This window comes from Halictus rubicundus, chromosome 16, assembly GCF_050948215.1.
Source record: "Halictus rubicundus isolate RS-2024b chromosome 16, iyHalRubi1_principal, whole genome shotgun sequence".
Lineage (NCBI taxonomy): Eukaryota > Metazoa > Arthropoda > Insecta > Hymenoptera > Halictidae > Halictus > Halictus rubicundus.
Window position 1 is genome coordinate 9,611,297 of NC_135164.1, and position 72,089 is coordinate 9,683,385.

Genomic DNA, 72,089 nt, shown 5'->3' on the forward strand with positions numbered 1-72,089 from the left:
CGGGCGAGGCCCGAGCATCACTATAGATCACCGGCTAGCCGGCAGTTTGTCCGATCAGCGAAGCCAGAAGTGTTGCAACTGGTAAGCGTGGAGGTGGTCCCGGGCATTCCAGTTTCTAGAGAAATTTATCGGTGGCGTTTCGCGGCTCCCACCTCGCCTCGCTGCAAATTTGGTCAAGTGAACCTTGCGAGGAGACTCCGGACACCTTGTGGATCAACGATTCCTCTGAAATCCCCTGCTCCAGGGACGCGGAACACTCGCATCTCGCTGCAACGAACACAGAGGGAGCTGGATCATCTCCCTATTGTCTTCCGTCTACTATCCTGAAGTCACTTCTACTCCTTTACGAAGACTGCCTTTTTTCTCCCGAGGTCAATCGAGCCAGCTCCCAAGGGCAAAGAGCTTTCATTGCTCGCAAGGGTACCGATTTAAATACTCGTTAATTAACCGGCCGGGAGACACCGCACCGGCGTGAACGGCGTTGTGCAGGCTTTGGTTTTTGCGACAGCCGATCGAGGTCGCCGCTGATGGATGAGGCTCCGAAACCGCCCCGCAAACAAGAAAGCTGCATAACGCGCCGGTGTATTGTCCGACCGCGAGCGATGTACTACAAAAGGTGACCAAGTTTTAATTAGGGTTCAGGTAGCAGAGATAGCTAGCTGACTAGATTCCCGATGTCGCTATCGTTCCCACGTCCGCGGGGACCTATTAACATCTAGTTAGCCGAGGCAACACCTACCGGGGGGTGGGGGGGAGTCCAGGTGAACGTGACCGGGGTCGCGAGCTCTCGTTAGCGGAGGTATCACGGCCGAAAAGCAGTCCTCCTCCCGTGTAAATGAATCCCGTTGGCGGGAGGAGGATCAAAGACCCCGGTAGGCAGGTAGAGTAGTCGGTCGGTTGCGAGGAATCGAAAAAACACCGGCTCCAGAAAGGGGAGCCAGGGTGGAACAGCGAACGAAGAAGCTGGGAGAGTGGGTGGAGAGAGCAAGAGAGAGAGAGAGAGAGAGAGAGAGGTTTCGGCGCAACGAGTGGTCAACCGAGATGTATCGTATTAACGAGGCCGGCTGATGGGTCCAGCCTAGATTCGCCAGTGTCTAATTACATTGTGGACCGAGGGAAACTCGTTTCTCGCGTGCTCGACCCGGACGATCCCGTCGAAATTATGGATCTGCCGCACGGGGCCGCGGCTGACTGACGCATGACTGGCTGCGGGTTAAGCGAGTCAACGAGTAAATGAGTTCGAATTACGTGGGCGTGTCAATGCCAGGGAAATGATCTGCCCGGCCCGCTATTGAGGAATCTCCGCTTGCCCGGGATTATGCAAACGGGTCCACGCCGCCGCTGCATGTCGTTAGCGGACCGAACACTCCGGAGAATGCTTTAACGCTCACCGCTAATCGACTCTGGATCCTTCTTTCCAAGATCTAGCCGGTTAACCTATCCTAGGTTACTCTGGTTCTAGCGTTTTCTACTTGATCCTTCAACGTCCAAAAATAATTACACTCGAAAATTTTGATCGAAGAGGTTTTTGGCAAATCAAATTCTGCCAAGGGAGCTATTTCTGTTAACCAATTTAGGTAATTCGCCCGGAAAAATTCTGATTAAAATTGCATGCGAAAGATTCGACGGGCTCCTTGGAACCAGATCTTTTTGCTGCACCATTTCCACCGACCAATTTCCGTCAGAAGTGCATAAAATCCGGAGCCGGGTAATAGCAAATAAAGAGGAGGGACAGCGAGAGGCGTGGCCTAACTTTGGCCGGTGGTGGGGCACGACCTTGAGCGCGCAGTTCTCTCGACTATAATCCCCTCGTCGATCGTATTACTCTGGTAAAGTCGAACACCGGGGTACAAGCATGAAACGGAGGTACTCGTGAAGTAATAATACGATAATGCGGAATATTGATATTAATGTGTCGTTTAACCGGAAGCGAGTTAGGCGAGAGTGGGGAACGGTTGAGTCGCATGACAATATCGATTAAATCGACAGTGTCCTATCGCGTGAACAATGGACAATAGAAATCGGCGGCGGTGTCCGTGGACCGCAATCAAGAGAGAGAGAGAGAGAGACGCGATTCTTTTTATTTTTCATCGGGTGTCATTCTCGTTTCGCGGAGACCCGGTGGACAATAAGCGAAATTACGCCGACGTACCGGCTGGATATCGGTTGAGTTATTGGTGTATCGGCTATATCGAGAAAATTGGCGGTGGTCATCATCGCCATTATGAATTCTTTATTTGGATGTTGCGGCGGCTGAATTACAGGGCGGCGCGGGCTACCTTGCTTACTGCTTCATATATCGACCCGTCGGTACCAGCGATGGCTACGAACCTCTCTCGAACGCGAACAAGAAACCCCGTGATATCGAGCTGGTTGCACGTGTTCGTTCTGCAACCGGTCATTTATCCCATCGTCCACGGAGAGCCGTCGAGAGAGTACTTACACTGTGTGACACATCGCCGACTCGTAAATACCATGTAAATCACCAGCTTTCTAAAAACCCGACACCTTTTGCTTTTACATTAAAAATATTGTCACGCTCGAGGTCGACCGGCAATTTCGGCAAAATGCTTCTGAAATGATAAATTATTGACTCGCTTGTAGAATGCAATCTAGCAGTTTCTCGTTAGCACGTTTTACATTACTTTACTCGATCTAGGATGCACAGGATGCAATAACAATTAGTCTTTCGATGTATCGAATCTTTGAAAGATCAGGAGAGCGTCAGAACATGGACAGAGCGTGGCCCAGAGTGAAGTTCGCGGTTTTCCGATCGGTCTAATAGAATGTTCGGCTAATGGGGGTGCGGATGCGGGATTCCTCTAAAGTCTAGAGTAATAGGTAGATCGGCGTTCGAAGTTGGTCGTTGATCGAGGATTTCACGAAGAACAAGACCCGAGGATTAATTGGCAGGCTCGGTTACGACTTCCTGGTTCGGCCGGGTAGTCGTCGATGTAGCGACGTAAAACGCGGCTCGGCGAACATAACGTTCGATTACATAATCCCCCGTAATAAAAGCGAATCGCCCCGGCATGACACCGCACGGCAGAAGAAGAGATGTGTCTCGGGACAGCTGACACGTATCGTCGTCGTTTAGCCGATATATTTTTTCTCTTCGCTCCCCGTTGTTTTCGACGCGACGCAGAGATCGTATCGCGAAAACGCGTCTTATCGTTTCTCGAGCAGTGCAAGAGGTGCAAGAGAAGCAAGAGCATTGCCGACTGGCTTTCGTACACACCAGTCGAACCGTAAAACGTGTAATCAGCGTGCATGCTCGCCGGGCGTAATCGCGCTTCTAATAGACATCCTAGATTCAGCGGCGATTAATCGATCAACGGGCCGGTAACGACGCGTGTTTTATATCGAGATAATGGACGACAGGCTAATGACGGGCTCATTAACGAGACTCGATATAAAATGGTTCCGTTTAACATCAGATACTCCCGGCTAACAGGAAGTAGGTCGGTAATACTGTTCGCCCCGGTATCTTCTCTGTACATCTCTCATTGCGGGAGAGACTGGTCTCGTCACCGATGGCTAGTTAGCATTTCTATTTACGAGTGACCGGCTTCGGGAAAGCGTCGCCGGGACACCATTAGCCTGACAACCATCGCCGTCAAGCTAATCGCGTTCAACCATTACGATAAAAGCCTGGAAAATCCTGCATTTACATGGCTCGCCTTCTTCAAATTTAATCGGAACCTCGAATCGCGTTAGAACGATTCTGGAAAACGTACTACGAAACGCTTCGTTTAACTTTGCTGCGCGTGTTAATTCGTTGTGCGAGAAATGACACGGTTGTTAAACTTGTCTCTGAATTTTCTTCTGAATTTGAATTCGTGAATTTTCTTAAAAATTGTAATTATTATGTCAGCCGACAGAATATTGAATAAATTAAATCGCTGGCGTTAGACTAATAAATTACATAGCAGTGTCAATACTTCTGGCTACTGGCTGTGCAACGCTTCGCACCAGGTTGCCAGAACCTGAATAAATATTTAAATAATTATTATCCTAGTCTGCTGGCGCGACGATGAAGAGAGTGCTAGGAATTTTGCAATACCGGTTGTTGTTGTTGGCGAACGCCCGATCCGTGATGACTGGTTATGACGAGTGCCAGAGTTCGCTTGAACAGGTTCGGCCGGGAAAGGCGAAATGACTTCATCTTAATAAATTACGGCTTCGGATAAACCTTGCAAACGGCTTCAAAAGGTTCTGGGAAGGGCCGCGTGTATCGCGCTATTTTTAGAGAATAATTCCTACTGGTCTCACGCTCGCCTTCGAAGGCCCTGCAGATTTCTATCTGCTGCCTGTTCTGGATCCGTGGTAAGTACCAATAAATTATGCGTTAGTGGCCTTATTATCGTTTCCGCGAGTATTGTTCTTCTTTTACAAATCCGTAGTAAATTCATCCTCTCTTTATCACTCTATCAATTTTCCAATTGTAAATGCGGAAATATTCTCAACGCTTTGCTAATTGATTCTGAGAGTACCTTTATCATCGCAGAAACTGCTCCCCGTAGAAAATCTGAAGTTAGTACGAATTTGAAAGAGGTACAAGACTGTATCCCGCTGGGGATCGCATAATTCGCAGTTAGGAACATTGTAGCAACGACTGCTCCCGACTGTTTCACACCGAAAGGGACTTACCTGTCGGTCAGATCCTCGGATTACGCTTGACACAGAAGTGGATAGTCGGGAGAGGGTGTGTGTGTGTGTGTGTGTGTGTGTGTGCGGTGGTGGAAATTCGCAATTACTGCGCGCGTGTATTTTAAATGTCTCCATTTATTTAGACTCACTATACACAGTACTAAGTCCGACTCGCACGCACGCACGCATTCTCAGCTTCCCTTTCACGCGTCTATCACCTCGTAAACCATGAAGCGGTGTACGCGATTCGGATTTACATCTTCTAACGCGGTCGTAAAGCTCACTAATTAAACTGATGATCAGGTATATTGCAGTGTCCCATCTATCGTTTATAATTCTTCTTCGAATTTTTACTCTCTACTCGTGTGTCCCGATCTTCCTATCTCTCGTTTACACGTAAATATTATCGAATGGGGCTGTTCGGGGAGGAAAGGGGTTCGGGCTTCGAGGGAGTCAAGGGGTGGGGGAACGACGTATATACAGCTTATGTACAGGGTCCGAGGCTCGCGTCGTGGCGCCTCGTTTCATAATTTATAATGCGCTAGAATATTTACTTAATAACTTATTACCTCTCTCTCTCTCTCTCGCTCTCTCTCTCGCTCTCTTTCTCTCTCTCTCTCTCTCTCTCTCACACATCATCTCTCTTTCTCCGGATCATTTGGCTTTCTCTACCATCCTCCTCATCACACAATAAATACAATATAATACAGGGTGTCTCGCGGATTCCGCTACACCAAACAGAAACCTAGCCCGCCCGTCCTCGAGCGCGCAGACACGGGAAAACTCCTTTGTCCCGCGTGGGTTCCATTCGCATAGGTTCGAAAATTTTGTCAAAGTCTGCAATTCGCTCGACGGTACAGTTACGTCCCGTGCTACACCGTTGACCACCGCAGCTATTGTGCTCGAGTGAGACTGCTTAATAGAACCGTTCATTTCCATTTTGTTGCATAGATACCGATTAAAAATCCACGTGCACGTCCCCGCGGCAAAATGCCAAGGATGCCGCGGAGTTTCCCGTGCCTAGCGCGACTCGTAACGCGTCTCGTGAATTCCTCCGTGTTCGTCAACGTTGTCGGAAACGGCAGCTGGAAAATGCTCGACGAGGACTCGCCGCAAACGGAAGGATTCGAATATCGAAAATATGATTTGTCGCGGAGGCGGGCTCGAGAGACAGCGGGCCCCGTGAATATTTGGCAGTCTTTCATTTACACAACCTTCCGAGCTAACCACCTGATCCACCGCCGAAAGAACAGCCAGCTGAATCCCCTCCGTTCGTACCCGTTCACCAGACTATCTCAGTCTTTGCTCTTCCGACAGAAACATTGGGCAATCCTGTTCCGCTGTCTTTGTACTATTCCAGAAGACCATCCTCGACTCGTCATTCCCGCAGTCGCACTCACTGATAGTCAGGCAAGGGCAGAGATTGCTTCGCGGAGCGCTCTGACTCTCGGAGAGCGACGAAGCCACGCCCACGCGTCGCTCGCTCCGCCCCGGAATGCTCTCGGAGCAAAGAGCTGGCCCTCGCTTGCTCCGAGCGGCGAACAACGGAACCGCGATCGTTGAAATCGAGGGAATCCTCTCGATTCTAGATCACTGCGAACGGACGATCGACAGGCCGGCTCGGCGGTGGTGGCTGCGCGAGATCCAGAGGTCCTTTCGAGAGCCTCGAGGGAATTTCAGTTGTCGTTGGGCGACCAGCAAGATGGCTCCTACGATTTCTCGTCCATCGAGCTGGGCAATGGCCGTTTCTTCAGGATTCCCAGGTCCTGCACGTTCTCCAGAAAGGTCTTGTGGTGCTGAGCCACCAGGAGCGGGTTCACCGTCTGCACGTCCTTTTTCAGCTCCTCCATGTCCCTCTTGAGCTTCGCCCTTCGGTTCTGGAACCACGTGATCACCTGGGCGTTGCTCAGGCCCAGCTGGGCAGCGATCTCGTCCCTGTCCGCCGGGCTCAAGTACTTCTGGTAGAGGAACCGTTTCTCCAGCTCGAAGATCTGCTGGTTCGTGAACGCGGTTCTGCTCTTGCGCTTCTTCTTCGGCTGCTGCCGGTTGTTGAACAGGTTCAGGTGGTTCGCTTGCTCTGCAACAGAAACGCAAACTCGAGGTTAGACAAGCTGTTCGATCATTGTCCGGCAACTACCTCCTGGACCTCACACTCTAAGAACGCCACGTGAAATTACTTGGTTTCACTTGGTGACGCGGTAAGTAATACGATGACCTATCGACGCTTGTCTGTGACGTTTACAGTCCGATCGGATTAAACGAGGAATGCGTAGAACAGAGGAGGAAGGAGTAAAAGATAGCGGTCCCGAATGTGATATCCGAGGGAGATGGGTCCGATATTACTTTCCGAGAATTCCTGGTCGAAACTAGGGACTCCGTGAAGCCTGGTAGGCTTCCATAAATACGCCTTAGAACTCGAGGGCCGCATCTAATATCGAAATTTCTTAATCTCCGAACGAGAGGATAGAGGAGAAATGCAAAACGAATTGGAGATCCTCGGGCGTCTTTGAATACCGGAGCCCTAGACGGTGCCCTCCGCTGGGCTGGTCAGCTCCGAGCTACAAATCAGATGCATTTTCGAGCCGCGGAAGGGGATCTCTCTCTCTCTCTCTCTCTCTCCATAAAATTCGTATTACCTATTCGTCACGGTGTTCAGTCCGAGAAATTCCGGGACAGCTCGTTGCCCTAGGGACGCTAAAAGCCCGGTGGTGTTTCGGACACCGCGAGGCAATTAGAAGATCGCGCCGCAACGGTTGAATAATTAAGAGGAATGACTCGCGAACTGCGAGTTTTCTAACGTCCGATCGCGAACACGATGCTGCCTCGATCGTCGCGAGGAGAACTCTAATTGGCGTAGTTCTTGCCCGCGGGGCGAGACTCTAAAACTTCCCGGTGGCTTACGGTGTGTCTCGATGCAATTAGCTGATTGTGTTGTTGAATAATTGAGTGCGACCCGAACGCTCTACCAAGCTGCCGCGCAAGCCGAGCCGTGTAATTAACGTCGAACAAGGATCGTTGCAACAAAAGAAGCTAATGGGATTACAACTTCCGGTTTTAAACGCTCCGAAACGGTAGCCTCGAAACAATTAGACCGCCGAGCAAAGTTGAACGCTGCGAAACGTTGCATTGTCTGTTCCGTCTAGTTCCATTCGAAAATGAAAACTGCGGGGAACAAGGACGCGCGCCAAGGACGAGAAGCATCCCGGAAAACGGATGCGGAATTCGCGATGGCGTTAGCCATTAGGAAATAATCGAGTCGAATGACGAAAAAAAGAGGCGGCCGATGAGTCGGGGACAAGGCAGCCGGGGAGTCCCTCCAGGATCAAAGAACGCCGCCATCGGTCACACCTGCGCAACCCGAGTGTACAGTCCCACCTGAAAGCTGGGCCCCGACGGTGAACAATCAACCTTGTGCTCCACGGTGTCCGAAGACGTAGCTTCTTCTCACGTTCCGACCCATTGAACCCCGCCGATCGAGCCTGTTTCTTCCCGACTCGCTTACAAAATCTTCACCCGAATTAATCGGCATTTTCACGCGACCCGACGCTCTAACACAATAACCCCTGCTCTCGTAAACTCATCAAATACCGGCAATTTATTCCATCCAACAGAAATCCGCAGCCTATCATTCGCGCACGTATTTATCAAATTCTCGAGTTACAACAGCTTCGAGTGCGAAGGATTAAAAGCACGAAAAATGACAGCGTTGCCGCAAATATTAATTTCTGGGACGATCAAACCGTCGATTAAACCAATATTCACTTACCGGTCCGAATTCATCCTTTCCCAGGATAAAAGGCGACCGAGGGATTTATGTGGGACAAATCGGTAATAACTCAGGAATGAAATCGAGGAGCCAGAACCCGGTCCCTCGCCGCTTAATGTCATGTAAATTAGCATCGAAACCGAGCCCCGATAAATCGTCCGGCTATTTCCGTGGTCGAAAAAGAGGACTAGGAGATCTCGGGGCGGTTCAATTAAATCGGCGAAACCCGGAAACACGATTCGACAAAGAGTTACTCTGTCGGACACGATTCAGCACCGATAACCGATCGACTCGGAACCACGGGGCTGTCTTTAATTGCGAATTAAAGAATCCGGGCGACGGCGCTCGGACGGAGAATAACTGCACCGGAACTGTTGCATAAAGGTTCTAATTAAACCGGTACCATATAGATTGCGGATTTTATGTATTTATTAGACGAATAAGTAGCTGCTACTTAAGGCGGCAGAGAAATTGACAGAATCGATGAACGTCGCGTTACGTTCGACTTATTAAAATTATTGGAGAAAGAAGAAAGTTTCTATGCAGCAGGTTTCTATGTTGCGTACAGATCTGCGGGCTGGTTGCGAAGAATTTTTATTCAGGAAAATTGAAATGTTTAATCTCGGATTCCGGTGTACGAAAACCAAGACAATTCGAGAGGATTTTCATTGCGAGAGTTATCGGGGATAAAGGGCCTCCTGCGAACTTTTGGTGGCGGGATCGACACCTATCAGACGGATAGTATCTATTACGATCCATTACGGCCGAGAAGATTGCTTTCGTAACGTTTCCGCGGAGCACAGCCGGCGAAACGTTACGATGCTTGCACCTCGTTCGCGTTTTCCGGTTTTCCGCGGGAGCACGCGCACCTCGAACGACTTTCCGTACCGGAAACGACTTAATTGCCGGCCGGGGAAATTTAATATACGTCGCAGACGCTATTACGTCGTCGTGAGACACGGATCTGTCGTCCCGACTGTTTAATATCGCGTCCCGATCCGCACTTTTTGCCGACGGGAATCGTTTAATCGCGGGACAACTGTCGCCGGTAAATGCGACCGCCTTCGCTGGAAAATTACAGATTTTTCCCGACGTTTTCATTAGAAGAATTCTAGTCTTTGTCGACCCCAGCTGGAAAAACTTCAGCTAGACGAAATCGTTGCATCGAAAACGATTGTTAAGCAAGGATGATCGCTCAGTGGTTTACTCGGGTCACGTTTCAGTAATTATTGCAAGGCGGATGAGTAAGTGTTCGGTCTTTACGACGAATTTTTGCAAGGCAGATTTTTACGAGTTCCAAACGCGCGCCGATTCGCGGCTGGATAATTACAGCCACGTTTTTCAAACTTCGCGATCACGTCGATTTTTTAATCGAGGTTGTAGGACACGTGTAGCAATGTTTTTCTAGCGCAGCGCTTGCCATTTAACCTTCTATATATGGACACCGAGATGGAAGCTCGTTGCATCGTTGCGAGACAATGAAGATCGAGATTATTGTATGTTTTCCCGTGGAAATTGACAGCGATAACGAGAAGGATCGAAAAATCGTGGTTACGGTGGCTTCCTATCGGCGAGAAGGTATTTTTTAAACGGGTGGTTGGTTCGGCTGGCGCGTTCTTTCGGCGAATCTAATTCGGTCGAGAGAAAAGTGGGCAACAATTTTGTCGTCGGCCGTCCATTTTGCCGGCCAGAAATACGGTGGCGGTCGAGCAGCAGAGAGAAAGACAGAGAGAGAGAGAGAGAGAGAGAGAGAGAACGGAGAAACGACGATAGGAAGAGAGCGGAGGAGAGCTCGCCGAGATATTAGTTTCTGCGGTCGACTCTCCGCGGAGATTTAATTCGTTTGATGTTCACGAATTCGCCGCTTCGGCTGTCCTTTCGCAACCTTCCCCTCTCTCCTCTCCTCTCCACTCCACTCCTCTCCTCTCCTCGGTCTCGCCTCGGTCTCACCAGCCTCCCGGCAGTCGTCGATCTCCGACTCGCGGATTTTCTCACCTTTCTTTGTGATTATACAGGCCCTCGCATTTAGCCGCGATCCACTCTTCTCGCCTTGCTTTGGCTTCTCTCTCTCTCTCTCTCTCTCTCTCTTCCTCCCGTTTCCTCCCTCGCTTCTTGGCGACGACGCACAACGACAAGACGCAAGGCGCAGCGGCGCGCGCTCTTGGATTTTCAGACGGCGAAGCGAATGCGAAAGCTGCTTAATGACTTGACGCGTTCAAATGAGGATTCAGCATCCAACAGCGGTCTACCTGGTCTGATAGACGCTAAGAAGCGATCTTTCTGCGAACGGACTCTGGCTGCTACCGATCTTTCGAGTCTCCATTCCGAACCACGTGTTCTGCGAGGCCATCGAGGCCGTGCATCAACGCGGGCGATCTTAGATCCGCGGAGATTCCTAAACTACGCAAAATTCCGGATACTCGCGACGGGGTTCACGTGCTCGACCCTTGACACAGAAGCTCGAGCGTGCGAGCGTTCTCTGGAGAAACGCGACGCGTTCCATCCGCGTCCGGGCGGTTAAGTAGACACGCGAGGTCCGAGAATGATCGAAGCGCTGTAAAAAGAAGGAAAGAAAGAGAGCGGCAGAGGGAGAATATAAAAAAGGGAGAGAGAGAGAGAGAGAGAGAGAGAGAGAAAGAGAGTGATAAAGCAAGAGGTGAAATTCCAAGTGCACCGGTTGCGCCTAGGCACGTATCAATTGCGAGCCGACACGCCAATTGGCGTGCGGAAACGCGGCTGACGGCGCGCCGCTTCGAGTGCCGACGCGGTGACTTCCGCTAAAGGACGCCGTACGTCTGCGGATTAACGCGTTAAAACGTGATTTACGTTGATGGCCCGTAGATGGCTTGGATGGCGTACCGGGAGGCGACGACGACGAATCACGACGCCGCTTTTAACGTATTCGCGGCCCCGTAATCGACCGGCCCCCGGAGGCTGCCGCGGAGCTTAACCGAGTTAATGAGCCACGACCCCGGCCTCTCTCGCGACTTTGATTCAGCTGCTAAGATATGCCCCATTTTTATGGGGCACCTTATTGGATTCTACCCGCGGAAACTCTCCCACCCTTCTCTCTCTCTCCCCTCTGTTTTCCTCTTTCTCTTCCCGCGGATAGTCAGCCGCCGGACTGGGATAATCGTAATTGAACGGACAGGCCTCGTAATGAACCACACGGTTTTGGCAGAGTCACCCTGTTAATCGAAACCGAGTGCTCCCTCTCTCTCTCTCTCTCTCTCTCTCTCTCTCTCTCTCTCTCTCTCCTAACCGGCCGTGCTTCCTCGAGTTCCACGATGTCAAAAGAGAGGGTTAGCCCGGCGATGCAGCAGGTGGTCCATCTGGCCACTCTTAGATCCACGGATCATTTGATCCGACGCAACAACTAGCCACCATAATGGTTCCCTTTCATCCGACGGGCTTATTCCCGGCAGCTTTGTTTCGTCGAGCTCTGTCTCTCCGTTCTAACGCTCGACTTCCGCCGGATTTATCATCGGTTCGCTGCGGATTTTATGCGTTTATGACGGAATTTAGTGAGATAAACGACAGGAGGAGAATTAAAGGAATTTCAAGAAAGAGAAAATTCGGAACGTTGAGAGGATCGAAGGCGTCGCGATAGATTCTCTGGGTGCATCCGGTCAGCGAAATGGAATTTCCCGAGAAGCCGGCGAATGAGAGAGACAGAGAGCGCGGCGGCCAGCGGCCATTTTGGTTCCGCTCGGACAGAAATCACTCGAGTATAGTAGCGTCGGAGTTAAGAGCCTTGACGATCTTGAAACGGCAAGCCACAGTTTCTAATGGATTATTTGGTAACAGTTTCTTGTTAGCTGTCTCCGACACGGGCACATCCTCTCTCGAGCGATATTTTTGCGGCGACCGCAGCCTTTTGATGGTTCGTTAGATCGCTCCGATATACTCGTTATCCTGCCAATAGCGAAAACTTTCTCAACGAAACAGAACAAAGCCAGAAGCTCGGCGTATCCTCGGTCACATATACGTCTGCTATGGTTGAACAAATCGAGACAGCGTTTGAAACGAACTTCACAGGAGACAGATTGTTCTATTAGAAAGTACAAACAAGTATCGATTTATAAAATACCGAGGCTTCCGCTCTTTTTTTTCCAACGATCCGTTTCTTTCCCAAATTCCCCGGTCCCCCTTACATCACGCCAACGCGGAAATATTTTAGCTAACGATGTTTTACGATTGACCGGAGCAGCCCACGTTCCCCAGAAAAAGAACGACGCCTTTTTACGCGCTTCTTTCCGAGCAAACAAGCCTGACTCCGAACAGTGATACACGGCGAAACTAGCCTCGCAAAATAGCCGCGGATGCTTGTACTCTCACCGCAACGCAACGGTCGGGTTACATGTAAATCGATCCCGGAATGCCTGTAATTTTCTTCAAACGATCCTCTTTTTCCCGGGCCCGATCGACGCGGTCAGGAAAAAACCGATTTTACAAAGCAGCGTGACTCGTTCGCGGCTCGGATCGCTGGAATCGATCGCTAAAACAGCCGAGGCTTTTATAACAATGCAGGAGACTCGAAAAACCGCAGGCCAGATGGGTAAACAGGCAAAGGTTTCCGAAATAAGTGATAAAATTTATAAAATGGTTGCCGCATTCGTTAGTAAAGATGTAACGGGGTCGTTCGTATCCCATCCGCGCACCGTAGGGTTAAAAGATCGGATTACGAGCTCTCTCCGAACTGATTTAGAATCGTCGAGCAACGCGTTCCGGCGTTTCCTCGTGGTTCGTTTCTCCATTTGATCTCTTTGCGCTCGGAAGAGCAAACGATGCTGTTCTCGAACAGCTATCGAACCCCGTGCATAAGCCAGAAAACATGCTGCGAACGTATTAAAGTGTACACGCGTAACGCAGTGTCTTACGATAGCGCGAGAAGCGATGCGGGATAAATCGTTGGCCGCGCGATTAAGATGCCTTCGAATTTTCCACTTATCACGGTACAATAGATTTATGAGAACGCGGAGCCACTCGACTCGAGCCTGCTGGCCTTTATTGGAATCTTCCCTGTTCCGCGCGCGTTACTTTTCCTTCTGCTCGATTCCGTTCGATTCTGCTCGATTCGAACCGGTCGGCTAGTTTTTCGTCTCGCTCCAAAAATCACGCGAACGCTCCTGGAACCGCGAGCGATCACTCCACGCTGATATATTCTTCGATTTCAGCGAGTGAACGAATCTACACGAGTTTCGTAGCGGTCTAATTGGCTGCGGGAGGAGACAATCCGGTTCGCGACATCCGCCGCGAGACGTATGGACGTATGGACGTCTCGGAGCAGGGGTGGCACGCGTCGGCAATTCCTCGAATATTTAGCTAATAGGTCGTTCGCTCGCGACGAGCCGTCCAACCGAGGAATATACGAAGGGACACACGTAAAAAGAGGCGGGACAGCGACACCGTGGAGCAATTTGGAAGTGTCTTCCTTTGGTCGACGGTCATTTGTCTCCCCGGGGCAACCATGCGCGTCGCGTCTCTCTTTTTTCGGGGCCTCCTCCGCGTTCCCATTCCACTCCGGTTCCATCCCCGGTTTCTCCGTCTGTCTTCCTCCATCTCGCTCGATTCCTCGAGCTCCCGGAGGGAAGTTCCTCCTCTTCCCTCCCCTCGTCCTTCCTCCGGCGAACCCGAGGGGCTTTGCCCACATGTCAACGATATATTTTCTGCCGGCCCACAAATCGTTTAGCGGGTAATTTTGAAATTGGAACACTTATTTAGTCGTTTAGGCCCAAGGGCACGACTGTCTCCGGACCGGAAGATTTATCGTTCGATTTTTCGCCGCTTTACGAACGCGATTTTCTCCTGTCCTCCCCTCTCTCTCTCTCTCTCTCTCTTTGGTCCTCGCTCACTTTTTCCCGGCCGACGATTTATTTGCCTTGTTTTCTGTTTGCGAAAACCGACGAAAACCTGCGCCGTCACGAATCGAGAGAGGAGCCCGCAGAAATGAATTGAATGCGATTCGCACAAATTGATACGTCTAACCGGTTGTTCGTCAACCGGGGGTCGATTCTCGGAACCGGCGAGCACCCTCCTCAATATTTGAACGCCCCTGCGTTGACTTCGTGGGAGACCGAATTTCGTAGCTTTGTCTGCGGGTCGCAGCAAATTGATTTGCCTCGAACCTGAGAACTGTACAGGGTACAAGCCAAAGTGCATTTACAGTTGATGTTGGATGTATCAATCGGATATACGTGTCAGATTATCTCGTATCGGAAGAGTCGAGTGTTAGGAACATCATTTTCGCGAAAGGATAGCGATCTGAGAGGTGAAAAGGCTGTCAGCCGATGGCGGCTAAGTATTAACATTATGCGTTACACGTGAAACGCGCGGACAAATGCGACGACAACGACGGACGTGTTCGGATGGTTCGATCGAACGTTGTCTTTCTTTTTTCGCCGGTGCATGGGTGGTTAAGTAGCGTACGATAGAAGGATCGAGGGACACGATGAACACAGGCTATCGAACGGGGTATAATCGAGGGTTCGATGGCCATCTTTCAGTGGGCAATTGACCAATCGGTGGCTCGGCTGATACGAAATTGCCGGTTCGCAGGGCTCTCGAGCCGGGGTCGAAGGGCTCCGCGATTCTTTTTGCTCGGCTATTTGTTTCCATAGCATGGCGCGACACGTGACACGATCGATAACGAGCTCCGCGGCCGTTCCTAGGCTCGGTGCAGCCTGCACCGCACACTGCACACACAGGTGCGCGCGTTCGCTCGTCAACGATGCACGGAAATATTCTCGTTCACATAATTATCCCGCTGTTGTTCCCGGCTCGCGCCTCGCCGCGGGTAATGTTCCCGTCGACGTCGGTTTTCCAACAGCGTCCACCAATCGTTAAAAACGTAAACAACGCCGACGGAGAACGACGCGACGCGACGCGACGGTTTCTGTTTTTCCGTCGTTTATTACACGGCATTCCCCGGGCTTTTGAAGAATCGCGAACACGCGCGGCTTATAAATCGTGCGCCGTGCTTGGATAATTATATGAGCCGCTCGTAGGCCTAAGTGATTAACCGCCCCCTCGAGTTTTTGACGTTTCGAGGCGGTTGATCGATGCTCGGACCCTTTTCCACTTGAAACGCATTTTCTTGACGCTTTGCCCGCCCCGAACGATTTTTAAGAACAGTGTTGGGTTTAAGAAGAGGTCTTTTAAATAATGTCTGAAGTGCTTTTGTAAAATGCATTTCGCACTGGAGATGTCGAGCACAATAACGAAGCACTTCTATAGTATGCAAAGTGTTTCGAATATGCCATGCATCACGTATAGACACGAGCAGTCAACGCAAGGTTGGTTCAAAGATGGCGTAGAGCCGCGTAATAGCGAGTGAGAATGTGTTCTCGCTGGAGCGTACAAAATTCGGTTGTAATAGCCGTATCAGCAGGTATAGACGAAGTTAGTGCCGTCATCAAAGAGGTATAGAACGGGTCAAACGTTCGTTACAATTTCTCGAGGAACGATTCCGTGAAATATTCACGAGGCTATGCAGGTGGAAACGACCACGCCGGCAGCTATAGTTAATTTATGCAAATGCAGCTTCGGAAAACGTTTGGAACATCGTGTACGCGCTGCAATTTCTTCTATGTCTGGTCTGGATTTCCGTTGCTAACAATGCTGTTATCTTCTTTCGCAGTAGGTCGCGATAACAGTAGCAAATTGCGTTTAGGTATAGCCTGTTGCCGATGACGCCGCGATCGACACCAAATTCGTTCCGGCCGGGGATGATGCTATCGACGCCCGGCGGCGATGAATATCGATAATATGGAAATGCTATCGATAATTCGACGCGTCGATGCTATCGCTTAAATTGCTATACGTATTACTACATCAATGCACTACGTATTCCCAAAGTTTCATCATTTTTTGAATTTCCGGATTCTCTTCAAGACTGATTGCGTAATGTGCAATGAATTGGTTGCTATACTCTGGCGAAACTAAAGATCAGGGATTGCGTAATCATTCTTCCACGAAACAAATGCTGTTCGTTCTCTGGTATAATCTGCACCGAGCAGATTAATTTTGACAGATGAATTCGCAGCCGAAATAAGTGACGACAAAACTTCGTTCCACATTGCACCAATTTCGTCGCATCTGTTCGCTGATCGATAGCTAGAACGATCGATTAAATAGCACGGTTTCTATTTCGAAGCGTCGAGGCGACGAATCGACGACTGTCGAGGGCGAGGAGGTTAATTAAATTTTCCGTGGAACAGCGTCAAATTGAGCCGGGGCCGAGACAAAGTGGTCAGACAATGGCTGGTGCCACGGTGAGAGAAAGGGATGGGCGGAGCAGGAAATAAGTATGGCCGCCATTTTCGGTGAGATTTGTCTTCATTAGGACTTCCTGCGGCGCCGTTAACGTCCCACCTGGTGCTACAAGGTGTTGAACCACTCGAAGCAGTGATATTAGCGACTGATGAAACGATATTGCTCCTGATGGGTGGTCCCCCCTACTCGGAGCCCGTTGATGAAGACGCGAACAGTTGGCTCTCCAACGTCTTCTGCGTCTCGGATCACGACCTGACCGGCTCGTGACTTCGCCTACCGTCTGCCGATCGTATTTTATCGCGCGTGCCCTCGACTGCGATCGCTATGTCGGCTCAATTCGCAGGAAACGGCGAGGATCGAACCAGCACGCTGCTACCTCCTCAAATCAAACCGGGACCGTTCGAGAACCGATCTGCAACGATTCCCAAATAATTATTCAACACTTTCAAGCCGAAGAGTTCCATAAAATCAAAGTCCGTAGCCTGGTGATAAGAATGTTCTAGGTGAAATGAAGTCTTCAGGTTTCGGAGTGACATCGGTCACAGAGTGCGTAGGGTTAAAATAAACAAAATCGGAGCGGCCGAGGACACGTTGGCCGTTTGATAGGATCGTTAAAGGGGTGTCGTTTTGCAAAACACGGGGGTCTGTCGCGTACGATGTAACGAGGAATGTAACAGCGTTGGCGGCTCGAGCCGGCTCGTTCCCGTCTCTTGAAATAACAGGGACTTCAAGAGCCGTTTGACCGCGGGCGCAGTGATCCTATTAAGTCGGACTTCTTTCTCAGATTTCTATCTTGCTCCATCCTCGGGGACCGTGTGTATCCGCAGACCCACCCCCCGGCTTCTTCTCTCCGTCGGCCGTTCTCTACGCGCTCCGCGTTTGCTATTTCCAGCGACTGTCGCCGTTTACTCGCTTTTAGTGGCTTTGAGCCCGTCGAAAGACAGTTGCCCGATTCACGTGCCGCTGATTAGCGTAATTATCAGAGAAATTCCTCGCGCCGAGCCGGTGCTGAACGTGCCGCCGCGTTTTTCCGCGCGGAAATTAGCAGGGATGGTGCTTCCGTCGGCTGCTACACGGCTTCCATTACTACAAAGTCTTCGTCCCCCTTGTCTCGTTAATTTTAACTCTCCCCTCCTTCCTCCCCGCTTCTTCACCTCGCCGAACTCGAATTACCGCGATGCAATTAATTAGCTCCGTCGCAATCGCAGACTTTCGCTACTAAATTGATTTCTTCTAAACGTCCTAGCAGTAGTATTGAATCGCCTGCTGATTTTTGCTAGAAATTGTCTGTGCTGCGACAGAATGCGAAGCTGGGATAATTATTCGTCGAATTAAGAAGAAAACAAAGGGGAGTGGGAGAGAGAATCCTCCTGGGATGCCGGCGGTGTTGACTCACGCTGGTAACAGCTCATAAAGACACCACGAGGAGAGAAAGAGGGAGAGACACCGTCCGAGAAGAGCAGCAACCACAGAGGAACGGGGAGGAAGAGAAAAAAAAATGGTTAGTGGCTTCTAATTGCAGAAGTGACGACGCCGTAACTAATGACCGGGAGACGACGTCCTGTCAGTAGACGCGACGAGACGAGCGTCCTTCTACGAGGTGCGGACGAGCGCGCATTTTAAACACACCAATGAAAACTATAGCTCCACCGATGATGCTCGTCCGCTCTTCTGCCTCCGGAAGTTGTTGAGCGATCATCTGACGAACGACGACGCTTTCTTATGCTATTTCCCCCGGGGATCGTTATGTTATTCTTACGCAGCTTCGGCGATCTTACAGAGGGATAGCAATTTTATGGAAATTTTGCGATTTTAGGAAGCGCAAGGTTACCTCTGGTCGCCGCGGTGCGTCGAACAGTTTAATGATAACAGCGCCGGATGAATATTTGCATTTATGGTCTTCTGCATTCCGAGGTGCAAGCCCGCTTTAACTTGACGCATCGAACAGTTTTATGTTGGGTGCACCGAATGAGCCGGGGCGCGTTTATGATCTCTTGTTTTAGTATTATTAACCTTCGTGCTCTGCTCGGATCAATTTCGCGTGGAAGCAAGCCGGTCCTGTTAATTATACTCTTCGTTACAGACGGATATAGGTGTATTAATTTACGAGTCTCTGCTGGTCTTGATTGAATAGCAACTTTGACCTCGTTTGATTGAGGGAATATTAGTGCAGCGATTATTATCGGGACCGTGCGTTCGAATCGAAGCTGTAAAGTTACTAGGCTGGTTACCGGCCGAATAAAAATTGTTCGGCATTAATCGCAAGGCACGTAGGAATTAAATAGGAATTTATCTCTCTCTTCGGTGATTTTATTAAGCCGTAAAAAAACACACTTATTTTTGCTATTGAAATCAGAAACGAAAGTTCAGACGTTAATCCGGCGAAACGAACGATTTCCAACAGAGCTACAAATTTTCTCCAGGATCGAGGCGACTAATTTTCCCGTCCATCGTCGCCACGAGCGACATTAGGCTCCACGTGCGGATAGGTACGGCCACAGTCGACGTCATTTCCCTTTGGGTTTAACCCCGGAAACCCGGGCCGCGATTCCCCTGGGTGCAATATCCCGTCAGAGGGTTCGTGGTTCACGGTACATATTGAGTAACAGAGGCCGCGGGTGTGGGAAGGCAGTCGATGCTTCTCGGAAAACGATATCTGTCGTCGGGATACCGCATTCCGGCAGTTCCTCGAACGTGTCGTCGCGGTTAGTTTGCCAGGACGATCGGCTGACACTTTCGCCCGTATAAATCAACGCAGGTCCAGCCCCGAAATTTCTCGAGAAGCTGCGGTTCCGGGAGTTCCTGCGATTTTAACGAGCGGAGAGGCGCCGCGCGCCGCGCTGCAGACCTTTTTCACGAGAAAAGGATCCGGCCGCGGTAATTACTAATTTTTTCGCAGTCCGGCGATCCAGCGATCCCCGAAGCTCCGTCAAACCGGAGCAGTTTGCCCAACGAAATACAAATTCGAATGCTAATGGGAATTGATCGGACGTTGTTCGAGAGAAGGTATCGCAGACGGGCCCAATCGATCACATAATTTATTTCGAGCGGTTCCTGTTGGTCGTATGGCACGCCGAAGGGGAGACAAGCAACTGGCGATCGCGGAGAAAGGCTCGAAGGGCTCGAAGGGCGGAAGGTGGCGTGACGCGCGCCAAAGGGCGGTGGCTATCGACTAGACAAATAATAGAGCGGCGTTCTCGAGCGAGCTGGAACACGGCCGAAGGTGTGCAAGTACGAACGAAATAATTGCCTCCTTTCCTGATATAATGATTACACGCAGACACCGGTCCGGGAAATTAATACTCCGACAGACATTTTGCACGGTCCAGTTTCGTGACGTCGAACCGAATAATGTGAAAAAAAAACTTGGAAGCACAGCGTTGAGACGAAAACAGTCGCTCGTGTATGGAGAACGTATGAAAATCAAAATGAGACATAAAACGATTTAACACGTAGAGCGAACGTGATCGAACGTCGAATCACTTCTTAAAAAAAAAATTTAACATTGGAGAACCTCGACCCGCGACGATTACAAGAATCGCGATACCCTAATGGATTAAAAGATTTATTACCGTGGAAAAAAGGAAACCGACGATCTCGCGATCGAGGAGGTTCAAGGCTACGAAACGCCGATCCTGCGGAATCGCCTCGTGTGCCATAAACCGATCCGCCTGCGAGCATTCTGATGTGTCGTTTGGCCCGGGAAAGGTCACGCGAGAGAAAGAAACAGAATAGAGAGAGGGAGAGAGAGGACTGTGGAATAAAACAGAGTAGAGAAAAGAGGGAGAGATAGAGAGAGAGAGAGGGAGAGAGAGAGAGAGAGAGAGAGAGAGAAAGAGTTGGAGAGGGGAAAGGAGCAGCTGACAGCCATATAATTAGCATATATAACACGGTCACGCGGCGATGGGGAGCCACCGATTCCCAGGATCTCGCTTAATGGAATGACGAATTAAAATCGCGATCGAACGCTCGAATCAGCGTCGCGGGCTCTCCTGCCGGGCAGAAAGCTGTCGTCCTCGTTAACGTGTCGTTGCCCGTTGAATTCCCTGGAACGTCGATCCCCGGCGTCCTCCATTTAATTTTCTTAATGCAATCGCCGCTGGCCAATGATTCTACCGATGATTCCTGTTCATTTCGATCCGTCGATCTCTGTGTTACACGGACGCGGAGGATCGTTGGCCGTGTTTATGGCTCGGCGAAGCTGAAACCAGACCTATTCCTATAATTGATTTTTCTTTTTTCTTTTCTCTTCTTTTCTTTGCGTTGCCCGTCTATCGCTCCCAATTTAATGACAACCCGTTAAGGTAAACGCTTCCAACCGGTATGGTACATTGTGAGATGCTCTCGCTCGCGCGCACCTAACACTCGACTGGACATGATTACTAGAAAAAGAAGCGAGAAAGTTCTTTTTCCGTTTGTTGACTCGAAAAAGCGAAGGACAACCGAAGCGCCATTATTTCAGTCGCCCGCAGATCGAACGATCTCTTTTATTTGCCGTGCAAATAAACCTCGGCCGATCGATATCCCCGCGTTGCGAACAGAGGATCGAAAATTCCGCGAGATGGAAGATGAACACTTCCGGCGATCGCATAGAAGTGGAGAGGAGCCGAGTCTCGGTGTCGTTTTTGCGGGACGCGTGACGAAAGTGCGATCGATGCGCAAGCGTTTTTACGTTGCCAATTAATCGGAGTGAAAAGGAGGCCTTGCGTCCGGGCCGGCACAAAGACGCAAAAGAGCGGCCCGCGACAATCGATTCGGACAGGAAATTAAGAACCTGATCTCGGGCCCGAGATCGGCCGCCATTGTTTCGACTCCTTTTCTCTCAACGAAGCGTGTCGAACCTGCTCCTCGATCCCGTAGGATCGGACCGTTCGACGTCGCTATTCACGGTGCCTCGAGCAGTCGATCGAAGCTTTCTTAATACACATGTATCGCAAACAAATTCAATCTTTCGAACATTTTGAAGAACCGAATATAAGTCGATCCACGGTATTTCAACATTGTGCACTCGACTACTAAAAATTACTACGCTGCCAAATGTCTTTCGCTCGGATCCGCAGAAGAACAACTAAAAAGTGACGATTAACGAGTAGAAATGATTTTCTTCAGCTTTTGTAATCGCACATTAAGCCACCGGTGCGTCCAGCTCCTTGATCTCGGTCCGTTCTCCTTGTTTTCTTTTTAATCGGCGTTTACCCACGCGCGGCAGAAAAAGCGTTTCGATAGGATCTCGGTAGAACGAGGCTCGAGGCTCGAGCTCTCGAGCGTCATTGTCTCGAGAAACGACGAGGAATGACGAGGCGGAACGTGTTGCAACTTTCTCTCCGGTAATTAATTGTCCGGCGTGCAACTAATCGCGGGCGTCGTCGTTCTCTCGATCAATCACTCATTAGAATGGTAATTAACAATAATATCGTCGATTAATCACCGGAGTACTTATCGACGTTTTATCCGCGGCACAATGGACCGTGCAAAGGGCCCTCGCGTTATTAAGAGCTACGAATCCGTAATTGATTGATTTTCTGTCGCGATCGTTCCGCCGGCTTTTTCCCCGTCGATCTCGCCTTTGTTTCTCGCCTGTGCATGCGGTTTTAGTTTCAACCGTTGGGAAAGCTTCGCCTGATCGGCGCAGGTGCGTTAATGGCGCGCATCGATTCATTAATAGAATCATTTGTCCGGCCCAGGTTTCGTTACGACCGACAACCGCGCGCGTAGATCGCCTGCGTTATTAATAAGCCCCGCGCACCAAAGTATCGGGTATCGGGTATCGAGCCTACGTGTATTACCGAGTGAATAATGCGAGTGTTGCCTCCTCGGGACGCTTTGATCCTTTCACCGCCACTCCCGAATGCTCTCGCGCCGATCCGCGATTTTCCGTTCGACCGTCTCTTCTTAACCCTTCATGCTCCGGTCGATTATTCTTTCAGGCATTCGAGCAAAGTTACAGACAGATCCCGAGCTAGATTAAGAGATCCATGGAACCTCGGCAACTGCCCCCCTTTCCTTCTTAGACTGAGATCTTTTCGCGAATTAGCACCGGACCCTTGAAATATTATATTGACGTCCTTAGCAACTACACAGGCTGTTGCTGAAACGAATGCTGATAGGGACCGTGTTAAATTTTCCTCCTGCTTGAAACTTCTCCCGTTCTACCTATTATCTCGAAGCGATCGAGCCGGGAGTAAAATTCGTTCCAAGCGGAAGAGCAAGATAACGGATAGATCTAGGTCGGAGATAAAGAGATCCGTCAGAAATCTGAAGAGAAGACAGCCTCCGGCGATTGCAATCTTCCTTGTTATCTCGAGAGCCAATCGGGTCAGGAATGAAATCGATTCGAGCAGAAAAATAAATTGCAACGAATTTCAATGTCTGTAATAAAGCGATCGGTCAAGGATTCCGATTATCCCGAATATCGAACTCATCGTCTTCCATCTAATCTCGATCTGAGAATGAAATCGGCCAGAAGTGAAATAAGACCTCGCGATAAAGAGATCAGTTAGAAATCGCAAGAAAAGGACAAGCCGGAGGAGAAGACAGGTTCCGCAGCGGCTATGGTGTTCTATTTAGTTTCGCCGGTGCGAAAGGCCGCAAAAGGCCGTGGCCAGCGATGCGCGACAACCGGAGTAGCCTAATTAGCAGCCGTCTAATGCAGTCCGCCGGCCGTGTAAATTTACCGGGAGCCTAATCGCCGACAAGTAATGATACCGCGTTCTCCCCGGGAAGCTTATCTATCAACGATCAGAAAAACGGTGAACAGCGAGGTTGGCGGTGACGCGTCGATCTCCAGTCCAATTACTCTTACCGACGAACCCTCTCAGAGTCAGAACAAAAAAAATTCCTAAACCTGAAGATTTCACTTTCCCTTGGTACTTAAATTTTTCGAAGAGCCGAGGACGAAGAAAACAGCACGCTCGCGATCAGCAGAAAAATCGTCACCTGTGATCGGCACCTCGACAACAGCAACACCACCTTTTTCGACTAACGAATGGTAGGAAAAATGGCCCCGAGGAGACAGCTGCGCCAACAGATCGCGAGCAAAACGGTAAGTACGCGTCCGTTTGGTTCGTGCTCGGCGTACCGGAAGGCTCCCGCGGGTCCCGCAAACACGGCTAATCCCCTGTCACATTAAAATCCATGTTTTCCTAATAAACAGAGTCCAATTAGCCGGTCGATCGCCTGGATGCGCGGCTTAATGTCTCGCGAAGGCAAGCAACAAGATCGTAGACGCCGTTTGCTCGTCGGCGCGGCGGCGGCGGCGGCGGCGCGGCGTCGTTACGACTTTGCAATTAAAGCGTGGCTGTTTTATGAAATTTTGTTGCCGGCCTAACTAGTTGTTATCTTCGATACTGATCTAGCGGTGCGCCTATTCTCCGCGGATGCCGGCCGTTCTTATCGGCCACTATTAGCTGTGTACTTGCTGGATAATGGGAGGCGGTATATCATCGCGGCGATCTGTTAATTGGCCGCCGAGGAAACCGAAGAAATTGGTGAAACTACCTTGTTACTGTTTCTGACAGAGTCCCGTCCGTCGCACGGTGGCAAATTTCCACCGAAATCCTGGCCAACACACAAGTTTTTTCCCTAAACATGCAAGCCTTTTCTTTCAGTGTGTGTAGCTGCCTAACGTGCTCTAAATTTATATGTATTTTGGCTTCGTTGGTTTATTTACACAGCTTACGGACGATAAATCGCGGCGACGACGTACTCGTCAGACCCGAGAGTGACGATCAACGAGTGATTAATCATTACCGGAGAGCACCTACAGCTTTCGACGGAAACGAACGTTTCTTCATCCTCGTCCGACCAGTATGAACGGCCAATCAGACGTAATTGTAGGTGTCGGCGCCTCAACGCCTCCGCCGGATACCGAGGAGATCGCGATCGATCCGTATCCAGGAATATCGATCAATCGAGTCGGGGCCCGTTTCGTTAGCGCGCTTGTTGACCGCTCGTGCCAATCGACGGACACGGGGATCGGTTCGAGCAGGTGTGGGCCAACATTCGGAGCTGCCAGGCCACGCCCACTCAGATGAAACACACAGGAGAAGACAAACTTGTCTTCTGCTGTACTCACTGTCCGGAATAGAGTCCTTTGAATTTGCCGTTGAAGGTACTAAGCTGGCGCTTTCGGAGCCAGGAGCAAGGAAGCCACGCCCCTAAACCAAGACACAGCAAGACGAGCAATCTTCCTTCGAAAAAATTTTTTGCTCTCTGTCATCGTTTCGTCACGCGTGCCCGTTTCAGTCCTCGATCTCTTTTTCCAAGGTTTGCGTCATTTAAATAAAATTTGGTTCATTTTGTAAGCAAACCTGCGGGGCTTTTTTTGAAAGAAATTACACCCGGCAGCGACATTATCATTTCAAATTAGCTGGACGGTTCGTATAAGGTACGAACGGGCCGTCATTACTATCTCTCTCTCTCTCTCTCTCCCGCACTCTATCTGTTTGCGAAATTCGGCGTCGATGGTGTTCGCGATACGCTCGCAGCCATCGCTCCGGCCAGATATAAAGGAACAGGCATTAAAATAATAGCGAATACATTACCGGGAAGGGTTTTCGTGCGTCGTTAATGCTATCGATCCGGGGCCCTGCTTGCAAACGCAATTTTCCCGAAACATTACCGGGTCGCTCTTTTCGGGAAGAAGTAATCGCGCCGGCGTCGTACGTTTCGCAATAACCGACGAGCAGTCGCCATTAAACGTAATTGTAGGGATCCTTCGATCAATCAATTTCGCTGCACCGCGCGTCGGGCTGCATCGGAGAGCTCGCACGCGCTTGTTCCTCGAAACCCGCTCGGTAACTTCGTTTATCTACGGTATCGACCATTAAGCGTCATCCACACCGGCGAGCCACGAACGAGGCACTTAATCGATTGCTGCCTTTTCTATCTGCAAGTGCTATCACTCTTCAGGGGTTTGCAATCTTTTAACGCCGTAGTAAACTCTCTGCAAATTTCAGAATTTCGAAGTCAAAGCTAATCGAAACGCTGAGCGCACAAGAGAGAATCCGCGGGGAATTAAACGACTATTAATCTAACGACGCGGAGAGCCCGCAGCGATCCGCTTAAGGTCTAATCACATTGTGATTAATATTGCACATGCCCGAGGCAAAAATTTTATAAATTACACGTTCGTTGGGGAACAAAGCCGCGGCGGAGGAAATGGAACAGCGATAAGGCTAATATATTCGGTCGGAAAACGACCGTGCGACTCGCGACCAACGGGCCCGCACGATCCATCAGAATGTAACCGAGGATGTATCCGATAGATCTCGGAGCTAGTCAGCGGCAATAAAGCTTCGGTTTGTCTGAAAGGTCAGGCTCTCGGAAAATCTTGCGATTCGGTTGATCGAGGTCGATTAGCTTGTTGCGTAATGCTCCGCGTTGTACGGTAATTGGAAGGATCGGGCCGGATCGGGCTCGGATCGATCGAGCAGGATGATCGTGGGTCCGCGAACGGAGGTAGAGGAAGAAAGAGGGAAAGAGAGTGCACAGCGAGAGGAGCGAAAGGGACAAAGAGGGAAGACGAACGTGCCGGTGCACCGTGTCAAACGTCGCCACCTGTAGACGCAGAACCGTGGCTAAACCGATTGCGTTTCCTCCGCTGCTTTCCCCGGGCTTTCCACTAGATTGAGTCCTGCGACCGTAATTGGATGCCCGAGGAAGACTAGAGCCGCTCGTGGGAATAATCCGCGACTAATCGGAGGACGCAGATGCACCGTGGAAATCGATATTGTTGCACCGAGCAACCAGCCACCGAGCAGGTGTTGCTCTCTTTCGTTTCTCGCTGAAATTCAACCAACACACTCGTCACTCGGGGATTCTTCGCGATGCTAACGACGTGTTTGCGAAACCTGCCGGGTCTGCCAGTTGCCGAATCTTCGCATTTAATGTCGTGATTAACAGTTCAGGTCTATTAATATATCCGATTTGTCTCGTTGCGATTCTAAGAGATCATGAACGCGAGATTGTACACAGCGAACGAGAGCCAGTCGGGGCGGAGATCGATGTCGGATTGATTTAAACGCGATCATAGCGCGGAACGATGTTTGTCTTCGAGTAATGGGGCATTAAGGTACGCGCATCGAGCATGCAACCGGATAAAGAAACGCGGAAGCTCTCGGGAGGATGCAACTCGATCGTTACGACCCGTGCCCTAAGAGCAGGACGATACTGTTCCGAGAGCGGATGCGTCGATCGCCTACAACAATGTTATTCCATTGATTCGCCTGCACGCCGAGGCCCGTCAAGACAGAATGCAGGTTTCGTTGCACCGTGCACCGAGGCCGCAGCGACGCAGCAAATACGCGACGTTTTCCGCGCACTTCAATTATTGTCACGCAACACCGTGGGCTAAAGTATTTTTCCATTACCCGGCAGATCTCGGGCTCCACTAACTTTTATCGTTTCGATCAGCGAACAATGCCTGAATCAGTTTCGAATTAGTTGAAACGTTATTGTCTTCTCTACCGATGGATAGCGAAACGAAACCGAACGCAGGGTTGTTTGGAGAAAAACGATTTGCATTCGGAAGTTCATAGACCAGGTTGTTTTTGATACGCGATAGAAATCTAAAGGTTGGAGAGGAAGCCAGAACAAGATGATAATAATAGGTTGTAGACTACGTTAATTATGATTTATGATAATGATGAGATTGCAGATTTCCACGCATTACTGGGCTATAAAAAAATTCGAGCTCCCTGCGAAAGTAAAATAAATATTGCTTAATACGTTCCCCGTACCGTTTCCGGTACACGTTGGGACGCACTCCTACGCTGATGGTCACAAGATTGTTCGTTACGACTCATTCATAAAAATTCATTACGAGGCGAACGAAAATAATGACCAACAACTCTGATCGTTTAAACAGACAATACCTGTTGCGAAACAAACAAACACGCGGCAGGGAACGTGTTGGGGTCTATGAAATCTCTCCAAAACTGCTGTAAAAAGGGGATCCATAAATTTGCATAGCCACAGATGTCGGATGAAGATTGAATTCAATTATTCTCGCTTGGTATGCACAGCAATCGTAAAGAGCTCCGAGTATAATTGATCGAGAGGAAAAAGAACGCGCGTATTGTGCTGTAAATATTTTCATTAAAAATAGTACGGAGAAGACAGTTCCTTGAGCGTGTTCCTCGGGAATTCCAGAAGCTGTTAAGGGTTGACAGTAAAAAGCAATCTCGGCGGGCGTTGAGAGGGTCGAGCGCTAGAAAGTATAAAGGACGCGTGTTTTACGGTTTTGTGAGCGCCGAGCGTTTCAACTAACATTCCGCGGAAGCCCGGAGGAATGGAGTCGTTCCCGTCCACGACGAGAGATTTGTAGGTCGACGTCTCCCGGTGTAGCCGCGCAGAAAACGTTATAACAGCTTGTGCGCGCGAGTCAACAACTAATATCCAAAGAATAAACAGTGATCATTTCAACACGAATCACAAATAGTACAGCCTGGACTCGCTTTAAAGCTAGAACAAAAAAAATGTTGTGTCTAGTATTTTCGAGAAAAAAAAAGCGTTGATCTGGAAACGGATCGAACGCAGCATGCTCGCGCATCGTTGCATCGTTCGATTTCCTTTCGAAACGGCACCCGCCCCCGATTTCGCCCACGGTGGTCGATCGATCACCGCCGGCAGAGCGTTGTAATTAAATTCCTTGTTGCTCGCTGCGAACAAGAAACGATCGGCCCGGTGAATAATCGGCGAAACACGCGATATGCTATATCGGTGCGCGTCGAACCGATTTCGGTGTCGCTCGAGTGCCACCGCGTACTTATTACCGTTTCCGCGCGATTAAACCGAACCCATGCACCGAGCGCGTGCACCGAACGGTTCGGGAAAAAAAGGTCCGGCAAACGATGTGTGTGTGAGAGAGAGAGAGAGAACGTGAATCCGTGGCCGAGAGGAGAATTGACTAATGGACATTAGCAGGTGTTTATTTCCGACAGAGCGAGCGCTGGTTCTAGCTCGTCATGCAGCAGGCGCGCGTGTCCAATTTGCATGGAATGTAGACGAAAGGTTCGACGACGTCGTTTAACCCGACAGAGCTCGAATTACTTTTATTGGCCATTCTTTTTTCCCCAGTCGTTCGTCCAAAATCGATTCTTCCAATTTGCCAAGAAAGAGTCGAGTCGTTTGCTGCAGTTACGAAAAAGCTATTCTGATTTTCGTCGGCCACCGTACGTAACAATCTCAAAAGGCAGCTCCGTTTGACAGTCTCCAGCACGCGGGCGTTTTCGCCGAACGAATAATTTCGCCAACGACGACAAGAGCGTTTTGCTGGGAAGTCAAAGCGGGCGACTTAAGCTCGAGTTATATATCGGCCGGTGAAATCGCGAGGCGAGCCACAAGGTGGTTCTCATTTCCCGACAGGCTTTTCCCACATCGTGGTTGTCTCCTCGAATGGGCCGCGAACGACGAACCCCGACACGTAAGTGTTCATAAAGCGGCCCCGGTAATTAGGTAATGACTCCCCGGTGGAGGATTGGAGGCTCGCCAACTAGCGCGGCCGTAGCGTCGCGTCGCGTCGCGGGCCGATGACGCTGACGACACGGTGATAAAAGATTTTCTTGTCCCCCGCGTGAATTACTGGCTTCACTTTTTTCAAATTATTCCTAATTGCCGGCCGGACTAATGACACCCGCGTGTAACCACGTCTGCTCGGCTTCCACGCGATCGTTTTGCTCGCTTTCGCCTCTGTGCCTCGTCCTTGCTGACGCGCGACCACGTTCGCGAATTGGATTCCTGCCACGGAAACGTGGCACCGCCAATTTCGGGACGATTTCGGGCTCGAGATCAGCTCATCCGTCTCGCGAGAATCGAAACGGATTTTCCTGAATGGAACCGTGGACATTAAAACTCGCTCGGATTAATTTCGCTCTAATTTTAATCTAGCTTGGGATTGCAGCGAGCCTAAACTAGCAGAGCAAAGGAGTCGAGACTTTGACCAGTTCGTATTTTAAAGGTTCCAGGTTGGAGGACCCCCATGTCCTCGAATAAACAGATCCCCGTGGCCCAGGATCGACGCCACGATCGATTAAGGGCTCCCAATGCTTTATTTGCGCCATTGACGTCTAAATTGGATGCATGAATGGAGGTCGCCCGCGGCGAGCAGGCTAACGGCACCATGTTCAGGCTTATGGGAGGCACGGCCGTAGACCAGAGCCCGAGATAAGCCCTCAAACACGCCGCCCGCACGAGTATCTGTTCGTGATTCGAAGCAGAAGCCTGGTTCGCCCGCAGGACACTTATGCTCGTGGCACGGGGGCAGAAAGATGGTCGTCCCCGATGCGCTGTATGCGAGTGTCGCTGGACTATCCTTCGTCGTCGATTAAACGGACGGCCCCCAAACTGGCTGAACGGAACAAGGACACCCCGCTGCCAACGACCGTGGAAAGACAGAGCCCGCCACCGTGAAAGCTCGTAAGTGCCACCTACTGAAATAAACAAGCACCACCAGTTCGGAACTGCAGTCGATCGCGAGCGGCCCGACACTTTGACCCCGTTATATCTTTACGAACTGGAGCGTGTCGTTGTTGCCGCTATTATTAACTTGTCTCGTTACCATTGTACGAGTCCGAAGGCGGAATCGTCGTTCATCGGGCATCGGAAAAATTCTTGCAAAAATCTTGCTCTCGGATGGAATCGGATCGAATCGAGGGAAACATTGTGAGAAGCGATATTGCGGAGCACCGTGAGGAGCGCAGCGATTCCGAAAGAAGCGATCAGGTCAATTCAGGAGCGGAGGCTTTTAATGGTGACGATTATCCGGTGAGCTGGCCATCAGCCACCGATCTCCCCGTATTATTTCAACGTCTACCCACCCCGGTTGTTTCCTCGCTCTCGGCCAACAGATTGCGGACTTAATCGGCCGTGAAAAGAGCAAATCGTTTCGCGCGATTATCCGTCGCGCTGTCCCCTTCCAGCTCGCGGTGCGTGTCTCTTCCCCTCGTTTCTTCCTCTGTTTGAACACGGCTTTCACCCCCTCCGGCGCGGCGCGGCGTCTCCACGGTTTGTCTCCGACCGGTCGACTATTTGTCCTTTTGCCCCCTCGCCCCCTATTCCCGGCGTGTCTTCCCTTCTTCGAGCCCGGAAACCCGAGAACGCCGCCACTGTTTCGCCAAAGGGGGTGCGACGTTAATCGTTTTCGCGCGGAAAAGGTGTAACCGATTCGTAACGGCCGTAAGATCCACGAGAGCGGCAGTAAATCCGCTCTGCCGGGGGGAGGTGACGAGGGCTGCCCCGTTTAATTATTCCCCGAGAATTCAGCAATTTTCCGTTTTATTGAACCCGGCCCCAAACGAATCGCCCTGCGCGCCAACGCTCTCCAGGTGCGTGCCGTTCCACGGAAACCCGATTTTTGGCAACTCGAGAATGAATTTTTGAAATGCTGACGCGCTAATTAAATTTTCAGTTCTCCCGCTCAATTATAGCAGACAGGTTTGGTTCGACTTGAGGAATTAGACTGACTTTGATATCAGTTCTCAGACTGCTAATACGAGCTAGACTAATTCGTCAGAACAAAAGCAATTGTCGTCGTTTACCAGCTATAGACGTCACTTGCGGAAATGTACTAATAAATAAGTTGCCACTTTTCTTGAACTTTTGTTCCGAAAGAGTCATAGCTCTAGCGAGTGGTAGCCGTATGTGTATACTATAGAATACACAGTGTATACAGTTTTGTATACTATAGCGCTCATTTGGTTAGTTTATTGAATCGATTCTTACCGAATCGGGAACCAACAACTGCGAAGTGGTACGAGATTGTTTCAGTTCTTGCAGGGATGTTATCTAAATTCGTTAAATGGTTGTTAGTTTAAAGATACAGAGAGTAGGCCAGGCTCCAATTAGTTTGTTCAAGGGTTCAGAATGACTATCACCGAACTCGTACACGATTCACTTAGAAATGATGAGTTTAAAGGTTATTCTACTGCACTCGCTATCGTACCGCAATCTACTGACGTGTCTGTCCATGGCTGACCGTTACCCCTTAACCTGTTAACCGGCGAGGGCGAGCTAACCCGTCATTCGTGCCGCGTATCTGTTCATCTTCTTCTTAATTCGCTCCGTTGTCCATACTAATTTAAACAAACTTTCGCAAAAAGAGAATTCCCAGATCAAGACAACGAGAGAAACAGAGACTGTTTTAACACTTGGCGCTGTAAAACAGTGGAGAATTCTACGCGGGGTATTCGGTGCCCAGGAATGTTAATGGGATCAGGAAACATCGTTCCCCGATCGATGTGCGAATGTCGTTATCGGATATCCAGGCCGTTCTGCGGCGTCGGTAAGTGACGTTCTTTCCGTAGAGGGTGGTTCGTCGAATACCCGAGGAAAATGTATCGACATAGCGGAGATTTTATTAAGCGGACCGGCGTCTGCGGCACATAAATCGGTCCATTTATTTTACGCGAGGTGAGGCAAGCCAAGGCAAGACGTTTCGTCGCGTCCCCCCTCTCGGAAAACCACTTTTCCGAGGCGACCGCGCAACCGCAACGGCTCGGCGTTTCCATGGGAGATGCCTGGAAAAATCAGCCCTACCCGGCGAGCCTGCTGTTTTCTCAAAGCGAACAGCCTGCGCGATAAAACCGAGATCGTTGAATTCCCCGGGCATAATTAAACGACGCCCTTGGGACAGGCCGCCTTTTGTCTGCGATCTCTCCGAGAGGAAAATGGAATTCTTCGACGTTTTCGGAATCGCGAGGATTCTCACGAAGAACGAGAAGACGCCCGCGAAAACAGACGAACCGTTCCGAATGAAAATTTGGCGCGCGGGGGTAACATGGAAAATTAGTAAATTCCTTCGGGACAATTAGAGGTCGTCCACGCGTATTTCTGCTTTGCTCTCGCATTAGATCAATTCGAGCTGTTGTTGCAACTTCTGTTTTCTCTCTCTCTCTCGGCTCGGACCCAAGAGCAGCTCTACGAAGTAAACACCTGGGAAAACCGACTTCTGGAACGAATTCCTCGCTGCATTATTTATCCGGCGCGAGCGAACGGGGCGAAAGAGGGTGCGCGCAGGTTATTTTAACACTTGAGAGATAGCGCGAGGGTATAAATCAGCCTTCAACGCCATTACATTCGCTGTACTGAAATGTCAATCGTCCTTCGGGGCTCTGCTGAATAATTTTCAGCCGCGAGAACCACCGTCGTTATCTGCTACTCGAAAATAAGACAGGGCGCGACTGTCATGTCAAAATTTCCGTTGCTACTGATTGCGTCGTTATACTTCTCCCCTTTCACCGTTCCAGCTATAGTTATTCCGGCTAAATCGCGCTGTCACTCCATTATCCTGTACTTCGATTCTATAGTCGCTCAGCTTTTTTTACTAGTTAGTACACGTATAGTCGCATCGACGTAAAAACTTGCCGGTATTAATTGCAAACCATACGAGAGCCACGTAGACATTTTCTCCTCTTCCGAAGAAGAAAACAGTGCGCGTGCAAATATTTGCGCAGATCGGTCGCCGGGTTTCCCACCTGTCCGTTTAAGATGAAAATCGCCGGGACCTACGCCGGGTGTCAAATATTTGACTTTCAGATCGGCTCTCGCGACTTTTTCCGTGTTTTGCTCCGGCATAACAGCCGGAGCCGGTTCGTCACACCATTCGGACAACGGGGAATGAATTATCTCGGAAACGCGCGTGCGACGCGAAGATTAATTTCTCGCCGGTGAATACATGAATACGGGAAATCGACTAATCTTTCGATCTTCTCCGACCGTGAATCGCGGTTCCCTGTCAGAGGGAAAAAAGCAAACACAGACCTCGCGAGATAAAATCCACGGATTTATTCGCCGAGAGAGAGAGAGAGAGAGAGAGAGAGAGAGAGAGAGAGAGAGAGAGAGAGAGAGAGTCCGGCTCCCGCGAATTCCCGGGTTCCCGGGGCGAAAATAACGAAAAAGAAAGAGCACACGGAGCGTGCAACGTTTACGAACTTTCTCGCCCACATAGCTCCGACGCATTCTCATCCCCCTGTCCCATCCTGTTTCATCCCCTTTGGTCCCCTCCTCGTTCCAGACCCTCCGCCATCCGAAACTCGTCTAGAGCCAGCCACGACTCGGGCTTCTCCCGCGGTGATCAACCATTTGTCACCAGGCCGCTGGATTTCCCATTTTCCGGCCGATTTCCCCGCAACGATGCTGACATCCCGCCTCCCACCTCTCTGCCAACGACCCCTCGACACCCCCAGCATGGCTGACATGATCGTGCCCCTGACGTCGCCTCGCATCGTTCCGCAACGCCTCCGACCACGCTACCAGGGGTTTTCGGGATCGTGCCACCGACCAGACACGGTAGAATGAGGTGGTGATGCCTGTCCCGCTACCATTCGCTACTAACGACGAGCGACGGTACTGCCATGCATCCTGAATCGCGAGAAACAACGAAATTCGCAGCTCCCTCTATTTCTACGCCCACCGCTGCATCTTTATCTCTGCCCCTAGGCTCCTGCTGCACCAACTCTGTTACCCCCGTAATCGAATCTCCTAGCTGGCTTTTCGAAAGCGTACGGATCACTTTTTCCCTTTTCTGACAAGTCCAATCGAAACTGAATTTTTTGGTCATTCGCCGTTTCGTAACAGGAAAATTTTCGGAACCCCTCCAGCTGTTTCGCGGAATGTGTCGAAATCGTTTCGAGTGTCGCGTGCACAAAGGTCCGAGTCGTTTACCTTTCTCGAAACAGGAAACACGCGTCCAGAGCCGATCGGGACGCGCATACACGGGCCGCTTCGTGAAAGGCTGTTCTCGTCGCGCTGACACCGAAGACAACGATCTCTCTTTCGACAGCGGAAACACGGAGAAAACTCGGGACCCTCGCGAAATTACATACCGATCGTCCGTGAAAGAATCGGGTTCAAATAAATTTTCAACTTCCGCTGCTCTCGTTGGCCGCGTTGAGAACGAACTTCGATCTTCGGGTTCGAAGACACCTGGTCAAAGTTCCTTTCTGTCCGACTTCTTCACGCGTTTATTTAGCCTTTAATCTCGGGACTCGAGTGCATTTGAAACCTTGTTGACCGGTTATCGGATCGCCTATCGCTTCCTGAATCGTCCCTAACCATCGGCTGGTCCAGAAACAATATTTTATAGGCTTCCTGCAACTCGGAAGAGTTCGAGGAATGCGATTAGAAGTCTCGGGGAGCGTGTATCGAGGACTCCCTGTGGAAGGTAAGGTTTTAAAGCGACTATCGTCAGAGATTGAAGGGTTTCGTCCGGAGTCGAAGCAAATAGAAGTTGTATTAACCGATATGGAAGCATAATGCGCGAGTAGATAGCCGAGGTAACGATCAGGCATCCGGTAATGAGGATCGCGTGTGCTCCGGCTGAGCGTGGATGCTCGAGTGTCGGCTGCTACAGCGATTTTCCTTGTCTTCGGGGCCACCACCCTGTTTTCTCCCTTCGCAGGAGCTGCAATATCCGCTGTTTAAGGGTGAAACGCGATACCGCGGCGCGGGCCTGCCTGCCTGTTCGTTCGTTCGATATCTCGTTATAATGTGGCAACAGCTAACACTCGTTAACCTCCGCCGGGAAACCTTGCTCTAGTTCAATCATGTAACAGTATCCGGGCGCCTAATGCACTCGGGTCGAGCCTTTGCTTCGACGGAAAATTCTGGGATCGATCCTTCGCGGAGAACCAACGAGTCCTCTTTAAATCCGCTAACGAGTCTCGATCGGATTTACCGGATCGTAGAGAGACGGATCGAGGTGGCAACCTGTTCGCCGGTTTTCCACGCTGGTTCCAGAATAGATAACAGAAACTCGGATAACGCGCACGTGTCCCGCGCGATCGTTAAAAATTTCCCCGATCTTAACGACCTGAAATTAGCAGCCGCACTCTTTCCAGTTTTTCTTTCCCTATCTCCGACGCAAACGACCGCTAGGCGTAATTGCGCTCGACCCTTTGCGAAACAATTCGGTGGCCAGCCACCGCGCACCGCCGCTGCGCGCCGCGCGAATAAATCACTCGGCCCGATCGACCATAAAGTCGATAATCATTTGCGCCTCGAACGAGCCGCGGGGCTGCTCTAATTGCTTCTAATACGCGACGGGAATTGTTAATCGCGCAGTCTCGTTTCGCGGGCCATTTTTTCCCGGGAGCCCGCTAATCGAAACTGTCCAACACGACTTCTCTCCGTGGCGACTTTAATCGCTCCGTGATCGTTCGAGGGAATTAGAGCCTGCGATCCGAGAGGAAAACTGGGTGTTCGAATGTCCTGGATCGTCGGGATTCGAAGCTGTTCGATTTTATTGCGTTCTGAATGTGCTCGGCTCGGCTGCGCACGGTTGATACTACTTTTTAACCCAGTTTAGAAACTTATTTCCAGCGGGGTATATTCACATTGGATTTCACTAGGTTTACTGTACCAGTAATTTCATCGGAAAAATTACAAGTCTGACTTGTACGGGAAGGGGTGGCTGGTTTTGATTTGGGCGGTCGGGTGAAAAAGTAGAATGATCGCAGGAACATCGACGACGACGCTATAGAGTTCACAGGGGACGCTGACCGCGCCGCGACACGATTATTCGCCATTAAAACGGAACGGCGTGTGTCACGCAAAATAAACAACCCTCGTTTGCGCGATATCAACCGCCGCGAATCCCGGGGTATATTTGTGCCCGAGACAGCGCGGGTGACTTATGAACCATTCGTTATTTATTTGAGCGTGTTTCGCTGGTGCCAAGTCGTTCGATTGCTCGCCTATAGCGCGGTGGTAAGGCGGACTGCCTAGCTAGGCTGCTGGGCTAGTCTAGTTTGTCGAGACCAGAGGAGTTATCAATTGATAATTCGCTCTTCCCTCTTTGGTATCGTTGCGCAATATCAACCGGTTCCGCAAAACTCCGTGAGAAATGGAAGAATGTTTTGTCGTAACGCCGAGAAGTTTGTTCAATTGGCAGATAAAGCCAAGCATTTCAAGAGAAAACGATACACTGCAGGAACAATAGTATGAGAAGTAACGTTTGCTCTTTTCTTTTTTGTAGAGTACGGAGTTGCGGTTTGCTCCCGATATTTGTTATGCAGTCGAGGGAGTAAAGTGCAGTGACGGAAACTTTGCCATTCGACGGCTATGTTTGGCAGCCTCAACCGATCGCGTTGCCTCGACTGTGTCTTTGCTGAACGTGAGACAAGGACGCGAGGCGATGGTGTACGAAACTGTTGTTTATACCGTCGCATAGACTACAACCGAACACAACAAACAATAACACCTTCGACAATAAGTTTCTCCTTGGAGAAGATATCAGAATATAGTCGAGCATATATTTTGACGACTGTTCATCCCCTCGGCGACACTGTTGGGTCTATAGAGTTCCTAGAGCGCAAAACGCTAACAAATCGTTCCGTTTCGAATACAGTTGAAACGACAGTTTTATCGTTAATGCGCCGCTCCGTTCTACGCGTCGCTTGATAACTACAAGCTGCTTATGTTCCCATAGTATGGTCCTCCGTGTTCGCAACGTTCACCTGGGGGTGCGATCGCCTTGTGCCCGCAGGCGATAAATATCATTTTCTACAACGACGTTATTATCGTAGGTATGTTTCACTCTATGTGTTTATCGTCTCATACTATGGTCGCAGCGGTCGCATGGTTCACATGGTGTGCATGATAGCGCGTGTAGAAACAGTAAATATCGTTTTCTACAATTGCATCAATTGCGGCGGGAGGAAAATAGAAATTAAATTCAATCTTTCAACCCTGCAGTGGATGGCAATTATTCGTCGCAATTTTTTCAATGGTACTACTGATGTTCGTATAAGGTCTTCAATTTTCAAATAAAACGAACGACAATTACACGGGGATTTTCAACAACAAACTGGATAAAATTCATTTGACTGAGTAACTTAGAAGATTGTTAAGTCCTACTTGTAGTAATATAGAGTGAGGACTACTCTTTCCAATAAAAGAGCCAAGCACCGGAGTAGTGCGGCACGAGACGTATCGATTCTCGTCGGGTGGTGGCAATGACAGTGCCGTTCGCGTGGAAAACAAACGATCCATCGTCGGATCGAGGATCTAGGGAGCGAAGGAGACAGTAGGCGTTTCTCCTCGGTATAACGTAATAGACGGAATTAATCTGCAAAAATTGTACACCATCGAACAGATTAAAATTCTGTTTTTCCGTCGAATATATCGAATAAACGGTACCGCTTTTAAAACCTCTGAAGAGCCTAAAAACCGTTTGCGATCAATAACGTCCAATTAACAAAGATACGAATTGAACCCGGGTTCTTGCGATTCCGGTCGGCGCGGCGCGGTGCAACGGCGAGAATGAAGAATGCATCGGGCTAGTCGATCGCGGAGTCATTAGCGCATTAGCTATGATAGCCTTGCTCGATACGGCGGCACCAGAACGGCCATGTTTGTTCTAGATTAATGTCTCGCGGACATGAACGGCCAGGCGTTTCACGTTCTTTAATCGGACAGCAAAGGAACCGGCCGCGCGAGTCACGCGGAAACCGACCAATCCCGCGGCAAGACGCGGGATCGTGGCAATTTTTCAAATGTCACCGGATGACCGCGATTTCAACCCTCTCTCTCTCTATCTCTCTCTCTCTCTCTCTCTCTCTCTCTCTCTCTGTCTACACGATCGCTTAAAGTGATTTCACCGAGAGCGCGCCGCGCCACGCCGTTTCACCTCAGCTCGATTAATTGGCCTCTCGCGATCAAATCTCCGGCTAATTGGCCAATCTTCGTCGTACCGGATAAGAACCAGTGGCCGAGGGATCTCGAGGTCGTTGTTCCGACGGCTAACGTTCCCGCGGAAAAGAAATATCTCGCGAGCTAGACAGCCCAGAGACACAACCGCGCGCTCGCATTGTTTTTGCGATCCTTCAACGATATCGCCGTAATACTATTAACACGTTCCGTTGCCGGCGTTTAGTTCCGGCGAGGGCCCTCGTAAATACGACATTCTGTTATCCCTCGTCTTTTCCTTTCGAACCGCGTTCTACGCTCCGTTTCACTAGTTGCAAGAGTTCAATATCGATTTCGTCCCTTAATAATAGTTCCCCACTGTCCGATTCGTTTAGTTTTTGTTAAACCAATTTCGAAGATCCCTTCGAGTGAACAGCTCGAGTTCTTGCTCGGGTATATCGGGTCACGAATCAGGTGGTACAATAGCCGCTAACTGCGGATCCGAGTGAAATTTACACGAAAATTAAAACGAACGATCCGGTGGCAGGAAGCGGGCCGATCCTAGTCGCGATACTATCTTTCGGAAAATACGTTCCCGTATCGATCGGCCGCGGGCGAAAGAAGCGGCTTTTGTTTCGGCCAGTTAGCACCTCGGCGTCGGAGGAATTAACACGGTCGTAAAGTTTCGTGGAAGGGAACGCGAACGTCCGTTTGCGGCTCCGATTTGCATGGCTCGAAAGAAAGAAACAAGGAGAGAGAGAGAGAGAGAGAGAGAGGGAGAGAGGGAGAGAGGGAGAGAGACACGAAAGGCAACGTGTGCTTTGAAACTCGGCCAATTGTATCGAAATGGGCGCGTTTCGTGGAGAAGAGGACTCGTAGAGTCGGTTCGAAATCGAGCGATGTTCGCCGGCAATTTCTCGGCCGGTTCACGTCTTCATTCTTCGACGGAGGATCTAACGAGGATCCAGCCGGAGGGAAGAAGCGTTCCCGAGCGGAAGTCTCGAATCCGAAACAATGAGGGAGCCGGCGCGGTGCGGCGCGGCGCGGCGCAGCGCAGCGCAGCGGTTTGACGCGAGCCACACCGAAAGGCTTTATGGCTCTATTCTTGCCGTGGCGTGGCCGGCCTGGTCGGTGGTGTTCTTCTCCCTTTCTCGGCTTCTTCCTTTTCCGTTCGCGTTCTGCTCGTGCGCTTCTTTTTCGAGCCCTTTCCGTTCCACAGGGCTCTTTCCCGTCCGCTCTTCCTTTCGTCTGTCCGTGCGTCCATGCGTTGCGGTCCCAACTTCTCTTTCTCTTTCTCTTTCTCTTTCTCTTTCTCTTTCTGTTTCTCTCTTTCTCCCGCTTTCCGAGCTGGATCTCGTGTGTATCCCGTACGTACGCGCGCGATAGCCTCCGGGCCGAGCGGCTCGGAGACCCAGAGACAAGGCAAAAAGGAGCCATGGTCATCCTCTGACAATCAGCCCGAACCCCGGCCGAAAAATACGTGACACGCGAAAATCAATTTGAACGGTGGTTGGGCCCCGTACACCGCCATGCCACATCACACCACGCCACGGACCGAGAACCTGGTTCTCTCTGCGCAGCCTATTATATCGGCCATTCTTACACACCGACGGACGTCAACGGTTACACCGTCTTTTTATTTACTCCTGCCGGAGACAGAGGAGAACCGGCTGGCCGAGTGCGGTTCCCGTGCGAAATTCGATTTCACATTTGACATATGCCGCGACCGCGCTCCCGCCTTCCGATAGAGTGATTAACGCAACCTGGCTGCGTCTAGCTACCAGACCGCTATTATTATTCATTCGATGCCCTTTCTTCGAAATTTATGCAGACCGAAAGATCCATCTCTCCACCGCTGATTTCCCCAAGACGGCATGATCCAGGAATAAATCAGCGTTCCGGATCCGCGTTCGAAAACAAGCAATAAAGTCGAACCGCCCGGGTTAGGTTCGCGTAAATCCAGGACCGTGTCGACCGGGCGTAATCTGCCGGGAATTTATTTCTATTTGTCGTTGGAGGGTTCGCCGATGATTCTACTCTACGTGTCCCGTCGCGGTGGATCCCTCGATCCTGCGTACAATCTCCAATGATTTTCCACGGCACGCGCGTACTTTTCTGCGGCAACAGTTTGCCGATGCGGGGGTGGCGGACGAAGGGGGTTGTTTGGAGAGTCGTCGTGACGAAACGAGACGGCTAGACGAATGGCCGGAACGATTATTGGACACGGGGATCCGGCGAGAGAGCAAACTGAGACGGATCGATCGCATAAATATCCCGGCGCGGTCTAATACGAAGCCGAAGCTCCCGAGGACGGGGCGACAGCGCACAGAGCCCGGACGAACCTCTCCGACGACTGACATAAATACGACTTAGCCGGGACTCGCGATCTCCGCCGACTAATTGAGAATTATTCCCCCGCAATACACCCGCCCGGGCTAATTCCGCTGAGTTATCGGTGGAAATCCTGTCGAGAGGAACGACACCGGGATTACGCGCGGCGAATGGAATTGCTGAAACATCGGCCAACAACGAATCACCTCCCACAGGAATCGGGCGACACCCCCCTTCCCCCGATTCGACACGATCCCGCCGATTACCGACGAGATCCCGATAATGCGCAGCGCCGTCAAATGAACCGGTTCACGCTCCGGGGGATCGTATTTCATCGGGCCTGCCAATTCGCGCGAGATTTTTCTCGGAAACTCACTCTTCGGGCTCTTTAATCTCATTTCGCTCACTTGTACTTTTCTACAGCTTTGTAGCCCTTCTCATTTACATTATCGGCGAGGACATTGGTAAACGAATCGGGGAAAACAGTTTGTAAGCCTTGTCGATTAGCGGCGCGATTTTTCTAATCAGGAACTGTGAACTGTTTAGGCACTTTTGTCCCAGTTTATCAGCTCATACGTTGCGATTTATTTTAACAGGGACACAACTTCTAAGAAGGAAGTCTTCGACCAATTTGCACTCGTTCTACTAGCTCGCGTTCTTAAATATTTCTGTAGAAATACAGAGCTCCGTTGAAACTCGCACGACCAACAAGCCATTGACAGTGCAAATTGTAAAATGAATCGGTAGCTACCGGGGAAAAATATTTTGTCGGCTCTTTCAATTAGTGGTGCACCGTGCAGCAAGAGAAGCGAACTCTTCGGTTCAGCCTCGCGTCTTTACTCCTCTGCGCCATGTGCCATCGTTTTATCGGCACAGCCGGTGAATTACTACATAGTCAGTGCGGCTAACAACACGTCGCCATAATTGAAGCTTTACCGAACACATGTATAACATGCTTCATTACTTTTTAACAGCGCGTGTCCGTTTCCTTTTTTTCTTCTTCGTTTCTTTCTTGTTACCAAGAAACTTGCGTCACGGCAAACGTACGCGGAATAAGTGCACGGTGCATATAAACTAGACGATCTTTGGATAAGAAACGTATGGAATGATTTTTCATGGTAAAAAGATTCATGAAACATTGAACATCGACTTTCTACCGGAGAGTTCGAACATGTAGCTTGTTGCACAAGCGACGCGGTGTCTTCGTCGGCCGAGAAAAAACTCGGAAACACCTTGTAGACTCAAGCATTTCTCGCACGCGCACCGGCAGGCGAGGAAAACGCGCGCTCGTGGTTTCTCGAAACGCGGTTGTTCGTTCGTTTAAAAATTCACGACTTAGCGAGCCAGCGAGAATAACGGCATTGTGCAACCGATAGAAACAAATAAAACCTCTTTGCAACGAGCGTAGAAGGGTTGCTAGAGCCGGAGGGTCGCGGAAATTCCAGATGCTGAAAGTAAACGTTCCGCTCACCGAAGTTTTGTTTCGTGTCTACCTAGCTACCCACCTACCTGTAATTGCGTTTAAAGCCACCGCGATTCAGCCGGGCCCTTTTTTCCCCGTGTGACACACACACACGATTTCGATTCGCGCGGAAACCGCGGGTTCCCGTGGCCCTCCGACACTATCCGAGCCGGAATGATACCATTAACGTCGCTTTACGTCCAGTTTCGAGCGGCCGTCAACGTTTTATTACAATGTACAACCGGTCATTTCGCCGGCCACGGCTCGACGTCAGTGTATAATACAATGTTGCACGAACATGTCACAATTTTCAGGCCAATCGACTCCTCTTGCGTGCATTAATAGGCCGGCAAATACACCCAATGCCACGGACCGTGTGCAGCAAACCGTGCACGGAATGAATTCAATCCGCCATTGCCCGGGAACCGACGCGTTGCCACCCTACCCACACACAGCCTGTCGATTTCCACGCTAAAACGATCGTTCGACAACGATCGCTCCCGAGCACCGTTTACATCCGGCTGCTTTTTCTTGCAACCTCGGATCAACCTTCGAGTCGTTCGATTAACGTTAAACCGACAAACGACCGGTTAACATTTCAAATAATGGAAAGTCAAGTCGGTAATTCTCGTTTCAAAATATTGAAATAATCCTGCACCATGTGTTAACCGGTGAGAATCGAGGGGCATGATCGTGAAAGCCATCTGGCTACTTTGGCTGACGGGAAATTTGAAAATACTGCTTCCCAGAGGGACAGAATTGAAAGATCCGGGAAACGGAGGTGCGGAGGAGCGGTTTACAAATTATGCCGTCGCGAAAAGCGATTGGCGACCACCCAAGTCCCGACAGGAGACACTCGACAATGTTTAGCGGTGGTTTTCGGTAGACAAAGGGCCCCGTGCTGCGAGCATGCTCGTATTTTCCGAAAGAGGAAACGGATCAGCGTGAACCGATGGCGCAACAGGACGCTCTCCTTCGGCCCCTCGGGTTTCGTCAGCGAGAATAAGGTCGCGACAGGGTGCGGGAGAACTGGCATAGAGTAGCATGGTCTCGGGTGTCCTCGAAAGACGGCACACTTGTTCGAAAACCGAATGGTCACTTAACGCAGCGGGGGTGCCCCGGGTCGTGTCGGGTAAAAAGTCGGCCCGGCATCCGGACCTCTGCCGAACAACGGGGGCGGAGCTGGTGTTTTGTTTGCTCGGCAAACTGTCACAACAAGTCGAAACACGCGGCCCACCCTCTTTTATCTAATGCTTTTTTTCCCGCGGTATCTCTCTCTCTCTCTCTCTCTCTCTCTCTCTCTCTCGCTCTCTCTGCTCGAGCGACGAGGATCCGGAAACTCGAGAGTGGCCCTTTAACGGGCCCCTTGAAACAGGAAAAGAAAGCAGAAGCAATACGTCACGTGCTGGAGAGGCGGAAAGCGAGCGTCTCTCATTATCCTTTTAAAAAGCTACTACAGAAACCGGCAGAGCTGTCTTTCTCGTCTGGAGACGTTAACGTGAAAACAACAGGTTTCAAGAAATTCTGCTTTGCGCAGCCGCGCGAGTTCTTCATCGTTCCGACACGATCGGAGAGGATCGATCGATCGCTTATTAGCGAGCTCCGCCGATCCGGTGCGTTACGTGAATCGCATTACATCGATCGGCCGAATGGATTCGTTCAATTACACGCGACGCACACCGGGAACGTTTAATTACGGAATCATTCCCGAGCGTAAATACTTTCATCGGCGCTTGTTACGCCGCGCGAGCAGCACCGCACCGGCTCCGGCTCGGGCTCGTTATTATGACTGATAATACCGGCGGCTACCGGTCGTGTAACCGGCGACTATGCGCGTTACCGACGATGTCATACTCAGGCTAATTACCGGCCCGATCGTTTGTCGCTGTAACGAGCCGCCGCGGACACGTACCCGCGCGTCCGTCAATCAGAAAACATAATTACGTTCCCGGCCGGGGAAAAAGAACGGGAATAATTAATATTTGCTCCGACTGGCATCGAGACCGGCCAGTTCGACGATCATTCCCTATCGGGAACTTTTATATGCTCCGTCTTCGTTCCCGAAGACCAGAGAAAGTTCCGTGACACTTCGACAGGAAAGAGAAATTGATTAAACGCGACACGAGCGGTCCTGTCTTTTTCGGAAGAAAGGGATTAATTGGAACAGAAAGTTAGACGTCGATTACCGGGCCGACGGCGCATTGTAATTGTTGGAGAGCGAGCGTTACACGTTCGCGCCAGAAATCGGTAGACGCAACCTTATTTCCTTGCAGTTTCATACTGTCGAAAAATCTGAAAAAATTCTGGCAAATGCTTAAAGGATTAACGGAAATATTTCGCGGGATTTAGTAATTATTTTAATCGGTGCAACCATCTGGACGCGTGATCCTGTGTCCTCGTCGAACGACCGGATTAACGACAATAAAGAAACGCGGGTAAAAACGGTGGATTTTTTCGCCAGAATGCCACCGCAGTCCATTAACACTTTTCGCGGAGAGCTCGTGCTCGCGAAACGATTCGCTCATCGTGACAATCCATCAACGTTGAATTGGATCTCGCTCGAGACTCTCTCTCTCCCTCTCTCTCTCTCTCTCTCTCTCTCTCTCTCTCTCTCTCTCTCTCTCTCTCTCTCTCTTTCTCTCTCTCTCTCTCTCTTTCTCGCTTCGCATTAACCGAACGGGAAAAATAGTGCGAACATGCCCGCGCCGTGCCATTTACGATGCGGTCGCCTTCTGCGGCCTTTACGACGAGCACGGACCTTCCGAGCGACTAGCGAATAGCCTAAGTCCCCGGTAAAAAGCACGCTCGACGGGCGTTACGCCTGTTCCGCGAACCGAGCTTTGCGCAGGAGCGTTTTACGCACGGGATACACGACTACAAACAACATAAACGCGAATGGCTCGCGATGGATGGGCATTCAAACGCGCGAAGGAACCTGCGAAAACCGTTTCGCCAGCATTTTTTCACATGATGATGGCACTCTTGATCTGTGAAGCTACCGGTAACTAGACTTAGATTCAAATCTCGAATATATCGTATTTCCAATATTGCGTCGGATTTCTTCAAGAACTCATTTTCCCATCGACAAGCAGCAAATGCGAGAAAATCGGCCCGACAGCCCCGAGGAGGCCGCGTGTAATCAGAGGTCCGACGATCGACTGTCGGTCAACTGATACCATGCTCTCGATCCTCGGCCTTGAAGAGAGAGACGAGGAATCGGTGTTTCGTTGTGGGAGGGGGGCTCGTCTCGTCGAGGAAGAAGAGGACGAAGAGGAGGCCGAGGAGGGAGAAGAAGTCGAAAAAGAAGAGGAGATAAGAATGCCGCGTAAGTATAGAGAGCATAATAATCAGAAGTAAATTGCGGATACGTGAGGCTACCGTGTTGTACGGGGGCCCGGGGCCCGGGGCTCGGAGGCCCACTGGCTGTGTTCGTCCGTCTGTTCCTCCGGTTCTTCTGTTATTCTGCAAATGTGTTGCGCGCGGTCTACATGCTCGCAGACGTCTCCGTGTGCGAAGTGTCGTTGAACGTAAATAATATATACAGGGTGACCGACTCAGTGTGTACCACTTATTTGCTCTTTTCACGGAATGCTGGCTGCTCGGAGAAATTGGCATAGAGGTGCAAAACACAATAAAAATAAAATAAGTACGCGAAGAATGTAAGTTTTAGATCGAACTAGTTTTGTGTGTGTTCGAGCAATAAAGAAGCCGGAGACAAGAGGCCCGGGGATAATCCGTGTACTTAGCTGATCGGTACACAATTTCGTCTGACAGGGAAAATTGACATAACAGTCGGAACACCCAGTATATAAATATCGATGAGCAGGGGGGTATGGGACACGGGTGCAGGTACGTATGATCGTGCAGAGAGTCTAGCCCACCGGTACCGGTAATCTAATTTGAATCCCGAGAGGCCGCTGGCTGAGCCGCTCCAGGTAATGGAACACGTATCGAATAATATTACGAGCGATTCGATTCGATATCATTCGTAATTTCGGGCCCGAGACCGCAACTCTCCCGGGTCGGAGTAGGTAGCCGGCTGTGTTGTAGCCGGTCGGGCCCCGATCGCTCGTGTGAACAACGCGTTTTATGCGTATTCCGGGTGGCAAAGGGGTACGCGGGAGCGTCTCGGGGAACAGGGAACAGGGAACAGGGAACGAATCGCCTTGGCTCTCCGATCCTCGACGCAAAAACCGAGACACGGAACGCGATCTCGCTCTCGTTCGAGCACTCGAACCCCCAGCAGACTGGGCCCCGTGGAATGGTAATGATCGAATTCCACGGGGAGAAGCGGGACGTGGGAAGAGCCCCGTCGATATTCCCGTTTACAGACCCCGAGAAGAATCGAGACGAGACAGCGGATCGTGACCAGATATATCCGAGAAGCCCAGGGACAGATCTCGTCTCGATCGATTGCGGAATTTCATTTGCCCCGGGAAAATTGCGCTCTACCCTTTCGCCGACGCCGCGATCATCGAGACGCGTGAATCCACCGCGATCTATAGATCCCCTCAATTGCGCCGTTCGCGATTGCGGAATTGTGCTTGAAATAAGCTGCCCGCTTTGACCGGCTCTTCCCCGATCGTCGTCCTGCTCGGAGACTGCTTCGAGTGATTAGAGTCGGCCAATTTTAACCATAGAACGTCCACGGGATGTGATCCGATCCACTGTTTTTGTCTTGACCGAATAACAAATTGACAAGTTCCACTTTAGTTTGATAACCCTTCTAAAAAAAACGAAAGGGTCGAGACAAAACGGATGTGGAATCAATGCTGTTCACCCAGATCCTTCCTCGGGTCCGAGATTGCGGACTCGTACCGTTAAAACCAGTAGGTTCTCGAAGGGACGAAGGGTTCATCGAACCATCGGACACAGCCCGGTTGTTGTACGCAGACGTTCGTAGGAGACCCAAGCGGATTTCACTAATATCGGACAGTTTTCGATACGCGTGCGGCCAATCAGCTGGACCTTATAATGTTCCTTTAAGCCGCGCGGCTGCCGCCGCGCCACGCCGGCTCGCCTAATGTTAGCCCGTTTAAAGAACGTATATCATAAATTGCGTAAAGCGAAGCCGCGCACCGAGTTTTATGCCGGGCTGCCGCCTCGGGGCAACGGTGTTTCCCCCCCCCCCCCTTTTTCTGACCCGCCACGTTTCTCTCTCTCCGCGAGAGGGCAACCCTTAAGGACCGGGAGGAGAGCCCTCGGATATTGGGTCAATTACGAGATTGCAAAACCCTACGTGACTTTCCCTTTAAACGGCTCTCTCGACGATCGGCGACTTTCGACGCTCCGGGCGAGCCGCCACCAATCCTGGAAACCACATGGAAAACACTTGTTTGTACATTCCGCCTCGAAACACCAACACATTGCCCTGGAGAAACCATTTTTGTTTCGTGGCTCGATTACCGTACGCGGTAAAATACCTTCTCCGATATGCAACAAAGGCATCGTCGATATTAATTTGCACCGTTAACTTTTGAAACTTGATAACATCGAATCGTTTCTCGTCGTCCACGGTATGCACCGTGCGCGTAACAAGATTACGACGACACCGGTCAATTACGAGTAATTGCGAGTCGATGGTCGATTTCTGTGCCCGAGATGGATCGAGGATCCTGTGACCGATGGCCGATCGATCGGACTCGTGGAGAAAGCGGCGGTGGTGGGTTTTGTCGAAAAGCTTGAAGAGCAGCGCCGTCGGAAGCCCGGGCTCGCGTTTTCTGTATCACGCTATATGCAAATGAGACATATGCTCCCCGGCCGCGCCAAATAACAAATTACGCGGCTTGTAGGTACCGGTGGTTGTGTATAGGTGGGCCTAAAATTACGTGGCTGGGCCCGGCAGGGACACGCGCGAACAATCGGCCGGTCGTGCAACGCGCGCTGTTTCTTCGCAACGTCCGCGTCCGTTCCGTTGTGCTCTCTCCTCGACATCCTCGCGTCGCGTCGCGTCGTGCGGGGACGTGTTCGTGTGTGTCCAGGCCCGGTTCGCCGTCCGATGCCGAAAACGTCAGCTTTCGTCGGTGGATCATCGTCGGTAAAAAGAACCAACGAGCGTCGACCGGTTGTTCCGCTTGGTCACGTTCCACTGTCGCTCCTTTTTCGTTTCGTACTCCCGCGGATAATTGAACGGAAGTACGAAAATGATGAACGACGCGTCCCGCTGCTCCGACAATCCTTGTCCTCCGACGACGAGTCCTTTTCCCGAGTCATTATCCTGCCACCGAGCCGCGCCGCGCAGCAGAAAGGATATTCAATTCCCCGTGATGCATCTCGCTTCGACGCGTTCCTCCGCGAGCGTTTAACTCTGTCTCGGGATTTCTTGACCCGCGAATCAATTTCCTCTGGTTCGGTTTCTCTCGCCTCTTTACCTTCGCCGCGGCCATGTTTCTCGCATTCCCTTTTGCCGGCTGTTCAATGGCGTTTCGATACATTTCTGCAAAAACTAAGGAAAGATTCGGATGATTTTGTTCGATTTTATGAAAGTTATTCTGTTTCGGGAACCATCGACAGTAGTCTCTCTGGCTCAACAGCGGCAGCGATTTCCTTGGAAGATGCATGGGGGTTCGAGTGGCCGACAATGTGCCGCCTAAATCCGTTTTGTGGCAGAGCTACGGTGTTTACGTCGGCGCGGAGGGAAAAGACTCGTTTCCCTTCTTCCTCGAGTAAACACCGATCGGGCGGGGGTTGTAAAACAATTTGCCGAACCCGTGGCAAACAATGGGCGATCACGAGGATGGTATGGCCTCTCGCTGGAGATTCCTCTGGACACCGTAAACCTGGCCAACCCTCGTTTCAAACCCCTTAATTTTACGATGATTATCACGGCGAAATTCCGTCTGTTCCCGGGGGCCGAGAGTTACGAAAAACTGGGTTTTATGGCGGCGATGGCCGGCGGAAACTCGAAGAAAACGGGTCCCTGTGTTCTGCGTTCCGTCTTCTGTGTTTGTGCGGTCCACGCAGCCCGGGGCTTTTACTGCTCAGGTAATTGGATTAAAGCAACAGGGAGCAAAGATCGTCAGGGCTCTATCTCTGTTTGCGCCTCCATTCCAGCAGGGGAATATCATCTGGCAAATCCAATTCTTTCCAGTCGCGATATTCGCGCACGGACCGAGTGACCAGGACCGAGATATTCTCCGGTTTTACTGCGAAGCGCGGTCACTGGCGCGAAATAATAATTCCATTAGGCCAGGGGAACGTTTCAATAAAGGATACTGGCAATTAACCGCAGGATCGAGCGTTTACAGCCGGCAATTTCGGCTCGGCCCTCGCCTCGGCCGGAATCGAGCAGCGATCTCGACCTTCGTCCTTCCTCGGGAGAGAGAGAGAGAGAGAGAGAGAGAGACCATTGTCTGCTAATTTCAGGAGCACGTCTCTTTGAACAATAGGCGAAAACCATTCGGGCCCTCCACCCGAGGAGAGTTTACACTTCGCGTGTAAACCCGACGGATTAAACAACGAACAACGCTTTAGCCGCAGGAGCATACAGCCGCTAATAGACGAGGCAAACAACGGACGAATACTGCCGTGATTGTTAACAAACTCCTCTGGCAATTGGCAAACACTTTCCCGACCGACAAAGTAACTCGTGGAATTTTTCACGGTGCAGAGAGTCCTAGTCGTGCGTCAGCCTCCTAATTCCAGTTGGATCGACGAAACTCATGTTTCGCTGAAAAATCAATTTTTCCACCCTAGAACGACGTTTCAGCTATGCACGACGCGACATAAATCGTCGCTCCCATTGACTGAAACGGCGTAAACGTTTACCGACACAGTGAATGGCGAGCGTGCATCCCCATTAAGCTGCTAGCGTAATCGTTTGTCCCTCGTGTGACATCAATCTCTTCTGGCAATCTCGTGATCGATATTTTACCCTAGCATCGGAGAAGTTGAGAGAAAGAGAGAGAGAGAAAGAGAGAGAGAGAGAGAGAGAGAGAGAGAGAGAGAGAACAGGGTCGAGAGAAAAAGAGAAACGCCAAGAGACAGCGCGGGGGAACGGATAGGAAATAAAAGATAAAAATGTCATCCTCGTTCAATTACGGTGCACCTCGTAACAGCCACGCGGCTACTAATATTAGTAGCGTTCGTGGAAGCGTGCTTCTGGAAAGTAGCACTTGGAACGTGCTCGACGACTCTGCTACCAGCGTTTCTTGCCCGGGAGTGTCGTGACCGGAGCTGTCGCGGCGCTCGTCACCGCAACACCGGCCAGAACGACTTCTGATCGGGATTCGAAGGCAAATATTGATCGCTGTTGATCCACGAACCTTCCACAACCCTCCCGAAACCTGCTCCCCGTTTGCGAAACGAGGCACGAGTCGAAAACTTGGAAGTTGATTCCAAGAGAATGCGAGATCGAGAAAAATTTTACATCTAATCTTGGATGGTCCACGAAGGATCAATATTGATCTGTAGCCGTGATATTTTGCATGGGACAGAATCGAAACGAGTGTCCCCTATTCCTACAATTTTGTGATTTTCGCGAGCGAGATAAATTACAAAGAAATATGTAAACACGCGGTTTAGGTATCGGAAAATGAGCGGAGCTCGCAGCTCGACCGATTATGTGAATACGGTGATGTTTCCCCGAACGCGGATAGGACTGTGTTCGTCAGACAGGCTGCACTTCCGGAGGCGGTCAACCGATATCTATTGGACACAATTTAAGGAGAAGTTGCTTCTGACTTCTGAGTTATTATATGCGAATAATAGAGATCAATTGCAGCGTGGCAACGGTCCGCGCGAAAATTAGAGTACGCGCGCTCCGGTGAGCCTTCTTTTAATGTTCATTCCTCACTTTCGAAATGAGGTAAATACACAATAAACGCATCGTGCACGCGCGTCCGACGCCACAGATGGGTGACGAGGGGTTGAATAATTCACGTCATAAACTGTACGCAACGGAAATCGGTAAACTGTTCTCCAGTGGATATTGCTCAATCGCTACCACCTCGTTACAACACCGGTAACTGTAACTTTCGCGTCGTTTCACCCTTCCGACTGATCAACCGAATCAATCGTGTCGAATTAATCAACGTTCCGAATTAAACTGCGCTCTAATTGAGTACACGTGTGTGTACTCGTTGTGGTACTTGAAACAGTACGTTGAACTCTGAATCGACAACAATGATTTTGTCAGGAATCGCGAACGATTCTGTGCGAGAGTAATGAATTAATTGCACATTATTCTGAAACTAAAAAGATCAACATACGAATATCGTGTAGCAAAATGACAAAGGTTTCGGTCACAGGTTTATCCTACTTTTCGAACGCAAACATTGCCCCGCAAAGACCGAATCCATTCCCGGACTGTTTCTATTCAATGTTTGCCGCGGATGAGAGCAAAAAGCAGTTCGAATCTTCGCGGATAATTGAATGAAAGAAGTCCGAGGAGCAGCGAAACGAACCTCGTACGCCCACAAAGAGCATCAATCAAAATCAAGCGGCGCATTCAGCGTGCACACTCGCGGCTACAAAAGACAGGCCCCCCGTCATTGATAAAAACCGTGGCCCGATTCTATTAGGTCCCGTTCGCACGTGTCGGCGTGTAGCTCTCCGAAAATTCGCCACGTAACATATTCTCTAGCGTCACGTTCCGTTTCCGGCACAATGATTCGAACGAGATCCTTCCGCGTCCTAATCCCTCGATCGGTCAACGAGAAAAAAAAAACGCACCGTGGGACAAACAGACAAAGGGACAACCATAGGCAAACCATGGACCGCTCACCTTGACTGTGTTCGCCAGCGTCGAAGGTCTTGCTGGTCATCTGGAAGAGGGCGTCGAGAGGGCTGCCTTGGCCCGTGGTCCTCTTCCCGTGGTGGCCTGCTTGTCCGCCATGCTGCTGCGACGTTTTCCTCTTGAACTGTTGCTGCTGTTGTTGTTGCTGCAACGCGGGATGATGCAGGCCGGGATGCAAGCCGTGGTGCAAGCTATGATGATGCGCGAGAGGATCGGGGCTACCGGAGTCGGAGACGGAGCTTCTTCCGGAGGAGGACGAGCTGCTGAGAGGCGGCTCGCTGATGGATCCAGACATGGACGCCAGGGACATGCCCATCAAGGACAAATCCCTGGGCGCGGTGGAATGGTTGTGATGGTGTAGATGGTGTTGTCGATGGGGCGGCTGCTGCTGTAGATGGTGGCGATGATGGTGTCCGAGGTTCGACTCGACGGTGTCCCAGGGTCGAACGATCTTCGCCTTGGGTCTGTGGGAGAGGATGTCGAGGATGCTGAACGACTTAACGCCTCTCTCGTTGGTGTCGCGGTCCCTGTCGTCCTCCTCGTCGGACTGCTGCATCTGGACCATCTTCAGCCGTTTCAGAGGTTTGAAATAGTCGTCGGTGGCCCCGGTCGCCGAGGGGCCGTTGCTGCTGGTCCTGCTGTCCAGCTCTTCGTCGTCGTCCTCGTCCTCTTCGTCTTCTCGCAGCGTGGTGACAGATTCGCCGGCGCTGCTCTCGCGAGCTCGCAAACTCCTGCCGTTCGACATCCTGTAGTCGCTCCTCGAGTAACTGTCCTCGTCGTCGATCATCGAGTCCCGCTGGTAGCTCCTTCTGGGAGGACTCAGTCTGTCGTACTCCTCCCTGGTCTGCGACGACAACCTCTCGTCTTCCTCGGCGGTCGGGGCGACAACCACCAACGGTAACGGGCTCGGACACCCGACGGAGATCTCGTCCTCGTCGTCCTGAGCCTCGCCACGGCCCGGCGAGCCTCGGCAAGGCGTCCGTCGGTGCACCGGCGAGGCCAGGCAGCCGGGAGTCGTCGCGCTGGAAGACACCGTCGTCGACGGCGACATCGTGTACGCTTCCGTCATCTCTGTGGTGCACATCGCTGCTACAGTTATCCTGTTCGATTTCGTCGAGATTTAAATTCGATTTCGAGCGCGCGCGCGCTCGAGCACTGACACACAAAACACGCACACGGTCCTCCCTCAATCTTTTTTGTCCTGCATCACTGTCGCGATCGATTACTGTTCCCGGACACCGTCGACAACAGTCGCACACATGTCCTACACACTGGCACAGCTTCGAGAGAGATCGTCAACGATTGGAGCAGAGCGTTAATCCCCTCGAGTCATCCCCGGATGTCTCTTTCTCTTTTTCTCTTTCTCTCTCTCTCTCTCTCTCTCTCTCTCTCTCTCTCTCTGTCTCTCCCTTTCGCGAAACGTCACTGCCGCGAGCGACTTGTCCACGCAGTTGTTCCTTTCAACGGTGCACTGTCATTCCGCTGATCGTCCTCCAGTCATCGTCGCCCACGGTCTCGCGTTACATCACTGGGAGAGCCCGTCGAGCCTCCCACCGGCTGGCCGCCTGCTCGTCATCCTCGGGGACTCTCGAACCAGCTCTGTCAGGCTCCCAGGTTGAACCCGCGGTCAAACTGTCACTGTCCACCCCGCGGAGCTGTTCGCTCCGATCATCTCGCTCCGGCTTCTGCTCAGTCTCAGTTTCAGCGACGAACTCTCATCCCGCACACCACCGGACAGTGTCGAAACGCGTCGACGCACTCGCGCGGAGAGGAAGCCGTCGATCTCGGTTTCGTCGCACGGTAACACTGTGTTTTGTTGGGTCTGATCGAGGTACGGTCACGACGGGGTCCGAACGAGTCCGATGGTCCCGAGGCCAGCTGGGATCGACGCGGGCATGCGGAACGAGCGAGCGAGCGGTCGATGCGCGGACGAAACGTCGATAAACGTCGATGGTGAACGAGCTGGCGGCAGTTGGACGGGCTCGGTGTATCAGGCCAGTCCAAGCCAGTGACTCGAAATGGTACGGGGACGGGGATCCCGGGTATCGCCGGGTTCCCCGAGGGGCGTTGCCTCCTCTTCGGACCGCCTCCGAACGGTCTTCGGTGGGGAAGAACCTGCTCGAATCCCCTAACAAGACTCGCGGTTGCTCGCACCACCTACCGCAGACGGGGACGAGCCTAGACGGGTTGCGTTACACGAGTGGGCCGTCCCAAGCATCTCCATGCCCACTCGGCCCCTTCTGCCGACCTAACCGAAGCCCCTACGACACGGCAAAATGACGCTGCCTCGATGGAATTTTTACGAGACGTACTTAACGTCCTGTGGCGCTGCTCGAGCGGCCTCAACGTACCCCGGCCTTCGACCTTCTTCCTTCTTTCCTCCCTTACTCGGCCGATATCCCCTTTCGAACTGTCCTTCTCTTCCCTCCGCATCTTCCTTCCTTCTCTCTTTCTCTCTCTGTCCCTCGCTCTCCTTCGCTTCTTCGTCTTCTCTCGCTCCGTACACACGCTCGGAAATCTCTTCCTGCGGTAAAGCCCCGGCTCTCTCCGACGAACGTGGGACTTGACCCTCCACGACGAAAACGCCTAACGAGGCCCACCGCCGTGATTTCATCCCACCCGGGCCGATGATTCCCGAGTTCCGCTCCACCGGGACTCGTCGAAACGCCCCGGCAAAAAATCGCACGACCCGTCGCGATCCAGCCCGATCTCGCCCCCGATCGCATCGATCGGTAATTATCGGACCGAGGTGAGATTGTTCTGGTAGGACACGATCCTTGGAGCGCGAGATGAACGATGAATGACATTCAGCCATCGCACCATGACCTATGTTTCGAGGCATTCGATTTTTACGCTCCTGCCAGGCTTTAAATAAGCCTTTGTCTGTGATTCACCCTTACGCAATATGGCGTAAAATATACGATAAAGGCACCGCGATAATAGTAGGTCGTAATGCCGTCGTGAAACTTTGAAGCACACGGTGATTGGCAGTGTCGTAAGTTGCGCGATTGTTCAAGAAAAATGGAGTGTAAAGAGGATCGAGTAAAAAACTGCTGAATAAATTGTAAAACTTGTTGTACAGAGACTGAACCTTTAGTGGGCGGGTAAAAGAACAGTCTTTCTAAATCGAATATAATGTAAATTTTATAAATCCAATAAGCCAACTTTCCACTGTACTTTAAATAAACTTCTTTGTAAGATTAATAATTCCAGTTCATACTCGTTTTCCCACCTAGCAGAGAAATAGTTTCTTATCTTTCTTTATTGAGAAATAGTTGCTTGTCTCCCAGGAAAACGGTCGCCTAATCGGTTGACATTTATGCAAACCACGGCTGCACAGACGATCGAAATGAAAAGTTTCAATCCTACGAAGCGATAGAAACAGAAACAATTTCGTGTGCCGTCTGCCGTCAGACAAAAACGCTTTTACAAATTATTTAAACGCCATGATAGAAACTTTCCTACCCTCAGTCCGCTCGAACGATTAGTCTTGCGCAGATGGGTCTCGGTAGAATCGCATACCCTTCGCTCGTTGCATCACCAGTCGGATCTCTCCGCGACCGTAATCGATGGATACCAAGCCGCGAAACATGGAGGATCGAAAGAAATCGTATTGCGATCCCAGCTAGGAAACCGATCCCAGCTTAACGACCGATCTCTGGAATGGTCCTGCGGCCGGTATAGTACGGCCGGTGTTATTTTTTGGTTGTGCTCGCGTTTCAAGGGAAGAACGATCGATCGATCGGGACAAGCGGAAGCCGGCCGCGTCGAACATGTTTCCGGAATCGGTTGTGGAAACGGCGGAGTCGCGCGGGGCTCGTGTAGGTCGACCGGCGGAAAAATCGGCGTCGTTTCGAGCGTCGCTGGCCCGGAACGGGCCTAGAAAGGTATCGACGACTATTACATACAGACTATTATCCCCGGATCAGTCCTGAGAATCGATTCACCCGTGTAATTGTGGAGCAATCTGCGCGCGGACACCGAGACATATCCATTCCGCGTCGATTCTGCTTCACTCCGCTCCGCTTTGCTCTCTCTCTCTCCCTCTCGTAGTCGTTAGAAATTCCGCGGCCGTGTCTCCCTTCGAATTCAGCCCCGTCGCCCCTCGCCTAATTTCCTTCACAGTTCACCAGGATCGCGAGAGAGACCCCGTGATTTTTTGCGCCCCATCTGGCTGACATTCTATCCGGTGATGCTCGCGTGACTGTCCGGCCTAAACGACAGAGAGGAACAAGCGTCCTCGGACACGGTGAAAAAGGACGAATCTCGATCCATCAGGCTTCGGCATCGGCCGAAGCTGAATTTTTCGCGTGTAACATTTCGAGCTCGTCCGAGGGAAAGAGAGAGAGACCCGTTCGAATTCGAAGTCGTTGCGGTGAGGACTACGAGTCCGTTCGCGGCACAGACAATCGCTGTCCGCAGACTTATGTATTCATTTTTCGAATCGCACGCCAGACCACAACGGATGGGAAACGGGCCTCCTGTCTTCTGCGAACTTCGCCTCGAGATTGAGTCGCCCGGATACTGACATCGAGCAGGATGAACCGTCGACTGAATGCTCCAACGTCTGCCGTTCACCACCAACAGGAACACGTCGAGTTTCTTTTCCTTGACACTAGACAGAAAGTAGGAGAGCTTAGACACACTGGCAAGATTAAAAGAATTACAGGATACACAGTTTTCAATTTCTTCGAGTCATTGAACAGAAAGAGATTCTGTGCCTTGCACTCAATGCAGAGAATTTTTATTTCAATTTTTATTTTCCTCTCTCCGTAGAGAGTAACATAGAGCTCGAAGTAGACAGCGTAGAGTGCAAGGTATAGAGAACAGTACAACGCAAAACAGGGTCATAGAGCAAAGAAGAAACTTGAAAGCGCAGAATAGAGTAAAATAGAGGTCAAAGTGGAACGCAAGGTAAAGAGCAGAGGTGGAGGCAAAGTATAGTACGGAGCGAAGACTAAAATGTGCGGCGGTGTTCGCCGGGAGTCAAGTAGCGAAACATAGAATAAAGTAAACGCGTGCGGAGTAAATTGGGGATGAAAGGATAGAGGCCGAAGTGTATCGTCCGGAATCGTGTAAAAATGTTTCGGGTGTTTCTGGCAGCGATCAGGGCGATCGAAGAAGCGTGAATGGAGAGAAAGAGGAGTTGGAGAGAAGAGAGCAAAGCTAACCAAAGAGCGGTTCGGGTCTGGCCCTTTTTCTTCGTCTCTCGACCTTCCCGTCGGCTTTTCTATCCCGATACAAAGAGGCGCGAGCGAGCCTAATTATTATGATAGCTCGCCACTGGATTCTGTCGGTCCCTTTGATCTACCGCCGTTTAGCATGATCCCCCGATATTTAGGTAGGGCCCATTGTCCTGCCGTGGTGGTAGGGGAACACCACCTCGTGCAGCGATCCGCTGTTCTGGTGGGGCGACGACTCTTCACCGACGAGCAGCGGATACACGTATTTACAGCTGGCCGAGGCGAGCTCTCTCGCGGCTCCTCTCCGACGAGGACACGATAAACTATTCATCAATGAGCACTTTTTTTCGGGTGAAATTTACACTTTGCACAGCGCGCGCCTCATCCTTTCCTCCTTTCCTCTTCCTCGGTCGGTCCTCGTCGGACCACACGCGAGATCTCTCGAAGATCCGAACACGATCTCTACCGTTCTCGATTAATCTCCGCTGGTTGCTTGCTTTTTCAGCCTATCCGGCCCGCGAATCGTTCACGGCTCTGTTTGCCGGACACGCTTTATCGCCGCTAATTTACTGTAATGTCATTCATTACCATCGCCAACCGGCGAAGTATAAATTAAGTCAAATATAATAAATTAGCCCCGCCGATTTCGCAAGACCAGCAACTGGAAAGCCGAATACACTCTTCAGGGACGCTGTACATTGATTCGACGGCGGTTTCAGCTTCGGTACGGTTACGTCGAGTACACGATTACAAAAAGAACGATGCTCGGACGTCATTCGGGTCACTCCGATGACTGCACGAGCAGGAGAACCTGGCTGTTTGGCCAGGGAATTTTGCGAAACTCGACGGAAGGAGCCCGCGCCGTAAGAAGCTTTAGCGACTGGTCGCTAATGAAGGGATATTTATGCGATAACAGCTCGCTGGCTTGTAATCCGCTGGGAACACCAGCGCGGATTCGGTGTCCGGCTCCGTGGTCGGACAAATAAGCGTGCAACGACCAACACCTTTCGCAAGACGCGCGTATCCGCGGGCCTGATCCGCCTCGGCTTTCCCCTTGCCAAAGGTTTCGTGACATTTGCCGGAATGTTAGCGGGTCGAGCATCGGTGAGATCCGAACGAGATCCCGGCCGAAATTAACATATCCGAATGGCGTGACTCGTCGACTCTTTATCCCTCTCCGTCATTGAAACGTTATTGCAAAATAATAGCGTTCAGAGCTTGGCTACAGTTCTTAAAGAAAGTATCAATTTTCTTTTTTCTTTTTTGTGCAATTGCATTTCTCTTTTTATCCATCCTGATCAGTCGAATGTTCAATTTTGTCCATGGAATCTGTTTTAGCGCCGATGTTCCACCTTGTTGAGAACGCTCCTAATTTTCTCCGAGTATCGATAATTAGAATCAGCGATTAGCCATCTGTTTACACCTTGTCGAGCTTAATAACTGGTTAAAATTTATTCTAGAGCCGACTACCGGCGATAGTGGAAAACATGCGAATTCCCCCGGAAACGTGTATGTACCCGGAGTTCGTGGTGGCCACGGAATAAAGTCGAGTCGTATCTATGGTTGTTGGAAGGCCAATGGGGGTACTCGCAATCATACGGGTAAAGCGACGTGACGAGCACTAATAACTATCCACGACACCGTTATTCTTATCAAGCCGTTCCATCGAATCCGAAGCTCTCATTCAGCTGATATAATGGACACCTATACTTAGCAGTAATTGCCGCATGCGTCTCGTAATAACGATCCAGTGAACAACTCGCAGGCCATGGAGAGAACACTTGTTTGCGACTCCGCTCGAAGGCTACCTCCGTCGACGGGGCCCTCGTCTTTGACAGCGTTCTGACCCGTGGGCTCTTTAGACTTTTCACCGTTCTTGTTACTCCGCCGACTTTGATCGACACGCATCGCGGTTTGCACTATCAATCATTCTCCTACTTTCGGCCTTCTACTTTTACTATCCACCATAGATTCTGGAAGATTCGACGTTGAGAAGGAGCTGAGAAGCAGTTGCTGAAATTAACAGAAGCTGATGGTCTCCCAGGTACCAATCGTTGCTCCAAAATTGTCAACAGTTTGGGATTAAAGCAAATGGGCAAAATTGGATTTTCTTCATCGCTAAGAGACCCTCGGGAGAAATCAAAGCATCAAGGACTGTGACTATTGTACAGGTCTATCATTCGCAGTCTAGCAACCTTCTCCAGGTCCTCCAGGAGAGTGAGGCTCCACGACTCGTGGACTTCATCCCCTATTGTATGCAAACTCTGCTCGCGGACGCTGCGACGCTCCATAGGCGCAGTCTCGTTGGACGTCGCGTCGCGGCGACGCCCGCTAATAATGTGTGCACGACGTCTTCGGGTCGGTATCGACCTATTCCATCACGTTCTGTGTCCTCTCCGCGTTAGACGCGATACGTGTACTTAGCCATAATTGACGAGAGCCAGAGCCGAGTCACGCGAAGCCTTTCCCGACAGCAGTTTAACGTGGCTGGGCGCATGTGCGGCTCCGTATTCTCTCTCCCTCTCTCTCTTGATCTCCTTGCTCAGTCTCTCTCCCCGTCTCTCTCTCTCTCTCTCTCTCTCTCTCTCTCTTTCTTTCTCGTTCTCCCGATTGCCAGGACGCGGGGGTAGGGAGCCTATCTATTTCCCCCTTCCTTCGATCCCGTGGCACGTACGCGGGATAGAGGAGCACGGGCTCGAATTAACCCCACTTCTCGGCCACCGTACTGCCCTCAGCACGCCCTCGCCTGCTCGCCAGCTAGCTCTTCTCTCTCCTGTTCAAGGTTATCGTCCGCTGTTCCTGGTACCACCACCCTCGACCCGTCGTTCGCCGTCAGAGCTGCCGCCTCGCAGTCCACGCCCCCTCGGCCTCCTGATTGGCGAACCAGCCGGAACGCGGCCACCGAGCTCTGCTCCCAAGGACCGATTTATATCTTCGACGGCGAACCCCTCCTCTCTCCCGTCAACCCCCTCTCACTTTGCTCCTGCCGCCCCCTGCTCTCTCTCTCTCTCTCTCTTCCTCTCCCTCGAAGGAGAGAGAGAGAGAGAGAGAGAGCTCCACTCACCGAAATTTTTACGTCCAACCCCGGGGGTGGTTGCGTCGTCTCGCCGAGCATCAGCCCCAAACCCCTCCGCGCCCACCGTATTTTTCTCATCTCCTACCCGGCGATCCAGCCGCCGCCGCTGGCGAAATTACGCGCGGACCCGCCTGATTTAACGAGGTTTCCTCGGAGACCACTACGCGAAACCCTCCGCGATCGCGAAAAGGGCTGAGATTCACTCTGACGCCCTGAAATTGAAGTATATCGGCGACCCGAAGCAGGCTCGTGGCGGATGGGGTTCGATTTTGCTCACCCCCCGCGAACGGTGCGAGATAAAACCAAATGTAGTAGCGAAACTCGTCACTGGCTTGTAAAGGGGATGTTTGACTTGATGGCGAGCCACGAAGTCGAGAAAATTGAACATTCGGGGAAGGGTCTTCTAGGGTTGAGGGTGTTCTTTGGAGATTGCGGCTCGGTGCGTTCTCCGTATTAATCCATGTTCTGGAGATACTTTAGAGCGGGTTTGCCGATAAGATGATTCGGATAGAACCTACAAAGGATCGAGAAGCCGAGTGCTCCCGTTCGGGGGCGCAAGACGACCTGCAGGGCGGTTAGAGCATCTCGGAGAAGCCACGAAACCGTCGGAGGTCCGCTTTTGCGGCGATCGAGGTAAATACCTGCAGATCGACCGGCGAACAATGCTGGTCGATGGCCGCGACGAATCGGACAAACGACCGGTCATTGTTAACCCCCGCGAAGGTGTCGGGCCTCCGGAGCGTCTCTTATTAGGCACGCGACCCTCGTAGAAAGAAGATGGCTGGCGGCACGACTGCGAGTCGGATGGTAGACAATGCTTCTTCATCTGAATCTCCTCGGAGAAGAGTTCTGGCGGCGGGTGAAGCTGAATATCGACGAATCGACAGGAAAAGATTCTGAATCCTAAGAGATCCTTTTGTCCGTCGAAGAGGCCACCGATAGTCGTCCCAGAGGGAACGTGGGACACAGCAACTGAAAAAGTTAAGAACAATGTTATTCGAGGAGAATAGAAAGTAAATGAACGGGTATTACGACGGAGTGACGCACGAATGGACGTCGAACGGTATTTAACGATATGTATAGACGGAAGTGACGTAACCGGTCCGACGAATGGCTCTTGAATCGAACAAAAAATTTCGTCCCGCTGATAAAAAGACTCGAGCGGCGATTATAGCGTCAGCCTATTCCCTCGTTATTTTTCTTTTATCGCGGAAGGTCGCGCTAGGCGAGAGACGGGCAGCCATTTTGTTGGTACCGCGATTCCACAGCGTAGAGTTTGCCCGCCGCTCTTTGTCGAGCACCGTCATCGAAAGCCAAACCTTTCAGGCAAGCAGTTGCCAGTCTCCTATACGCTTCTACACGGTCCTTGTTCCCCTGTAGCACCGGGGAATTCGTGTTCTATCGCCCGGAAATGATTCGATATAGCTCGGGAACGTCTGCCAGCGGAGTCAGGGTGCTGACAAATCGAGCGTCGTCTCGGTCACCCTGGAGCAGCAGATTCTTTCCGCTCCGAGCTCGATCGATACTCTCTCTCCGCTGACGAACACCATTTTCCTTCGGAACGAACCACCTTCTTCGACGATAGCTAACAAATTTTTAGACGATTCCTCTTTCCGTTCGGCAACACCCTTTCAGGCGAACGATACTAAAATAGAAATCGCAGGAGTTCTGGTTTACTAGATTTTACTTGAAATTTCGGACTTTTTCTTCCTGTAAAAATTGAAATGGAATTCTCTTAAAAAGGGAGCACAATCTTCTTTATCCGATTGGGACGCGGCGCAGACTCTAATCTAATTACTGCGGCGTGACACGTGGTCGCGGTAGCGTTAAATCGTTAATAATACTGTACTGATCAGTTCATAGGAGGCTTTAAAGGCTGGTACCTATAGAATCGGTTTGAAAGCGTCGAAGCCACTCGAGGGACAGGCCCGTTCAGGCTAGAATCGAGGCAATCAGGGCCATTCTCCGGGGCAGTCGCGATTCGACGAGCACTCGTTTCGCCATTATTAAATTCCGGAGCGTTTCCCACGGCTTTGTGAGGTCCGGAGCCGCGTCGAATCGACGTGGCGGTGCGGGCGCGCGACATGTAAATCCGAAATCGATGATGAACTCTGAGAGAGCCCTGTCTTCGTTCGACTCGTTCCCGGCTATAAGTCCTTCGCGAGGCCTATAGGCGGTTAGACACGCTTACCTACTTCGAGTTGGTATCTATGGGTGGGCTCGAGGATGACGTTCGACGCCTACAGCCGCGTTCACAGAACCACCAACAGGCCAGGTATAGCAAACGTGAATACGGGCACCGGTTCGGCTCCGTTCACTGTCTCTCCCTCTCTCTTTCTCTCTCGCGGGCGTTTATTTGCGAGCGTGACTCTGGGTCCGATCGATTCGCGATACTTCGAAAGAGTCGGCGCTCTCTGAAACTGGCTGCCGCCGTACGTAGTCAATCTGCCTGTCAACCAACCTTGTCTTCGCCTCGATTTCGACGCCTTTTTCCCGAAGAATCCTCGCTGGATCCGGTTTTTCTAGGTTTTCGAACGTTTGCGTCGAAGTACCATTTCGGAGCTAGTCGAGTCGCATCGATGGCGAAAGATATTCTTGCACGCGTACAGCAACATGTGCTTGGGCAGGTATGTCACGCTTGAAACGAAGACAGTGTTTAAAAGAAGAGAATGAATTCTACATAACAATAAGTTGGTGTTACAATGACCGTGAAGGAACGTACAATATACTGGATATAGTTTCATCATTTTAACGTAGAAAATGGCGCAACCGCACTTCCGTTTCCTGTCGGTTTCCTCGTCGCGCTCGTACACGTACTCTTCCAGTTTTGCCGGCAGGAGAAGCACACGGAATAACAATGGCGATCTTAGGTCGTCGAACATCAGACGCGATGGCCAGAAACGTCAAGATAACGGTCGAAGAAAATTGTTTCCCATCTGTTAATTATTGAAAATCCTATTAGGGGGGCAGTCGAGCTGGATCAGAAGTCAGTTCCTAATCTTCGAAATTTAAATTCGATAGGGAAAAGAAACGAGCAGCGGAACGACTGGCGAGGAGATAGCGAACGAGTGCTAGTCACGCCCATCGATACCAATAAATCGTTGGAGCAGCTACCGGTCGAGCAGCCAGCAGACTATGCCCTCTTCGGGGCTCGCGGTAACGGTCGAAAGTTGTTGCAGAACTGGAAGCGTCCATTTCCGATTCCCAGCGCGGCTCTTCGGCCAACGAGAGACGTCGGCCCGAGGCGTATCATTTAAATTGCATACCTAAGTTATTCGAGAACGATTAATCGAGACGCGTTTAATCCGGTCTCCCCTCTGCAACCGAACATCGACGTTTCAATCTGACATGCCCGACTCACACAGGCAAACTTTGTGAACTGCGCACTTTTATGAAAACGTTCTGTATTAATTGCGTGAAACAGGGACCGAAGATTTTGCGTTATAATACCGCGTCAGGTGTGGTTAATTTTCCTCAGTCGTTAGGAGGAACCCCAGATACCCGGTATCAGCTCGTGCAAGCTAAACGTGTCCGCTCGCGAGCACGGGACCAAACAAAAAAAAAAAAAGACGAACAAGCTCGAGGAGCATGGAAGATAATAATTACTCGAAGAGAGGAGCCAGTTTCCTCGTCAAACAAAAAACTAGAACACCGACTCCGCCCGTTCCTCGAACCGCCTAAATTTCCCCTTCTTCCTGCGGATGATCCGATGAAGCCGTCGACGACCACACGGTCAGCTGACGTTCAGCCGGCGCGGCGCACACGTACCCCGCCTAACAGCTTACTCTTCGCAATTTGACGTGTCGTTCGAGAGTGAGAGAGAGAGAGAACGGCTCGACAGCCTCGGCGGGAAGTCGGGTACTCCATCACCGAGTTACATAAATCTCTTCATTGAATGACCCCGATAATTGGCGGAGAGGGGCCCCGGCTAGGCGCAGTTTCGGGGCTGGCCCCCCACCCCCCTGGAAAAGGGCGTGCATGATCTCCCGGGGCTGTTCCCGTTCATCGAATCATCGTCTCACAACGAAACCCATCGGAATCGCGAAACCAAACAGCCTGGAAACTGTCCTGCCCTGTCGCGTTAACCCTTTGTGGCCCTTGAAGCTAGATTTGCAAGCACTATCCCCCTGTTTGGAATAGGCGTTGATGATCCATAGAACTAAGGTACCGTGCGAGGAAGATTTTGAAAAAATGTTGTCCAGTCGGCGCGGCGTCGCGACGGAAATGGTAAAAGTGGGTTTTTACAGCGGTTTTATCGTGGTCGAGGAATCGGCGTGCAAGGAGATCGAGCTGCGATTCATCACCGGGCCCATTGGCGCTCGATAAAAGGGCCGGCTTGCGATTCGCAACGACAATTACGCGTCACAATTATCGGCCGACGTGAAATATCGCGGCCGTCTCCGCCTGGACGTCTCGTTTCCGCTCCGAAGGCTGCACACGCGATATTCTCTGGTCCCCGGAGTTGTGCGTATATCGGTTGGGGCTCTCTCCTCTCTGAACGGCGGGCTTCGATATTAACCGCAGTTCACTGTGCGCCCGATGCTCGGTCGCCATACGACGTCGTAAATTCCTTGTGTAGATTTCCTGTTGCGGTCGCGCCACTCCGGCAAGATCTCCAGCCAACATGGCGACCCGTCCAGAACGATCCGGCTAATCGAACCCTCGGACAGATACGATTCCGCGGAATTGCCCGTTTCAACAGAAAATTCTGGCGAACCTGAAGCATTTCCCTCAGCGGAGAGCCTGCTCGCTGTTAGTGCTGGACATCTTTATTCTTTCGGTGCACGGAGAGCCTTGTACGAGCCTTCATTTCCAGGAGACGATTTTTCTGTGGCTGAAGGAACAGTGTACAGCGAACAGGGCAAGTATCGAGACCCTAAAATTTCAGCAATTTCCTGAAACGATTCTTCTTACTCGGAGCGTCCTAGTGTCACGGAGAGGAACTGAAAGGGTGTGAGCGTTTGGTGGAACGAGTGAAATCGTCGATTAGAGGAGCAGAGGAGCGCGTGGCTGATGACATGGCGGCGACAAGCAAGCAACCCTCGTCCCTCTCGGGCCCGGGCCGTTCGTAGTCGCATTCAGCCGGTAATCGCGTCGCTCGGGGCAGTGAAACATTCTGGATGTCCCGCGAGCACAAAAGCCGACGCGAGTCGAGGCAACGCGGCTAAGCCAGTCAATTCCAGCTCCATTTAGGCTCCATTTAGCTCGAATCAGTTTCACTAACCACTTTTCGGGAGGGGCGTGGGGTGTTGGGCCATTCAACCGATTCGGCCGGCTCGGCACTGTGGATTTTCGTCGAGTGCTCTCGAACCTGGGAGACCTTTTGTGCCGGCCACTCCGTGACGTACCATCAATTTTCCGTTCCGGCTCGCGCCTCATGCCTCACGCCGCCCCTTTCCCTCATTTGCCGCGGCTCGAAGTCGAGGGTCGTCGATCGTGGCGACGCAACGGATCTCGTCTTCTCTCCGTTCTTCCCTCCATCTGTCTTTTTCTCTCTGGATCTGGTGGATGTTCGTGAAGCCAAACGACATCGACGGATTCGTCACGGTCGGTCGTGGGGAGCGCGCCGCGATTCGTCCTCGTCCCGGCGGCCACTGAATAGTCCTTGATGACTTGATACTTCGAGAACGAAAGAACCAGGCGCCCCCCGTGTTACCCGTCCCCGTTCCCCCTCTCCCCCACGGACGTTTTGTTCGCAGCCCCGAGGTTTTTCAGGCCGCGGGGAGACACAACGTTTTAATGTAGATTAGAAGAGCCGCGCGACACCGTCCCGACAGGATCAATTTCAATTTAGCAGAGTCAGCCGTGGAACAACGCCGGAACACCGGCGACTTCCGTCCCGCCGGGACCCGAGCACCGTGTGGGGCCTGTACCCCGGCCACGCGGGGCCCCACAGGGCCACGCAGGCCCACACGGGGCGCGAGGAAAAGGTAGACGGCCAGGGGAACCGATTTCGGGACGCCCCTCCACCGGAACATGGAACTAATCACTCTTAAACCGAGTCATCCAACTAAAGTCGACGATTACCTCTCTCGATATTAAGTCGTCACAGATAGATCATCTTCGAACACTCTCGACTTCGACCCTAGAACAATTACGTATCCACTTTTCCATTCGTCTTTGAGAAAGGGACATCCGAGTCGCAGACTAGATTTACGATGTTCCCTTATTGGACCCTCAGTGTAGATGATCACAGTAGATGTCGTTTAAATAGAAGCAGAGCGACTAGAATAGAGTGGGAAGGGTTAAATTTTTGGAGGAGAGTACACGCGTGTTCCATGCAGTGTTTCGAGTAGAAAAGATGGCGAGGAAAGGTTGAAGAGCGTGTTCCAAGGGAAATACCTGTTGGAGCGAAGATTAGCGAGCGTGTTTAGAGGCGCAGGGAGGTTCGTGCTGGCTTCCGGATTTCCGTGGATCAATGATGGCCGCGGCGCGCAGCAAGCTCAAAAGGTATTACACTTTAGTGGCACAGAACTTAAAGTAAGTATATAAAAGCAATTCGTGTGTGGCCCGGAGATGGCCGGTTCTTCACCTCGCGAACGAGAAGTCGGTTCCCTTTGATGTTCTGCCTACCCGCGTCTGGTGGGAGTCACTTCTCCCGTCTCTTGCCCCCACCCCTCAACCCTTCGTTGAATCCCTTTACCAGCCACGCTAACCTTCCTCGTCCTTCTTCCTCTCGCTTCTCTTCTCCGCTCGTCGAATCGCCTTCTTCCTTCGGGTTTCTTCTCTCTCTCTCTATCTCTTTCTTCTCCTGCTGCTGCTTCTTCTTCTTCTTCTTCTTCTTCTTTCCCCTTTCGCTTTCTTTCTCCTTCTCTCTTGACCGAGCATTTTCTTCATCGACGTTTTTACACCTCGAACACACGCCTCGCAATGTACTTTATGCTTGGCTACCTGAGATCGCGCCGCGATACGCGCCATCAGAAGAACTAAAATTCCGAATCGCCAGAGGACACGTCGCCGATTCCGACGACCACCGTAATTAGCGGATCGCGGCTCTTTATGGCACATCCTCACCCGCCGAATACGGCGACACTCGGTTTTTACGCCGGCCAGGACCTTGTTCGGTCCCCTAACGCGTTGACTGCGAGAAATCGTTTGTTTAGTCTCGCTAATTGACTCCTTTGGCTCCGGGGTCAACCCCTACCTAGCTCTTGAAGATCCGACGTATTTTTATATAATAATGTATTTGTTCGCTGAACATAAGAAACTCAAACAGGCCCGATCATCTGTATTCAGTCCCTGACGATCTGTTTGTACGGGATAAATGTTAGCTCCTCCTCCGGCATAACATGGAAATTGCTATGCAAATAGAGATATTTAACGAGCGAGATTTCGGTGGGAGTGCATTCATCTTTTATTCAAACATCTTAATAAACTAGAAAAATAATTGTACGAAGTCTGTATGTATCCGGTAACGAGGAGGAGATATCTCGACGTTTGAAACACGAGCGTTCAGCCAATCGGAAAATGAATTCTGACAGGCCTTCGAAGTTAATATTAATGCGACGACGAGTTTGTAACCGGCTAACGCAACAAACCAGATCGGTGATAAAATAGTTCAGCTCATGGGGGCCCCCGCGGTTGGGAATTTCTAAAGGATGAATTCATTAACGGCGATTATTACACGAATACAACGATCGATATAATCGCGTCTGCAATTACCGGCGTGTTTAGCCGTTATTACCTCTCGCTCGGATCGTTACGGGAACGTTTCATTAGCACTGTGACATTTAATAATACGTCGCCGGACTGAGGAAAACGGGACACGCGTTGTAAAGCATCGGCCAAGAAGTACCGTTGTCGACGGTCTAATCGGTGCTTTATATTTAGATGCAAGCCCACGCCAAATCAGCCATGATTAATAGAAGTTTATACGACAGTTCCGAGCCGCACAACCAACGATAATTGCTGGCCACCAGGCTGCTCGATGCCGCCTGTCCTCCGAGCTCTCTATCAACAATTAATTGTCAGCGTTATCAATAATATCCGCATTTTTCCCGAAAGGAAAATTGCTAGCATGATTGATACGAATTGTTCCTCGGGAGCAACAGTTATTCAGGGCTTGAATTGATTTCTTCGATTCCGATTTCGATGACCCCCTAATAATAGGTCAATTATAATTTTGTTATAATACAGCACACCTCCACCAAGGATGCTCGACCCATTTAAATTGCATCTTTCGATCAGACCGATCTTGATTTTTTGGTCTGACAAGCTCCGCCAAGGCTTGTGCTAATCATCTAAATTGCACGGTTTAATCAAATCACGAGACCAGCTAACTTAACGAACATCGGACGTGATTTTTGACGAGGGCAGCAAAGACGCCTAGCTCCGGGGGCTCTCCGCACTCTAGATCCATGCAGTAGATCGAATCAGGGACGAGATAAGATCTGGTTTTCCCCGTGGCGGTCGCAGAACAATGATCCACGCGGAAAGAATAGGCGCGAGCAACAATGCGGCGCAATGAAATCAATCGAGCCGTTTAGCCCGCGCGCGGTCGCTCTATAATTTTCGTCTATCTCGACTGGCATCTGACAAAGAGGTCATCCAATTACGCGGACGCCTGTAAATCAGCCGGTTGTCGACGCCATCGAGATCGGCTACGTACGAGCTCGGCCGAGGCAGACTGAATTAAAAATTATCTACGAATTAATTAACGACAAGAGAAAGAGAGAGAACGACGTTAACGAAGCGTGTCAGCGTTTGTCTATCGGTCTGCGTACACGTCGTGAGGGCAACGCGAGCGCGACTTGCGTGCGTGCAGATGAAAGATACAAACCGGTGGAAAGGAAGAACAGGCGAGAGGGAACAGGCCAGACACAACGCTTTCGGAATTCCAGCGTAACGTGAAATTAAGAATTACACAAGCAATTACCCTGCTCGGTTAAAAGCCTAACGCGGTGTATCATCTTCCAATTACTGCTCGCACGATAGCCCTCGCGAACGCTGTGCAACGCTCGGCTAATACCGTTATAGTTTTCGCGGCGAACACCGGCCAGTATCATCGCTCCGGTACACACTTTTGCGAGGAAACTGTCCGAGGATTGATTACGCTCACGACCGGACGGACTTTTTACCGAGGAGCTCTCCGAGGTTTATGGATCTCGCTACTCGAATATGGAGGCACGATGGTGCACGTCTTCGCAACGATTAAAAATTGTTTCTATCTCGAAACAGTTGCAGGCAATTTTGATTTTGTGGGCGTCGCGCAACAATTTTAACGCTCGATTAGAAAGCATCCCGAGAGTCCCGGTAATTCCGGGAGCCATTAGGTCCCGAGATGAAGTCATCCAGCTGGATTCGAAAGAAATGAAATAATTGAGCGAGGTGTACATAGAGTGGAGACGTTTGATGGAGCGGCAGTTGGTCATCGGGAAACGGTGTCGGGGCGACTTCCGGTACGAACCGCGCGAGTGGATCCGCGAGATCTATCCCGGTAATTAAAACGATCGCTGGCGGTGGAAAGAGCGAGGAGCAATTCCGGGCGTTGATGCACAGACGATCCGAGGTAATCAACGAAATACCGTAACGTCTCGCCGCCTTTTCTCCGCTTCGGCTTGTTCCCTCGGCGCGTTCTCTCTCCATTAGCGTGTCCTCGGCACCCCTCATGTAAATTGTCCGCGGCGCGGCGCGGCGCGGCTCCGCTCCGCTCGGCTCGGCTACGGCCGTGGTATAATATCATTTTAATGACGAAAAAGCCAGCGTCGGTGGCAATTAATCCACGGAAAAAATCAGATGCGCCGCGCCGGTGCTCCGTTGTTGTGTGTGCCCGTCGATTATTATCCCCGGTGCTTGTCTTCTGTGCTCGTCTCCTTCGAGAGACAGAATCCAATCCTCCGTAGGTCCCCCGATTGTTGGTGAAGCGTGGGTGGACGCTGGATGCAATAATCGAGATTAGAAAATGTCATTAGACCCGAGCAGAGAGGTTCCGGCAACGGCTCTCGTCCTAGAACCGGGGCTAAATTGTTGGAAATGTTCCGTGTACGGGGCCTGATGGACAAGAGACGAGCCGCGGAGAGAACGCGGGGACCACGGAGTTATTATCCCCGGAAACTTTTCGTGCCGGAATAATTATCGCCGTCCCGCGTTTCGTCGGAGAAATTCCGGCCCGCGAATCTTTCACCTCGGAATGCGAACCGAGCTCTGTCAGCCGCTCATTCGTCGGATCGATTCAGAGATGACCCTTCAATGTTCCTCCGACTTTTACCGTTCACCGGCGTGCAGCCCTGAAATTGACGAAATTCAGTTTATGCGACGAATCTCTGACAGTAAAATGTAACGCAACTCGGAGATATAGTCGATCGATCTGTGAACCATTCTGTGTGGCAGAAGATGAGTGTCCGATCGAAAGTTATTGTCCGGGGCCAATTTGAAAGGGATTTCGCGGCGAGTCCCGGTACGGTGCCATCAAGTTTGCATTAACATCTTTATTAGACGGCCTGAATGATTATAATAGCGCGAGGAGTAGCCAGGGAACGAATAAATGGGTCTATCAAACGGGAATATCCCGCGCAGAAAGTTTACGGTACCGGGGGGGATAATGGCGTTTGAGACGCAACTAAAACGGAGCAAGTAATCATTCGAAAGCTGTAATAAAGCTGTCATCGAGCCGACCTATTCCACAAATCCACGTAGAAAGAACGCCGTCGGTTCCAGAATAAGAAACAAGATCCCCTTTCGAGATCGCGATGATTTACCATCCATCGAGCAACTCAGCGGCGTGGGTGTTCACCACGTCGCCTCGAGGAGCTCGCCGACTCTCGAAATAAAACGCTCGCCTCGAACCTCGCATACTCGCTTGTGCCCGATCATTGAATCGGGTTCGATCATTCTGCCTCGTATCTTTGCATTAGCAGTTCACTATTTCATTCGACGCTGTTCCCGAAAAATTCAAAGGAATGATATTCACTGCACCTCGTATTTAATTAGCTCGCAAACTAAGAGCTAAATTCATTCAATTTTGTTTATTATCCCCACTGATAGAAGACTTTTCCGTGGCAAATTGTCGGCGGCTCTCTTCAGCTTTCTGATCGGGGGAATTGAACGCTCGACTTCGGGCTTGAATGGCTCGGCGAAGCTAAACGATTCAGCCAACAGGACGCAAAATTCGATAGCCGAAAGCGTTCGCAGTGAACGATTCGTTTCTTCGAAAGCCAATCCTGGAAACTGGCTGGAAGCAGGAGGATTCCGCAGCGACTCGAGCGGAGGGGGAATGAGGAAGCTCGGGTTCGTGTCAGAAGCGAATTCCGTCGATGCAGATGAGTTCCAGCAGCAATCAGCCGTCTAGCATAGACCTCTTTTCGATTCGCCTCGACAACGGTAATCTAGCCGCAACCAATCTCCACCACCTACGAGCCACTATTTGCGCTTCAGATTTTACTGGATCCCGTCACGAGACCGACGCCTTCTCATTTCCATCGTTTCCATGGCGGAACACCGTTCGTGGAAGAACGCCTAAAACCGCGGGCCTCCGCCACCCTAATGCTTTCAATTATCATCGAACAGTATTCGAACGCTGGGTCCCTGATTGCAGAGAAATTATCGATACCTTACCTCGCAGGATCGAAGTTAAAATGCGTCTAAATTCGTTGCTGTACTATTATTTTTGGTTAAATGGCGACGGTTTCAAGCGGAAAGTTGAGATTCGCGTTCGGAGCGTGTTTCCGAGAATTGAAGATGTTTTATTAGCTTCAACGGGAATGGGACAGTTGCGAGGAGCTTGTCGAGCGATAAAAATCGATTTTTAGAGCGGCTATAAATTAGTTGTACGAGGTTGTACGGCGCCGAAACGCGGAGGTATCGACAGAGAAAGCAGGAAGAGCGATAGCTCGAGGATAGTATCGACGACATGCACGGTGCACTTCCTACGAGCGACGAATCGGTGTACCTGTAATCTCGGCGCGAGCTGAAAACCGTAATTTCATCGTAACGTGGGTGTACCCAGGTAAATACGTTCGGGTAGTCATCGACGAGGCTTGCAGCCGTGC

General features: G+C 51.0%; 1 protein-coding gene across 1 annotated transcript; it reads right to left on the reverse strand.

The window, feature by feature from the left end:
• Window positions 1-5,181: 5,181 nt before the first annotated feature.
• Window positions 5,182-54,545, reverse strand: LOC143362315 (uncharacterized). The gene is made up of 3 exons (XM_076802357.1): window positions 53,265-54,545; window positions 51,832-53,222; window positions 5,182-6,727 (listed from the first exon to the last, which is right to left on the reverse strand). Exons 2-3 carry the CDS (start codon window positions 52,925-52,927, stop codon window positions 6,360-6,362), a joined length of 1,464 nt encoding a protein of 487 aa, XP_076658472.1. The 5' UTR covers window positions 52,928-53,222; window positions 53,265-54,545; the 3' UTR covers window positions 5,182-6,359.
• Window positions 54,546-72,089: the final 17,544 nt, after the last annotated feature.

Excerpts from the sequence above, each read along its gene's own strand:
- LOC143362315 (XM_076802357.1), bottom strand. The coding sequence starts at position 52,927 with ATGTGCACCACAGAGATGACGGAAGCGTACACGATGTCGCCGTCGACG. Across the intron at positions 6,728-51,831 it reads CGCTGGCGAACACAGTCAAG|AGCAAGCGAACCACCTGAAC; the intron begins GTGAGCGGTCCA and ends TTTCTGTTGCAG.